The sequence below is a fragment of the Oryza sativa genome, chromosome 7 (assembly GCF_034140825.1).
Source record: "Oryza sativa Japonica Group chromosome 7, ASM3414082v1".
Classification (NCBI taxonomy): Eukaryota; Viridiplantae; Streptophyta; class Magnoliopsida; order Poales; family Poaceae; genus Oryza; species Oryza sativa.
Genome location: NC_089041.1, coordinates 8,876,354 through 8,947,795, shown reverse-complemented (window position 1 = coordinate 8,947,795; position 71,442 = coordinate 8,876,354). Strand labels below are relative to the sequence as shown.

The window sequence follows — 71,442 nt, the reverse complement described above, 5'->3', positions numbered from 1 at the left end:
TATGACTTCTTTTAAAAAAATAAATACGTATTTTTTTATTTCATTATCTAAAAATATTTTTTGGAATAAATAATACATCGCACAACAAACTCATAACTATAATAGTCTCATGCGAGAAGCTTTTATATTTTTAATAATGTAATTCATGAATTTCTTTGTTCATCCAAGGGTAAAATGGTCATTTTTATAGAAAATACACAGTCAACTAACAGTCAACTGACGGGAGGGGTATGCAAGGGATCAAAATCAAATTTTGGGGGTACACAAGGAAGTAAGCAAAATTCAAGGGTATAGAAGGGATTAGGTAAAATTTCAGGGGTATATAAGGGATTTTCTCTTTATCTATAGTCAATCTAATAGCTCATTCATACAATAGTTACATAGTACACTATTAATACCTGGTCCCACTTATCATACACACATTGTGTCTTGGAGTCCGTACTACAGCTGGCTACAAATCTGTAGCCCGCTGCTCTTCTCTCTCCTTATTTATCTCCTTAAAATATGTTTGCAGCTGGTTTATAGCCTGCTATTGTACCTGCTCTTATGCACACAAATATATATTGATAGGAGAGATGTTTATTTTCAAAAAAAAATAATTTAGTAATATATATATATATATATATATATATATATATATATATATATATATATATATATATATATATATATATATATATATATATATATATATATATATATATAATCTATAGTACTATATGGTACTTCAAGCAAATTCCCACATTAATAAGAAGCAATAAATAAATCAAGCCATCCATATAGGTGAGAGCTCAAATCAAAATAAGATCTTATATCATATACGACTTGCAATTATCAATTTTGAATTTCCAAAATCACTAAATTAATACTTTAAGTCAAATACAACTTGATATTTCCCCATCCCAAAATATAGCAAGTTTTAGCCTTGGGTATGGGTATATATTAAGTAGCAGGATAAAAAGAATTGGTTGCCTACTCGGGATGGGTGAGGAATAGGCTCAGAGTAGTTGAGGGTATAATAAAGCTAAATGATAGTGGGGGTAGTATACGTAGTTTAGTAGTAAAAGTAAACTTTTACAAGTATTTGATTGCTATATTTGGAATAAAATTTGAGTTTTAGAAGTTGGTTATATTTTTGAAAGGAGGGAGTCCTTATTATTCAAATTTCAGAGTTATTGAATAATAAAAACAACATAATTAAGACCCCAAATCAAGTTAAGACCAGGACTTGATTAATTATTTATCAACATACTATAAGGAATTAAATCAAACACGATTTTGTATTTGTTATTTTCAATGGAGCTATTTAATCTAGAAAAGACTAAAACTAAGACTACATACATGGCAACAATTACAACTTATTTATATTTATTAACTGTAAATTCTAGAATTATTAAGTTAAAATTGAAAAGTATTAAGGCAAATAATATATTCATAACTATAATTTAAAAATTTAAAATTATAATACAATTAAGTTAATTATATTGTCCTTGAGTAGAACTTCCAGTAAAAAGCACTTGCAAAGTATGCACCAACTTTTTGTCAAAATATAAGCATTTCTAAAATTTTTTTGTAGAAGTATCTTTATCTACTAACAATTGAGATGACAGTGTAAATAGATATGGTCTATTGAATTAGAAAAGATGAACGGTTTATATTGATTTCTACTACCGTTTTGAACTATTTCTTTTCATATTGATTAAGATAAAAAGGAGGGTGAGAAAATGGTTGTGATTGATTAAGGCGAGTGAGCATAGGAAGAAGTTGTTATATGGTGAGTGAGCAAAGTGAAGAAGTTGTTATATTCTTAAAAAAAATTAAATATTAAATATTAGAAGTTGCTATATTTTAGAATGTATGGAGTAATTTAAATAGCCGATTTAGAGTAATTAATAGAAAAAAATTGCCAGCACAGCCTTGCTAGCTGCCAGCTTCTACCTGCGGCTCCACATCTCCCTCCTGCCCCCAAACATGCATGGTTGGCAGCTTCGTTGTCATCGCTGCACCACATACCTAACTTGTTCATCACCATCAAGGTACACAAGAAGACAATGGCGATGTGACTCTGCATTGGCTTAAATTTTGTATGAATCTGGTGAAAAGCATGTAGGCCATGCAGCAAATGCATATGCAGAAACAAATCATTCATGGAGAGATGCAAGATTATTTTTTTTGCCCAGCTACTAGTCGCTGATGAGTTGCATCTGCCTGTCCTGGAGTGTCTCTCCCTCCTGCCAAAGTTTTTAATTAGGCACCCAATGCACTTATCAATGGCACTGACCACTGATAACAGGAAGCAACAAAAGTGTGTAGGGACAGGCCGGCAGATCCATGCTGAAGAATCTTTACTCAAAAGCGACCTGCAAAATGGCAAGGAAGGATTGGAATGGGGTGATGCAGGCAAATGCAATTGTGCAACTCTTTTTTTTGTCAGGATAGGATTAGAGAAAGGGCCAAATGAGATGATAGGTCAGGTAGATAGCCATGCAGGATATATGTACAGTACTAGAAGGATAGTACAGTGATGGGTCGTAGAGATACGTACATTGTCAGAGATCTGGGCTTGTGCTTGCATTTGGCACTGTGTGAGATGGCAAGGAGGCATTTTTGTGATTCCGACGTGTGGCCAGCTTTGCACTTTCATAGTTTCATGCATGTTCTTATCCAGCTTTGTTCTTTCCAATCCATCACATCCCTGCAAGTGTGCATCAACAAGAGAACGTCTGGTAATTAAAGAGTAAATTTGTTTATTTGGTGAATAAGTACTTTGTTATAAAGAGTGCTCTCACATGTGTCGAAGTGTGCAGTAAGGGCAACCAGTTCCCCATTTTTCTTGAGAAGTAATGCCAACCAGAGAATTTTGGCTACCTGCAGTGAAAAAAAAAATACCAGAAGTCATCAGAAGAGATCTGTATTTTATTTTAGAAAGAATTACAATGTTATTTTTAAAAAAATTACAAAGTAAGAAAGGACTTTCCCATCTTCCTGTTTATTTTCCATGTGCAGTAATTGAAGACCTGAAAATTATCACTCAATAACCAGGTACACTACCTATTGGAAATTTGGAAGCAAACTGAGAAGCCTGTAGTTTACTTGTTGGCATCTTTCATGAACCTGACTTGATACCTTGACTACAAAGCCTAGTAGTACTTTGTTTCTTGTATTCATGTGAAGATTGGACTGCACAGTCTGTAGATGCCTTTCAAAAAGTTCAGAACATACGAGGTGGATCACCAAGAATCAGATGCAATTTTAGTGCAATGCTACAACCATCAAAACAACCTACGGATAATTAAAGGATGAAGTAAATCCTACCTCTGGCACCCATCCATCTTGATGATAATTTAGATTATTACAAATTAAGATAATAGTTTTGGAAAATATTTCAATATGATCTTCAACTCAGATAATCTCATAAATATGAAGAAATGAACTGAGCTGATATACAGTTGAAGTCAGTATCTATGAATGTTTGGAGGATATGAGCTGCTTTTACAACGACGATACTAACACAGTAGGAGAGGCTCCTACTGTTTTCTTGTAAATAAAGGACGATACTAACTGCGGAATATTAGACTGCCTAGTGCCTCCAGCTATTTGGTGCTAAACAGTAAGTGATTTCAGCCTAAATTCAGATAAGCGACCCCTGTCAGGAAGGAACGACAGGCCCCCTGGGCAAGGAAGCAAGATTTGCTGATTGTTGGATTTCCTGTCATTGATGTTTCCATTTCATGAAGCTTCCTTCATTCTCTTGACAAACTCAAAAAATTCAGCAACTTGTAGAGCATAGGTTACATAAAAAGGAATGCATAGATATTATCATATCTTAATATCTTAAAACTTTTACATAGGTTACATAAGCAGATACTATCATATCTTAATATCTTAAAACTTTTAAGATATTAAGATATGATAGTATCTGCTTAAAGTGCATAGGTTACATAAAAAGGAATGCATAGAACAAAAACAAAAGTGAACAGATTCTGTCAGGGAAAAGGCATTAAGGGGGAGTTTGGTTCAGAGCCACACCTTTGCCATAAGTTTAGCAAGTAGATTTGACCCTAGCATTTGGTTCGTTGCAACACTGAGTCACTGATCATTAAATTGTTCTTCGTGTTGAGTTGTGATCCAAATTCATTTGCACTTAATAAAGGCCAGCTTCTGCCGTAGTGGAGCGGAGGCCCGTCGCCGGGAGGCTTGGGCCGGAGCGAAATGGATCGTCATCCTTTTTAGGGTTCTACCATATATATACCTCTTGTAAGCCACCGTGCGGCGATGTAACCTTACCCCAGATATAGTGAAGATATTTTGCTGGCTGGCGCCCGTGGTTTTTTCTCTCCTGTTTTGGGAGGGTTTTCACGTTAAATCTCGTGTATTCTGTGATTGATCTATTGTTTTTTATCGTTTGTTCGCTTATCGTTTCCTAACACTTCGCAGTGGTTAATCTTCAAAATCCTTAAGTTCTACACCAACATTAACAATGTTGAATGACACAACTTGCAACCGGTGTTGTAATATAGGTTCTTCATTCCATTTTAGAGTGAAATTAGAGATGATGGGCAAGGATGTCCCCTCAATTTCAGAATGAACAGGCCACATTATCAGACCTTAAGTAAATACGTTTTGTTCTGCCAGACAATGTAATTTTGCTTTGGAATTATTCAGTTCACAAACATATGGCTATAAGTGGCTGCTTCAGAAATTATAAGAACAAGGCTACTGGCTGAAGAACACATGATTGGTACATTGTTCTTCAGTTACCAACCAGGAATTCAAATCAAATAGAGTCTGAGCTGAGGAATCTCGTGAACCATTTACGAAATAACAACACTCATCGTCTGTTTGTTAAAAATATATCGTGAGTTCATGACACTGGAGAAAATATTAATATTTTTTACCCACATACTTTCCTTGTAAATTTACTATCGTTAGACCACGCGACACTAGGACGGTTGTACATTGTGAACCAAACACAATGAGGAGATGGCTGGACACTGACAGGATTCTTTAGGGAAGAAATGGGAGGAAAGATGAGAATGAATTTGTTTACTCTTTATTTGCTTTAGCACCTAGCAACTTATCTCCAGCTAGCTAGCTACTTATAGCAATGAACAGTGAACAGTGAGGTTTGAGGGCACACAGCACAGGAAGCTAATGATCACTGTGAGAGAAGAAATCAAGACATTCGATGCAACTACTTGAGTTTAGACTTTAGGGTGACTGAATCACTTAACTTATGAATTTTCATTTCAGCCATAAGACAGAATTTACAATGCAAAAATGTAATGCAACAATTCATGCAAGGCAGACCATGGGATCAGACGAATACATCTATCTCCATTAGTTCATGTTTGACGGTATTTTGTACATAGTTATGAAATTTAACCACATTTATTGTATGTACTAGCAAAATGCCCGTACTTCGTTACGGGATCAAAATTAAAATTATTGTACAAGCGAAAACCAAAAAAATTGATACACAATATATAGGTTAAGAAGGTTGCAGTTGGTTATATAAGGAGTGTTTTAGATGATTAGCTCAAAACTTTCAAAGCAAAAATCGATTATATGTGGTAATTGTCAGATGCCACATGTACATGGTTCTCAATTCAAAACTTTTTTTTTTAGCATATTACAATGGCATAGTCCGCCACCGAGTCCAGGTAGTTTCCCGCCTCGATATAGCTCAGCTGGTAAGTTCATGGTGGTGAACCTTATCCACCTGGGTTCAAGTATTTAGTATGGATGTTTGTATTTATGGCTAATTATTATTTCAGTGTAGTGTATTTATACAATGTTTCAATTTATTATGGCATTTACAGGTTAATTAACCCAAACCATAATGGGCTCATACGGTTCCAACTTTCAAGGAATCAATCATACCTTGGCCCGGAATGATTAATTAATTTAGGACGGAATAAGTTCACCAATCGTCCCTAATTTTTGTGTCGAATTTGTTTCATAACCCTTATCTCCAATAACAAAAATCTTCACCCCTATACTATATAAAACCGTGCAATTTTAGTCCCATAGGTTTTACTGACGTGGCATTCTAGTCAGCGAAAAAACATGAGACCCACATGTAAGTGAGAAGAAAAAATGTGGGATCCGCATCTTCTTTATTATATTTTTCTTCTTCTCTTTTCTTTTCTTTCTTCTCTTCCTTTCTTCTCATTTCTTCAGCGAGCAAGGAGAGTGCTAGCGGCAGAGGGGGCAGAAGCGCCCGGTGAGCCTGGGTAGGAGGGGGAGGCGGCTGGTGAGTCCGTCCAAGCTCCACCGCCACCACCAACACCGCCTCGAGCGTCTTCTCTTCTTTTCTTCTCATTTCTTCAGCCAGCCTAGGAGGCCGACGACAACAGAGGGGGTAGAGGCGGCCGAAGAGCCTGGCCGAGCACCGCCGCCGCCACCGACGCTACCTCGAGTGTCCACCGAAGCTGCAGCTAACCCCACCCACGTATTCTCGGCGGAGGCGGCGGCGAACGTCCACACGGCGGCCGTCGCACCGCACCACACTCGACTACCTCATTCCGCTGCTAGCGAGCCCATTCTTCTGGGCCGGTTTGGGGAAGGCGGTTTCTCGGCGATGAAGTTGTTGAGGCCAATCGCGCCGCCGGAGAATCCGCCAGCGGAGGATCCGGAGGCGAGCTCCTTGTGGATGCCGACCTCGCCGTTGCAGAGTCCCCAATCACCAACAAGACGCGAGTGCGGGGCCAGGCGGAAGCGAGGGAGGAGCTCGTCAAGCCAGTACGCCACCGCAGCCGCTGGCGGTCCCGTCATCCACCCTGCCGACACTGGCATCCATGATGAGATCCCACTCTAGCTCGTGAAATACGGGCGGGAGGCCATGGTGCTCGAGGCGGCATGAGGCATCGATGGCAGGGCGAGGTTTGGTTGGGATGTGCAGGCCGGGTGGTGGTGGAGGGCGATGAGTTCGCAAGCGACCGAGGGAGCCAGAGCTGCCACTGTTACCGGTGCCGTCCTCCTCAGCGGTCACTGCCAGTTGCCCTTCCACACCGCCCGCCACTGGCCGCTGCCTAATGAGATGGGCACAAAGTGGAGGGGGAGAGAGAGAGGTGAAGGGGTGACTCGTGAAGAAAGGTAAGGGTCACTGCGAAGTGGATTCCGATGCCACATTAGCAAAAATCGAGAAAATATGGTCTATACTGCCAAGGGACTTATTTTGAACGGTTTGGAACACTTTAGGGGTCGATATTTTAAGTATTGGGAATTAGGGATGTTATATAGACTCGATGTGAAGTTGAGGGATTACAAGTGAACATACTCCATTTAGGACACCCTCAGCTCTGAAAAATTATAGCAGCCTGTTACAAAATATGCCAATCCAGCCCGTATGAGGAGGGACAGAAACAGCCCAATTACTCTGAAAAATTGTAGTAGCAGCCCATTTAAAAAAACAGGCCAATCCAGGCCGTATGAGGAAGGACAAACAGCCAAATTAATGGATGTTGATCATGAATTCATGATTCACACGCCCCTTTTTGGGAAAAAAAATTGTATGGCACCCCATGCCACAAAGCATGCGTGGCACCCCTATCAAGATCTTACCACCTGGCGTACACAAATCTTGGAGCACTGATCTACCTTCAAAACCATACTAGGGCAAAAACTAATTAACGGGCTATCGCTAATCTCGCGCGCGCGGAAGGATGGCGGCGGCGATGCGCGTGACGGCGACGCACGGGCAGGAAACGGACGGCGGCGGCGACGACACGACGACGTGTGTGCCAGAAAGGGCGGCCGCTGCCGGCAACGGCGACGCGGAAGCATGCAGCAACACGGCGGAAATCGACGGAGCTAGCGCTGCCCAGATTGATCGCGTGGCAGAGGTGCGCGGGTTGATCGATCATGACTCGAGGTCAAACTTCGCTGACGATGCCATGAAAGACCAAGCCACTGCACATCATCAGTTCAGTTCAGTTCAGATGATGAGAATCTTGAAGATTGCATGAATGAAGAAAATGATTAGTGTGTGAGATAATTTTGATTGATGTACTTTGAAGATTGCATGAATGAAGAAAATGATTCAGTTTGTGATTCAACAATTCCTTTTATCACAATATTTCATTAATACTCTGCTTTATGTACAAACTATATCAAAAATAATATTTATGTTAGTTCTGCTCTCATGTGTTAATTCCAAACTATTAAATTTATCGATCGATTGAGTCGATGTCGCTGCCGTGTTTCAATTTGTGTGCACTTTGCTGCTGCCGCCGCCGTCGGCCGTGCTGCTGTGCAATGCCGCTTTTTTGCCGTGTTGGTGCGTGCGTGCTAGTAATACGTTACGTCGATCTGCCGTCGTCGGCCGTCTGCGGCTGCCGCCGTCTCTATTTCCTGTGATGTGTTCGTCTCCACCTGCGTGTGTGAGTCGCGGCTCGCGACTGCCGGCATCCTTCCGCGTGCGAGATTAGCGATAGCCAGTTACTACCTCCGTTTCAGGTTATAAGATTTTCTAGCTAGCATTGCCCACATTCATATAGGTGTTAATGAATCTAGACACACATATATATTTAGATTCATTAACATATATATGAATATGGGCAATGCTAGAAAGTCTTATAATATGAAACGGAGGAAGTAATTAGTTTCATACGGTTTTGAAGGTAGATGTGCTCCAAGATTTGTGCACGCCAGGTGGCAAGATCTCGATAGAGGTGCCATGCAAGCTTTGTGGCATGGGGTGCCATACAATTTTTTCCCCTTTTTTCTTGCTAATAGATGGAAACATAATTGATCATGCAGACTGGCGCGAACGAAAAAAATTCCGGAAGTCTTGCGTATTTTTTAAGTAGGGTTAAAGATAGATATAGATTAGAAAAAATGTCCGTGTATTGCAACGGGAAAAAAATTATCGAGCAATAATTTGATCATATTAAAATCTACTTGTTTAGTGCTAACCCTTAATTTGTGGGCCTCAAACAGGAGAGGAATTACTTGAACTACATATATGAACCACCAATATTACTCCAATCCTATCATGATCTAGATGGAGGCTTTTGGAATAAGATTCTGAAATAGCTTTCAGTTAATGCCTTCTCAACACAGTTAGCAGCTAAAATCCAGCAAGCACTTGGAACACCTAGCCTGCAGCCAACTAATGAGAACAAATTTGTACTTTACAAAAGCTAAACACCTCAAATGGCTTCAGCCATTCATTCTCTCACCGTCTTGGAGCACACCCACCGCACCGTCGTTCAACCAACGCACGACGCGCCAAGAACAGCGGTGTCGCCACTCGCCACCGCCAACCGGCCGAGCAGCCCGCCGTGTCGGCCTCGCGTCCCTTGCAAGCAGTGGCGTAGCTAGGAAATTTTCATTGGGTAGTCCTACTTCACAAATTTACATCATATACTAAACTTTTTAAACACCGTAAATCTAATATACAAGTTCAAATTAGCGAAAAGGCAATCGAAAATTAAAAATATAGCAATAATCTATACTACTATTAAAAAGAAGACACTAATTTAAGATGAAAGGTCTTATTTCAACCGATTAAAATATTTTGAACAAAGACTTAATTCGTTGCAACAGACTGGAATTCGACTAGTGCTCTCGTAACATCAACAATCACCTAGATTCATGCACTGGTGGAGAAACCATCTTTCGTCGGTCGGCCGATTTCCACAATAGTCCCGGATGCAATAAAAACCGGGGCTAAAGATGATCTTTAGTCCCGGTTCAAAAGGGTAACGGGCATATTTGATCTTTAGTCCCGGTTTGTGTTACCAACCGGGACTAAAGATCATCTTTAGTCCCGGTTCGAATGCTGTCAGGACCTGTCAGACCCCCCCGGAATCTTTAGTCCCGGTTGGTAGCACCAACCGGGACTAAAGATCTTAACTTTAGTCCCGGTTGGTAATACCAACCGGGACTAATGATCCCGGTGATCTTTACCCCCGGTTGGTGCTACCAACCGGGACTAAAGTCCCACCCCTATATATATGTCTTCTTCCTCCTCCAGCTGCCCGAGCAAGCTTCAAAATTTCTTCAAAAAAGAGGGGAGGTCATGCCAAAATTTCTATTGAATTTATTTTTGTGATTACATACAAATCGGAGGTGCCTAAAAGGTTTGCAACTTCATCCTCCAATGTTTTTTTTTGTCATACTACATTTGCACCTATGTTTTGCACACTTTTTTTGTCTCCAAAATTTAGTTGTAAGTTGATGAGAGAGAAAATGTGTGTGGGGAAGAAAGAATATATAGAAATTTAGTTCATTTGCTAAACAAGGTTTTATAAAATAGTTGAGAAGGAAAACTCTAGTGAAAGTTAATATTAAATAATAGAAAACAAACTAAAATAAAAATTAAAAGAAGTAAAACACATTAAAATTAGTTTAAAACTTTACAAATAGTTTTTAAGAATTATTTGGTGTAATATTTTATGATTTTTGTATGAATAAAGATATCTTATAATTATTGTATGACTGTCATTATTGTAAGAATAATTATTTATGTGCGGTTTTTTTGACTCATGTAGATGGATCGGCAATGGATGTACGCTGACCGGCGGTCCAAAGAGTTTATTGACGGCGTGCACTATTTTTTGAGAGTGGCCGAAGCTAACAGGCAAAGGGGTTTTATTTGTTGTCCATGCAATAAGTGTAAGAATCAGAAGGAGTATTCTGCATCCAGGACTATTCATTTCCACTTGTTTGAGTCGGGGTTCATGCCAAGCTATAATTGTTGGACATCCCACGGAGAGCAAGGTGTTGAAATGGAAGAAGATGAAGTGGAAGACGACAATATTCCGGACTTTGCTCAGTATGTTGGATTTGAAGGAAATCAAACGAGCGAGGAGGAAATAGCTGCTGATGGTAACGACGTTGCGGATGATCTTGGTCAGATGTTGCAGGACGCCAGGGAAGACTGCGAAAGTGAAAAGGAGGCCCATAAATTGGACAAGATGTTGGAGGACCACAGAACTTCGTTGTACCCAGGTTGCGAGCAGGGGCACAAAAAGTTGGATACCACTCTAGAGTTGTTGCAATGGAAGGCAAAAAATGGGGTTAGTGACAAGGCATTTGGCGATTTATTGAAACTCGTCAAGAACATTCTTCCGGGGGGAAACAAATTGCCCGAGACAACGTACGAGGCTAAGAAGATAGTCTGCCCGTTAGGACTGGAAGTTCATAAGATTCACGCATGTCCGAACGATTGTATCCTATATCGCGGTGAGGAGTATGAGAACCTAGAAGCATGCCCTGTTTGCAAAGCACTACGATACAAGATTAGACGGGACGATCCAGGAGAAGTTGACGGGCAGCTAACAAAGAAGAGAATTCCTGCTAAGGTGATGTGGTATTTCCCTATAATACCACGGCTAAGGCGTTTGTTCAGGAACAAGGGGAATGCTAGAATGTTGCGATGGCACGCTGAAGAGCTTCAACAGGACGGGATGCTGAGACACCCCGCCGATGGTTCGCAGTGGCGAAACATCGACAGAAAATTTAAAGAATTTGGAAAGGACGCACGAAACATACGGTTTGGTTTGAGTACGGATGGCATGAATCCTTTTGGAGAGATGAGCAGCGGCCATAGCACTTGGCCCGTTACGATGTGTATCTACAACCTCCCCCCCTGGCTATGCATGAAGAGGAAGTACATAATGATGCCGATTATTATTCAAGGCCCCAAGCAACCTGGTAACGACATCGACGTGTACCTAAGACCACTGGTCGAAGATCTTAAACAGTTGTGGAAGAAGGAAGGTGTCCCCGTGTGGGACGAGGACAAACAGGAGGAGTTTAACCTACGAGCGCTGCTGTTCGTAACCATCAACGATTGGCCTGCACTTAGCAACCTATCCGGACAGTCCAACAAGGGGTACAAGGCTTGCACTCACTGTATGGATGAAACAGAAAGTACGTATCTTAAGCACTGTAGGAAGGTTGTATACATGGGTCATCGTCGATTCCTTGCAGCAAACCACCCGGTACGGAAGAAAGGCAAGCACTTCGAACATAAGGCCGACCACTGTACGAAGCCTAAACATCGCAGCGGGAAAACAGTGTTTGCTATGGTTAAAGATCTTAAAGTAGTGTTCGGAAAGGGGCCTGGAAGCCAGCATATAGAGAGCGAAGATGGTCATGCGGCGATGTGGAAAAAGAACTCTATATTTTGGGAGTTACCATATTGGGAATTCTTGGACGTACGCCACGCAATCGACGTGATGCACCTCACTAAGAACCTTTGCGTAAACCTTCTTGGCTTCCTAGGTGTATACGGAAAGTCGAAAGATACACTGGAAGCACGTAATGATCTGAAGCATATGGAACAACGCGGTGACCTTCACCCGGAACCAAAGGAGAAAGGAAGCCATTACTTGAGTCCAGCCAGCTACACTCTTAGCAAGGCAGAGAAGGAAAGTATGTTTGAATGCTTGGAGAGCATAAAGGTACCGTCTGGATACTCCACGAATATCAAGCGAATAATAAGCACGAAGGAGAAGAAGTTCACAAACCTAAAGTCTCATGACTGTCACGTGTTGATGACACAACTGCTACCAGTTGTAATAAGGGGTATCCTTCCAGACAATGTCCGGGCAACAATAACAAAGCTATGTGCATTCATGAACGCAATTTCGCAGAAGGTCATCGATCCGGATAGATTAGAAGCCCTTCAGAATGAAGTGGTGCAATGTCTCGTCAGTTTTGAGTTGATATTTCCACCTTCATTTTTCAATATAATGACGCATCTGCTTTGTCACCTTGTGAAAGAGATCCGTATTCTCGGGCCTATGTACCTACACAACATGTTTCCTTTCGAGAGGTACATGGGCGTTCTGAAGAAGTATGTTCGTAACCGTGCTCGTCCAGAGGCAAGCATCGCCAAGGGTTATGGAACAGAGGAGGTCATCGAATTTTGCGTAGAATTTATCGAAGACCTTCGCCCAATCGGGGTACCTGAATCACGCCATGAAGGGAGACTACGGGGAAAGGGAACTCTCGGAAGGAAAGCAATAATGACGGTAGACAACAATTTATTCCGTAAAGCCCATTTCACTGTTCTGCAACACTCTTCATTGGTAGCTCCTTACATCGAGGAGCACTTGGCTCTAGTTCGCGCCAGGAACATCGGTAAGTCCGATGCATGGATTACACGGCATCACATTGATACTTTCCCCGCGTGGCTACGACAACATCTCATGGGTAACGAGTCGATCAACCAACAACTTGCCTTCCTGGCGAGGGGACCGTCTGGGTCGATCGCGACATTCCAGGGATATGAGATCAATGGGTACACATTCTACACGAGAGCCCAAGACATGAAGAGCACGAACCAAAACAGCGCTGTTCGTGTCGATGCCATGGGACACGATGGAACAACTGCCACGTATTACGGTGCCATCGAGGACATATGGGAACTTGACTATGGTCCTCTCAAGGTTCCTCTGTTCCGGTGCCAATGGGTTAGGTTGACTGGTGGAGGCGTAATGATTGATGACAGTGGGATGACAACTGTTGACCTTAACAAGGTTGGATACTCGGACGAACCTTTTGTCCTTGCCAATGATGTAACGCAAGTCTTTTTCGTGAAGGACATGTCTAGCAAAGGAAAGAAGGGCAGAGGGCCTGATCAGCCTAAGCGTCAAGTGGTTCTCCCAGGCAAAAGAAAAATCGTCGGAGTTGAGGACAAGACTGACGAGGATTACGATCAGTTGGATGGGCAACCCCCTTTCACGGTGACGATTGACCCTAGCATCCTCCTATCAAATGAAGACACCCCTTACTCACGCAGCGATCACAAGGAGGGAACAATAGTGAGGAGAAAGTACGTGCGGTCAACCGTCACCGCCGATGTAATGCCGTAATTATTGTGTACACGATGTAAACTATTTTGGATGTATTGATTATCCATATAAATCAATTGATGTATGGCATATGTTAATTACGCACGATTATTAGAGGTTTCAACAAGTTTAAATCATGTATATGTTAGTTATATGTGATACTTACAATTTTTAAAAGTTTTAAATCACACAGGTGGCAATTTCATATGTATGTTAATTAGAGTTTTTAACATTTAATTTACTAGCATTCATATGCTAATTATAATTGACTAGAGGATTTTTAAAAGTTTTAAATCACGCAAGTGGTAATTTCATATGTTAATTAGAGTTTTTAACATTTAATTTACTATCATTCATATGCTAATTATAATTGACTGGAGAATTTTTAAAAGTATTAAATTTAATATATTTTTAAAACTATCATTCATATATTAGAGTTTTTCACAATTTAATTTACTATCTTTCATATGCTACTTATATATGACTATTCGAATTTTTAAAAGGTTTAAATCATACATGTGGCATTTACATATGTTAATTAGAGTTTTTAGCATTTAATTTAATATAATTCCTACGCTAAGTACATATGATGATTACAATTTTTATTAATTTTAAATCATGCAGTATGTACATTAATATCTTAATTAGAGTTTTTACCAATATAATAATATCATTCATATATATGCTAAGAATATATATATATTGGAATTTTTATTAATTATAAGTCATATATTTGCTTATTACGATTTATCCACTTAATTTATTACAGACAAAAATAATTTTTCGAAGTAATTGTCATCAATCTTTGTACTTTAAATAATGTTAATGCATTAACTTCTATTTTATAAACACATATGTAAGCGAAAATCATATGCAGTGCTATAATCTTTAGTCCCGGTTCTTAACCCTAACCGGGTTTAAAAAGAATTTCGAAATAGCGGGAAAAGATATTTACTCCCGGTTGTTGAGAACAACCGGGACTAAAGATCTTTTCTTTACTCCCGGTTGTTCTCAACAACCGGGACTAAAGATATCAAGATATCTTTAGTCCCGGTTGTTCTCAACAACCGGGAGTAAAGATTTTTTCTTTACTCCCGGTTGTTCTCAACAACCGGGACTAAAGATATCTTTTGTCCCGGTTGTTGAGAACAACCGGGAGTAAAGATCCAGGGGTATATATATTCCCTGTGCGCCCTCGTCTTCTTCACCAACACTTAAACGTTTTCGGCCGATCGATCTCTCTCGGCCTCTCTCCTTCGCCGCCACTGCCTAGGGCAAATCCCCGCGCCGACGCCGCCGTATCTCGCCGTCGTCTCGAGCTCGTCGTCCTCGCCGCCGCCTCCGCTTCCTCCGTTGCCGCCGCATCTCTGGGGTGAGAGCCACCGCATCTCCCTTCATGCATCTCGATCTCTCCGATCTCGATCTCTCCCCGTCGCCTTCGACGCCGCCGCCTTCGACGCCGCGCAACGCCGCCGCCGCATGCCAACGCCACGCCGCCGCCGCCGTCGCCACGCCGCCGCCGCCTTCGCCGCCGCGCGCGCAATGCCGCCGCCGCCACGCCACGCCGCCGCCGCCATGCCACGCCACCGCCGCCACGCCACGCCGCCGCCGCCACGGCCCCACAACGCCACGCCGCCGCCGCCGTCGCCACGCCGCCGCGCCAACCGCCGCCCCGATGCCGCCACACCGCCGTTAACGAACGAGAACGAGAACGATCGAACGAACGAGAGCGAGAACGAACACGTCAACGTACGTTGCCGCGACAACGTGAACGAGAACGAGAACGATCGAACGAACGTGAACGAGCTAGGGAACGTGAACGAGCGAACGAACGAGGACGAACGTTAACGTGAAATGCAATATATATATATACATGTATATATATACATGTATATATATATACATGTATATATATGTATATATATATATACATATATATATATATATATATATGTTACTTCGCATTTATCCTAATACATTTTTTTATCTTGCAGAAAAGACGTGTTGTCGGAGTCGTCCGTCAAGCCTGAGTGGAAGAGCTAGCCCTAGAAGGAATTGGAGCAGGCAAGTGACGTAATAATATAAATGATTGTTATATTTGTAATGCAATTAATTAAGATTATTAGACCTGTAATTAGACTTATCATATAAGATTGTGTAGTGTTCTAATATTATTTGAGTTTTAATATAAGATTATTTTATTGCAAATTAGACTTAGTATGACATTATTGACTACGGAATTGGTGCGACTCCTAGGAATTGACTATTGTAGTCTTAATTAGACTTAGCATATACGCACGAAACACTTAGCATACATTACTATTTTAGTCTTAGCATGTAATATTATTTGAGTTTTAATATAATATTACTTTATTTGTAATTAGACTTGGTATGTAATTATTGACTACGGAATTGGTGCGACAAGTAGCAATTGACTATTGTAGTCTTAATTAGACTTAGCATATACGCACGAAACACTTAGCATATACATGACTATTTTAGTATTAGCATGTAATATTATTTGAGTTTTAATATAAGATTATTTTATTTGTAATTAGACTTAGTATATAATTATTTACTAGCTAGGGTTGTATAATATACGTCACCTAGACTTAGCTTATATCACGATTTGTAATTAGACTTAGCACGTAAGGTTGTGTAGGGTTCTAATGTACGACATTTACACTTAGCATACATGACTTAGATTGTTAAAACATAAATGTCTCGTGACTTAGCAGATGTTTCTTGTATCAACAGATGGCTGACCGCGATGAGGAACAGATATTGTACGATACAATCGCGGAGGGAAGCAGCCAATACTGGAATGAAGAAGAGGGGAACGAGGATCCAAACCAGTACTTGAACGAGGAAGGGAACGTGGAGAGGGATGCGGAGGGGAACCAGCAGGGGCACGTGGAAAGGGATGTGGAGGGGAACCAGGAGGAGGAGGCTAGTGGTAGTCAACCCTCCGTTGGACAGAAGAGGGCACGCGGGCAACGAGGTGCAGCGAAGAAGCTTGAGGGTCGGCACATCATAACGGAAGTGGAAGAAGATGGACGTCCTAGTGCCCCGGCCGAAGCCGCCAAGAACTATGTACGTCACAGCGGTTGGGTTGTGCGGGATAACGTGCCTGTCAGTACGGTGTACTGGCGAAGAACAAGGGCACGCGGAGATCATGAGAGCTTTGTCCCAGATTCGGAGAAAGAGATGCTGTGGACCACAATGCTCGAGACATTCACCCTTCCTGCGGGTACAGAGGACAAAGTGAAAAGGTGGACTCTAAAGAAAATGGCAGAACAGTTTCAGAGCTTCAAGGGAGATCTGTACCAGAAGTATATACTGAAGGGGCAGACACCGAACTTCGACACATTCCCAAAGCTAAGGGATCACTGGGACGAGTTCGTTGCATATAAGACAGGTGAACAAGGGAAGGCGATGATGGAAAGAAACAAAGAAAATGCCGCCAAGAAGAAGTACCATCACCACTTGGGGTCAGGAGGCTATAGTGTCGCGATGCCGAAGTGGGAGCAGATGGAGGCTAGCTTGATTGAGAGGGGTATCGAACCGGCAACAGCCAATTGGCCGGAACGATCGAAGTTCTGGTACTATGCTCACGGTGGAACGCTCAACCCAGCTGATGGCTCACTGGTCTTCGGCTATCAGATACAAGAGGCTGCGCGACGACTAACAGATGCAGTGGAAGCCTCCTCTCAGGGCACGTTCCGACCAGACAGAGATAGGGACGAGCTGACACTCGCCCTGCAGACTCCAGAGCATCCAGGACGATCTCGAGGGAAAGGGGTGATTCCTTGGAAGATTGGTTTCAAGGAGGACATCCACACGTACAGGAGTCGGATGAGGAGCAAGAGAGATACCGAGGCGAAGATTGCAGACCTAGAGTTCCGGGTATCGAGCTACGAACTCAACATGCAAGAGGAGGTGGCAAGGAAGGTTGATGAACGCATGGCCGCACATCGGTCCCATGATCCCCAGCCGACCATTCCTCCTGCAATGGTGAGCCCGTCAGGAAACCGTAGCAGCTGCGCCTCAACGGGGCAGGTAGGATCACAGAGCATGGACGCCATGCAAACACAGGACGAATCGACCTGTCCCGTTGATGACATCACTCAGCGGACACCATGTGAGCTGCATATTCCTTTGAAGAACTTATCAATAAAGGTAAGATTTAGCCATTCCGCTAGTTGCTGCTTATATATGTTGATTACTAATAAATAATCTCTCACAACATGAAGGTGGCGTCGGGCATGGCCATCCCAACGGACCCTTCAGGTACTTACCACTGCAGGCCGATTCCAGCAGGATACTCCAAGGTCGAAGTTGAGTTGGTCAAAGGCGCGTACGAGGACCTCGAGCTGGATTACCCTGGAGGAGACGGTGAGACGCATCTACGAGACACATGCCATGCCATTATTCTATGGCGCAGGCGGTACATCATCCTCCCTGGGCGACAAGCGGCGTCTCGTGCACCATCTCCTCCGGCTCCGCCATCTCCTCCTCAGGATCCTGCACCGTCTCCTCCTCATGCTCCGCCAGCACCGTCTCCACCTCAGGCTCCAGCATCGACTCCTCAGGATCCTGCACCGACTCCTCCTCGTGCTCCTACACCTACTCCCCCGCAAGCTCCTCTTCCGGCACCTTCAAAGTCAAGGGCCCCCCCAGCTCCACCGCTTGCCCACATAAGGGCAACAAAGAAGGCGAAAGTTGACGCCGCCAAGAACAAGGACCCGGGGTACGATTGCACGCAAGAGGAGCTTGACGCTTACGTTGCATCAGAAGTCAAGAGACAATTCAAGCCTCGAAGTCCAGAAAAGAAGATTCCTATAGACCCCAGTGTCAGGAACTTCTTCAGGGGTATGTCTGCATCTGTCAAGGAGGCCATCAAGCTATCGGACTATGAGCGAACGCCGAAGAAAGCATCTTCTGGAAAGTCCAAACCAGTCCCTCAGCTTGGAGAGCAACCAAACCAGGAGATCGAGCCGTTGGTGACCGGTAAAGAAATGACGATAGAACAATTTATTACTGACACCGGTCTAACTATGGATCAATTGCTAGGAGTCGCACCAATCGAAAAGGCAGAAGTGAAATACATGTACGAACTCGGTAAACCGCTTGTCAAGCCTGAGCTGCTGCAGTCCCTACCCACACAAATGTACAAGTTCCATCAGCTGTACATGGAGATGAGCGCCACCGGTAGAGAGATGATCGGAGCGAGGATCAGGGACACGGACTTCTTGCAAGGAGATGACATTCTCTGGATCAATTTCAGGGGAATCTACGAACTATACCAGCTGGACGCCCTCGACGTCTCTATTATGAGTTGCTGGATTTTGTAAGTATATCGTTCAGTTAGATTTCTTACTATACGTCTCCTTTAATTAATTAGGTCCTTGTATATAAGTAGACCATAGAAAATAATATACTCCCTTTTATCGTTGTAGAATGGAGATTCAAAGGGCCCGACGGCGGAGGGTTTTCGATACTGGATTCATCGACCCTCGGAAAGTAAACGTCGCAATGCTCGACCAATATCCACAAGAAACAGAGGACAATCTCGTCCATCTCCTGAAGGCGCAGCATTACAAGACGTTCATACTGTTGCCATACAACACAGAGTTAGTTTAATTTTACTGTCTTCCTACATACCAAATTTCATTCCCGTACGAACTTGCTAAGTGTTTCATATGTAATGCATCCCACGCACATTGCAGATTCCACTGGGTGCTTTTACTCATCGACCTGGAGGCCTGCACCGTCAACGTATATGACTCAATGGATAAAAAAGAGTCTACGTTTGACAAGGTTTTCAAACTTATAGACAGGTACCGTCATAAGTTCCTTTGTTAATTAAGAAAATCTTGTTATGTTAATTGCTACTACGAATCATAGCTTTAAACTCCATGTAGGGCTTGGTATCGGTTCCGTCATTTGGTCCGCGGCAAATGGAGAGAAAGACTTAGGCGGAAGTTCAAATTTCCTGTGAGTACACATGCTCTACATTTATATTTCTCCGATTCAAATACATACAAGTGTATATTAATTAGATCTCTCGTTGTTTGTCATTTATTTGTAGTGCGTAAAGCAAAAGCAGGGAACTAACTTGTGCGGCTATTACGTGTGCGAGTATTGCCACTGCCTTGCAGACCAAATCATCACCACAAGAGAGCTCGATGTACGTACAAATAAATTCAAAATTTCATTACGTAGCGATTTCTTGTTTAATTACTAATCAATTTCATACATTCATATAGTTTATTCGCATGAGGGATAACCTGACCACACACAAGGAATTTATCGCGGCGGTTCAAGAACAACTCATGGGATTCATCAACGAAGAAATCCTTGATCCCAAGGGTGAATTCTACTACGACGGAAACACAATTCACCGGTCCTTAGCTTCTGAGCTAGCAGCGAGTACTACTACGTCGAAATCGTAGCTAGCTAGGACATATAATGGATTGTAATTAATACATGACTACATATGTTTCTATATGCATGTGTACACATTTTCTATAATGTAAATATATTTTGTTCATATATATATCTATATACATATGCATTTGCATAACATATATATGTATAAATACATATATATATGTATGCATATATATGTATTGAAACATATATATGCATGGTTTATATATATATATATATATATAAACCATGCAGCAACAGGGGCATGCAAAAAAAAAAATGTCAGCTCTATCTTTAGTCCCGGTTGGTGTTACCAACCGGGACTAAAGATCTATCTTTACTCCCGGTTATTTCACCCGGGACTAAAGATAGCGATCTTTAGTCCCGGATTGGTACTCCCGGTTTGGAAACCGGGACTAAAGGGGGGTTACGAACCGGGACTACAAAGGGTTTCTCCACCAGTGATGGTTAAGGAAGAGCAAGACAATATCACCCCCCTCTTCATGTTTTATCAATCATTCAAACTACAATGGCATATTCACTAATCATTAAGCACAAATTGCATATTCACAGATTTAGTACTCACAAATTGACAATGATATTATGATAGTAGTCTAGTAGACAATGAGAAAACTGAGAATAATTAATGAAGCTATGAGCTAGAGGAGTAGAGTTGTAGAGATGTAGAGGTACCTACAGCTACAGGAAAGGAAATAAGATTACAGTCGGTGACCAACGGCGACGGGCAACCATCACAGCGACCTCCTGAGCGACGCAGCGACCTCCTGAGGAAGCTGGCACTGCGGCACGACATGGAACCAGAGCTAGCAAGCCGGGGGCGTCTTGGCTTCTCATGTCTCGCCATCTTGGCTGGCCTCCCGAGCTCCCGGCGCCAGCGGCTCCGCGGCTAGTGGTGCCGCTGCGACGGGGAGCGGGAGCGGAGATCTGCGCGGGTCTCGAGCTGGGACTGCGGACAACGACAGTGGTGACCAGCGAGGAGCCGAGGAGAGGCGGATAGCTAGAGCCGGTGACCCACCATCGCTGGCTCGCTGCGAGTCGCCGAGGAGAGGTGAGGAACGACACCCGCCTTGCGCCTTCGCAGACTTGATACGAGCGTCAGCGGCGCACGAGGCGAAGGGAGTTGCGGCTGAGCGGCTCCACTCCTCAACCCTAGCGCCTGCTCTACTTGGGCCTGTCTCTGTTGGGCCTAGGCCTGAATTTTGGGTGGAGGGATGGGGTTCTGGGCCAAAACCGGGGTAGTCCCGAGCCCATAGGGACTATCCCCTAGCTACGCCACTGCTTGCAAGTACGTGTCCTGCTTTACTACGAAGGCATCGTGCATCAGCAACCAACCGGCTACTGCTTGAAGGACGGCAGGGCACGCAAGCAGGACTGTAGGAGGCAGTAGGCTTGGGTTGGCCGCCGAAGAAGCCCCAACAACCCAGCCTTTAATCTCATCGCTCTACTTTGTCCCAATGCAGAGCACCCCTTTGCCCAGCCACTGTCGATGCCCAACCGCCACCACTCGTGTCTCAACGTTACCCATGTGTGTCACGCGTTTGCTCCCCATCTTCCAGCAAACCTAGCACCAAACTAAGCTCGAACCCATCCGCTCAGAAGTCCAGGGGCGGAGCTACAGTGATGCCTATGTATTCCCAGGAATACCCAACTTTTTTTATCAAAAAACAACTATACTTCAATATATACACATAACACATATACACATATTAGTTGTCCCCACTCCTCCAGAGTCCCTCGCTCGGCTCACGCCTCACCCTCACGCGCAAATGCGCTGCTCGCCCGCTCCCCAATTCCCCATTTGATTCCAAACCCTAGGTGGCGGCGTTCGGCGGCGGCGCGGTGGCGCGGCGACCGGCGGAAGCGGCAAGGCGTCCGGCGACCGGCGACGGGAGCAGGGAGCTAGACCAGCGGTGGCGCGGCGAGGCATTCGGCAGCGGCGCGACGCCGTGGCGAGGCATTCGGCGGCGGCGCGGCGAGGCCGCGAGACGGCAACCGACGGGCGACCGGTGACGGCGGGAGCGAGGCCACGAGGCCGAGGGGCAGGGGCGCGGCGGCGGCCGGCCAACAGCTGCAGCTCAGCGGGACAGCGCCCAGCGGCACTGCGGCAGGCACAATTTCAGGTGACAAATCAAGAGTTCAAGATTCAATCAGTCCTAAATCCACTCACTATGTGTCCATGTCTGATGTTTTTTTACCTTAGTCTCTGAGTAGTTTCTTTTTCCTGTACTTTTGTAGTTCTGTAGATTGAAGAACTCTCAAAATGAAGAAGAAATCGATTGATTTGAAGACTTTGTGGGATAGACATTCAAAGTCTAGGAAGGTAGGGTTAGGTTCTGGTTCTGGATCAACAACACAGCCAGTTAGAATTGACAGTGAAGTTGCTGTTCCTTCTGTTCAGCCGATTACAGATGCAAATGAGAGTCCAGTTCAGATTCAGATTACTGCAGTTGAGGTTGTGCCTGAGGTAGCAGCCAGTGATGCAGCAAGAGATGTGACAGAACCTGAAACAGAGGTAGCTAGCAATGATCCAGACATAGCAACAGCAGTGACACAGCAGGAGCAACCTTCCACTTGGTCTCCTATCAGAGATTGGTCTCCCATCAGAGATGGTGATGATGAAGAGACAGAGTATGACTCAAGTGATGAAGCTATTTATGACATTGATTTACTTTGTCATGATCCTGGAAGGCGAATTGCAATCAAAAATTATGATGTCAATAAACGGAATTCTGTGATAAGGGGATATATTGCATTAGGGCCATGCCAACCACGCAGCCACAGTTTTCCTATAAGGAAAATTGGAGGTAAGCCTCGGCGCTTCCTTCCTAGTTGGTATGACGAATTTAAATGGCTTGAATATAGTGTGGAACAAGATGCTGCATTCTGTTTTATTTGTTACTTATTCAAGCATAAAATTAATAATTCTGGTGGAGATGCATTTGTAAATAGGGGATTTAGGAATTGGCACATGAGAAAAAGGATTGCAAAACATGTTGGTGGTATGACTAGCTTTCACAATGTGGCACAAGATAAATACAATCACTTCCTTGCACCTAAAACAAATATTGTTGAGAGCTTTGCTGCCACCAATGAACAAGACAAGGCTAGATATATGGCTCGTTTAACCTATTCAATGAAGTGCTTGAAGTTTCTTTTAAGGCAAGGTTTGGCTGCCCGTGGACATTATGAAAGTGAAAAGTCACTTAATAAAGGAAATTTCCTTGAGATGTTGAGTATGCTAGCAGAAAACTTTGAAGAAGTTGGTAAGGTGGTTTTGAATAATGCTCCAAAGAATTGTAAGTTGACTGCTCCCGAAATACAAAAACAGATAGCTAATTGTTGTGCCAAAGAAACTACTAAGCTTATCATGGAAGACCTTGGTGATGAATATTTTGCAATACTTGCCGATGAATCTAGTGATGTGTACCAAAAAGAACAGTTGGCTCTTTGTTTGAGATATGTTGATAAAAAAGGAAGGGTAGTTGAGAGGTTCCTTGGTGTTGTTCATGTTGAAAATACTACTTCCTTGACACTTAAAGCTGCAATTGAATCATTGCTTATGGAGCATTCCTTGAGCTTGTCTAAGGTCCGTGGGCAAGGCTATGACGGTGCTAGTAACATGAAGGGTCATGCTAATGGACTAAAGAAATTGATTATGGATGAGTGCCCTTCTGCCTATTATGTCCATTGCTTTGCACATCAACTCCAATTAACACTTGTGGCTGTTGCTAAGGAAAACCCAGATTGTGTGTGGTTCTTTGAGCAACTTAGATTTTTGTTAAATCTTCTTGGGAATTCTTGTAAGAAGACAGAAATGCTTAGAGTTGCACAAGCTCAAAGAATTGTAGAAGAACTAGATTTGGGTGACATTGAAACTGGAAAGGGTTTGAATCAAGAAATGGGTTTGGGCAGGCCAACAGATACTCGTTGGGGATCTCACTATAAAACTGTTATGCATGTCCTATCTTTGTATCCTTCAATTCAAAAAGTTCTTATAATGGTTGGCAAGGATCGCTCTTTTGGTGCAGAATGTGCAAATGCACAAACAGTGTTGACAATATTCCAATCATTTGAGTTTGTTTTTATGGCACACTTGATGCAAACAGTACTTGGGTTCACATCTGACTTGAATCATGCTTTGCAGAAGAGGGATCAAGACATTGTTAATGCAGTAGGACTGATTTTATTGACAAAGTTTCAATTGCAGCAATTACGCGAGGATCCTGGATGGGATGATTTTCTTCAAGAAGTGCAATCTTTTTGTGTGAAGCATAAGATCAAGATCCCTGATATGGACTCTTTCTATCGGCCGGTTGGAAGAGATAGGAGGTTCTTTATTAAAATCAAGAATATGCATCGCTTCCATGTTGACATGTTTCTAAGTGTCATTGATAGACAACTACAAGAGCTTAATGAACGGTTTGATGAGGTAAACACAGATTTGCTCCTTTGTATGGCTGCATTTAGTCCTATAGATAACTTTGCTAGTTGGGACAAAGATAAGTTGATTAAGCTTGCACGGTTTTATCCTAATGATTTCTCAAGCACAGAGATGAACCATCTTCCATCAGCATTGAAACTCTTCCTCACTGAGATGCGTATAGATGAAAGGTTTAGAAAAGTAAAAAATCTTGCTAATCTTTCCATTATGATTGTTGAAACAAAATTGCACAATAGACATGAGATTGTTTACAAGCTTCTCAAATTGGTTCTGGTACTTCCAGTAGCAACAGCTAGTGTTGAAAGAATATTTTCTGCCATGAATTATGTGAAGAATAAATTGAGAAACAGGATGGGGGATCAATACTTGAATGATTGCTTGGTCACATTTATTGAGCGTGAGATGTTTTTGAAAGTCAAGGAGTGTGATATTATAAACCGCTTTCAAGCCATGAAGGAACGCAGAATTAAAGCTACTCTTCCAAGCCACGAAGGAACCGAAATAGAAAATTAGAGGTACCATGTAATAATTTGTAATTTTATTTCTTAGATTATCGGTATTGACATACTGTGAACCATTGATTTTTTTTACTATGAATTTTTTTGTTAGACGGGAATACCCAACTTTCAAATCCTGGCTCCGCCACTGCAGAAGTCAGAACTCTACCGCCACCCTCTGCATCTGTGCTCGAGCTCAGCCACAAGAAACCACCCGACCCTATCAACTCCACCACGTCCCTAGCTATCCCGGCCTCCTCGGTGACCAAAGCAAAAAGGAAAGAGAAGCATCACTTGCCTCATTTGCCTCCTAGAAGAAGCCGCACCGACCTGCGTCGCTGGAATCAGTGTCCCCAGACACCAACTCGAAGAACCCTAGCTACTTGCCACCGGCATCAATTGTGAAATTCGCCATCAACACGACCGCTCGTTCTCAATTCAAGGTACCAGCCACCTCTATGTGTTCTTCCCTCCAAAAGTCCTCTGTTTTCTCGATGAGATTGGTGCCGGAACTCGCCGGCTCGTCGTCCTACTCTGTTCGGTCGCCATTGGCCTGCACGGTATCCCGCCACTCCTGGTTGCCCTGCGCCCAACTACCGCCACTACCGCACTCATCTTGTCCCCTTGAAGCTCACCGACCTTGTCACTCTCGCCTACTCTATGATGCCATCTCGACATCCCGGGTCACACAGGCTCGTTTCAAAATCACTCAGGTCATCCATCAGTCACACAGATCGACTCCGGCAACCTATGTTATCCATATATATATATATATATATATATATATATATATATATATATATATATATATATATATATATATATAGGGAAAGTCACTTTGGAACTTTAGAGCATCTGCACCAGCAATTGGCACCGTCCGTGGGTGCCAAGATGCGTGCACTGGATGAAGTGAGTTTTACACATTGAGTATGCCCTTAGGCACAATAACATTGACAAGACAATATTGACGGTGGTCATGTCTTCTCTCTCACCTGGTTTGGAGCAGTCCAGGACGTGGGCTGATCCTTTAAAGTACCAAAAATACCCTTGCTTGTTGCTTGTTGTGGAGTACCTTTTTTGGTTGCTGGAAAGATGGAGTTGAGAAACATAGCCATCGTTTTTTTTATAAAGGGTCTGTTCACATTACAGTTAAAATAAACGTTATCAAATTGGGCTCAAAAGATTCATCTCGTGATTTTCATCGTAATTGTGTAATTATTCATCTCGCGAGAGATATAATCGAATCATCTTTGGCTGTGTTTAGTTCTTTTGGCCAAATTTTTTTTATATATATGGACACACATTTGAAATGTTAAACGTAGACTAATTAAGCCTAATTAATCCGTCATTAGCAAACGTTTACTGTAGCATCATATTATTAAATCATAACGTAATTAGGCTCAAAAGGTTCGTCTCGCAATTTACATGCAAACTGTGCAATTAGCTTTTTCCGTCCACATTTAATGCTCTATGCATATGTACAAACAATTAATGTGATGGAATTTTTGGAAATTTTAAAGGGAACTAAACACGGCCTTTGTGCCATTATATTTCATGCGGACGCTTATCGTGCGGAAAGAAGATTGTACAGGACCGTACCGATATATCACTTCAATCTATGTTTGACATCCCGTTTCGGCATGGTTTGGGCCTTATTTAGTTCGTGAAAAGAAACTTTTTCGGGTGTCAATCAGATGTTTTACTGGATATCGGATGTGGGTTTTGGACATGAATAAAAAAACTAATTGCATAACACGCCTGAAAATCATGTGACGAAATTTTTTGACCCTAATTTTATTTATATATAATGCTCTATATATATGGACAAATATTTGATGTGGTGTTTTTGAGACAAAATTTTTTGAAACTAAACAAGGCCTTGCGTGAGTTTTGACGTTTTTATTGCTCCACTGACCGGGTGGCAGGTGTTGCATCAGATGCACATGTGACATGACACGCAGCAGCCTTTTTCTCTTTTTTTTGACCGCTCAACCATGGCCTGTGTAGGAGTAGCAAACTTACACCCGGGCCTTGTTTTATTCCCACCCTAAAATTTTTTAACCTGTCACATCGAACGTTTGAACACCTATATAAAGTATTAAATATAGGTTTAAAAAATAACTAATTGTACAGATTGCGACTAATTTGCTAGATAAATCTTTTAAGCCTAATTGCCCCATGATTTGATAATACGGTGCTATAGTAAACAAATGCTAATGATGGATTAATTAGGCTTAATAAATTCATCTTGCGGTTTACATGTGGATTTTGTAATTTGTTTTATTATTAAGACTATGTTAAATACTTTAAATGTGTGTCCGTCCAATGTGACACGGCAAAAATTTTCACCCATGAATCTAAACACGGCGCTATATTCCTTCATGCGTGCAAGCATGTGTTTATGGTGTTACTATATATAGATGCAATACTGCTATAAAACAGATGATTAAGAGTTCGAGTTAGAATATGATGAAAATTAAATTTAATAATAACAAAATCAAGCTTAGAACTATAGAGTAAATTCAATTTTAAACTAGAAAATACTAGGTTGAAAACTACAATCCAGAAAGAGAGATAAAATCGAATCATGTTTGTGCCATTCCATTTCACACGGACGCGTATCGTGGGGAAAGAAGATTGTATAAGGCCGTGTTTAGTTGGTTGGTGTAAAAATTTTGAAGTATACTGACACATATTTGAAATATTAAATATAGACTAACAACAAAAACAAATTACAGATTTTGCCCGTAAACTGTGAGATGAATTTATTAAGCCTAATTAATTCATCATTAGCAAATGTTTACTGTAGCATCACATTGTTAAAACATGGCGTAATTAGGCTCAAAAGATTCGTCTCGTAATTTTACATACAAACTGTGCAATAGGTTATTTTCGTCTATATTTAATGCTTCATGTATATGTCCAAACATTTGATGTGATGTTTTTGCCAAATTTTTTTGCAATCTAAACACACCATAAGACGGTACCGATATATCACTTCAATCTAATTTTCTCCTACCTCCGTCCCAAAATAAGTGCAGCCATAGATATACGTACTGAGCGTTTTGACCATCCGTCTTATTTGAAAAAATTATGAAAAATATTAAAAAAATTAGTCACACATAAAATACTATTTATGTTTTATCATTTTTTTTTAATAAGACAAACGATCAAACGTTGGATATGAACAGTGCTAAAATCACACTTATTTTGGGACTGAGGGAGTAACTGCTTTTTCGAACACACTAAAAAAAACATATCGATGTTTGACGTAACAACACAGCCAGCCCGACGTTTTTTTTCCCATTCATTGCTCATTCATCGTGCCTGACGTGGGGCTAGGGGCAAAATAGAGAATGGAAGTATGGAACATGTACCAAGCAAACACCACCCCCTCTGCTCTATATAGGTACTACAGCAGGTAGGTACATGTTTATGGCTATTAGCAACTCGTCAATGAACATGCTTGTGCTGAACAACGTGCACACGTGTCAGGCCGAGGGTTGGGGTGCATATGAACCTCGGTTCATATTATCCTACTCCTATATATATATATATATATATATATTTTAAAAAAAAATACAGAAAAGTAGTAAATTGAACAGGGTAAAAATAGATTGTGAATAAGTGCTAGACCACAAATAGTGCATAGACCACAAATTAATAGTTCAACGGTACATCCAAACATCGCAATGACCATAGAAGTTCACAAATAACAAGTTCACATCCAGCCCACAGGGCACAGGCACACAGCTAGTTTATAAATAACAACTTCACAGCCACAAATAGAATAATTAGGATAGACCGATAGACTTGTTCAGGACTCTAAGTTCAATTCAATAAACGAACGGGAAAACTGATCGGCGGTGACAGTGTTGTGCCGACGCCAGAGTAGGAGGCGGCGAGGCGCAGCTCGGCGGCGGCAACGGTTGACAAGGCAGCCCGGCAGCAGCGATGGCACACTGGAGCGCGTGAGGTGCGTTGGTGGTGACAGTGTTGGGTCAGCGTCGGAGGTGGAGAGCAGCGTGGCGGCGCCGGCGCAGCCCATCGGCGGAAATGGTTGATGGGGCGGCGGCGGCGCTGGAACGTTGGGGAAGAGAGGCGAGAGTGAGAGTTGAGAGGCGGCGCAGGCTGGGTGGATATGCTGCCCCCCACACGCACGCGGGTTTTGATACCGACGAAATATTAGGGTTAAACGTATCAGGACCGTATCGGAACGTATCAGAAACGTATCAGGAATTATTTTATTTATTTTAAAATCAGGATAAATACCGATACGTCCCGGACACGTATCCGGCCGTGTCCGATATGTGTCCGTATCCGATCCCGTGTCGGACACAGACATGCGCCTGCTTTGCCGTATCGGTGCTTCATAGCCGGCAACGATTGCCATCCCACACAACAATATTCCACAAAGCATAGGCAAACAAATCCACGCTAAGAGAATCAACTCACATTTGCCCTTGACCGTGGGCATGGCTGTTCGAACAGTTTAGTTAAACTCTGTATAGGTTATACGCTTTACCCACACGACACGAAACTTACACCGAGTACTGGCCGGTACTGGAAGTTCGGGACAAGGACTTTTCAAAGCTAATACATAAATATCCCATGGCACATAGTTGGTCGAGTCGCAATGCAAGCATTAGGTAGAAGTAGGGATGCTCCTACACAGGGTATGCTCTAGCCATCGTCTACTTAGGATACACTAGGGATGCTCCTACACCTATTGGTACCACATCGCCACTATAGAGGCGGGGCCACATATATACAAGATAATCATGTACTAACTAAGTACTTCTCCAGAGGTATCCCACAATACCCATATGGTCACACTGTAAGATGCTCGGATGGAATTCCCAAAGGAATCGGTCCTTACATGCAAATATGACACCAAGCCACTCATGCGAGATTCTGCATCGCGAGCTTTCATAGACTATATTTTCCTTTTAAAACACACCGACTTCACGGGTCGGGTTTTCTCAACGTTTTCACAACCCAATTTTCCCATATCGACAATATAATAGCGGATATAGTGTTGGTAGGTACCTACGCTCTAGGAGCGTAGTTTCCCCTGGTAACACTTTGGAGGAGCGACAAGGGTCAGGTTTAACGGCAACCTACAGGGAATAATGCGACTACTAGGTTGGTCCGTCAGTCGTGCTCATATACCAAGGCCGATTATAAAAACGTGTACACTAATCATGCAGTTTGCAATCAACACATTTTATAAACTACGAGCAATATGATCTAAGAGTGGCTTGACTTGGTTGACGGTCTTCAAATCATCAAGAAAATCCGCATCCGTTGATCCTTCGGAAAGTCCGCTACACGTTCGGAAAGAGAAAACCATCCGAAACCGTATAAAGTAGATAATAACTATTAAAACTAAAAGTGCCATTGTATAGATCTCAATTTTAGAAAAATTGTGAAAGTTGAACGGAGTCATGGTTACGGTTTGTAAGACATGAATTTTGGGAGATTAATTGGCTTTCCTGATATGTGAAAAATGATTTATTAAATTGGAAAGGAATGTTCCCAAGAATATTCCTTGGACCAAGAGGCTAAGAGGGAGGCATGATGGACTTTGTTTGGTGGAGGATTTGGGCTTTAGCCCAGAGTTGAAGGAGGCCGTGTAGGGAGATGTTTTATACTTCTCGAGAGAAGCTTGGCTGCTTGGGATGTAGAGGGACGTAATGTGGACTTTAGGGGATAAGGAGGCTGCTGGTGGGCTTCATCCCGAAGGTTATAAGGACCTTAAATAGACTTCTATAGAAAGTTTTCAGGTCAATGGGGTCCACGGAGAGGAGTGAAGGGGATGGACCCCACTGGCGGGCCCCACAATCTCTTTCTTTTCTTTTCTGTCCCTTATCATCTTCCTTCTCTTCTCTCTTCTCTGTTTCCCCGATCCCCTTCTCTTTCTCATGCGCGTGCCTGGGCGGAGTATAGCGAGGCGCGGCGAGGGGCGCGGGACGGCGGTCGGCGCAACGACGGCGGCTGGTGCGGCGATGGAGGAAGGTGGCGGGGCAGAGGAGGTGTGGGGAGGAGTCGAGGCCAAATCGGCGGTCGGCGTGGCGACGGAGAAGAGCAGCGGGGCAGAGGAAGCGGCGCCCCGGAGGGAGACAAAGGCCTTGTTTGGGGGAGCTTAAGATTCTGAGAATCTGTTGGTTGGTATCCAGCTTCTAAGAATCTGGAGAAGCTAGGATTTCCAGCTTCTGGGTTCTAATTCATTTTCTGGATTCTACAACTACAGATTCTCAGAATCTAGGTGACAATCTGGACTGTTTGGGGGAGCTAGAGATTCTGGGAGAAGCTGCAGCAGCTAGAAGCTCCCCCAAACAGGCCCAAAGGCGGCAATGGCCATTTCGGTGGGCGTCTGGCCAGGTGGAGATGGAGGCGGCAGGGGAGCTCCGCGGGGCGGCGCTCGCGCCGAGTTGGGTTGGCCGAGCGTGGTAGCGGCGCTCCTGCGAGGCCGGTCTGGCTGTGCGCGGTGGCGGCCAAGGTGGGGCGAGGAGGTGATGGCGACGAGCGGCACTGGGAGGATGGTGCGACGACGGCGATGGCGTCTGACCGAGTGACGTACGGGTCTGGCGCGCGACTCCTAGGGCACAGCTAAGTTTGTCATTTTGAGTTAAAAGTTTTGGATTTGAACCAAAAAGTTTTTATTTTGAGTGAAAGTTATAAATCTCTTAGCCAATAGTTTTTGATTTGAGATGAAACTTTTAGCTTAAATTGAAAGTTTGTGATTTTGAGATGAAAGTTTTTTTTTCATAAGTAAAAAGTATTGAAGACCCACAGCAATTTCTAGATCGGAGTCTGACAACTCAGCCCCGTATCTCATGAAACCAACTCGTCATGGGCAAATGGGGCTTGGCCTATGTCAGGGTTAAGAATAAGGCATACTCTCTTCCCTAGGAATTATGAGATATACGAATACGATATATCCTCAATTATGTGGAAATGAGTTGTTTAAGTTAAGGAAATCGATGAGTTCTTATGGAAATATTCTTTAAGCGTGGGAAATATCAGAAGTAGTACTCGGAGGGGATAAGGAATGTGTCATATATATCGTACGGGGTCTGTTGTCTCCGAGTTCTACTTGGAGACCAAGCTGATCTGCGATATAAATACATATCCCCGGGGAGGTACAAAGCATCGAATCTTAGTGCAAGACACCCACCACCACAGAATCAACCTGGTGGACTTGAAGCATGCTCGCTGATAGATCTCGTCGAGCCCCTCTCGACAAAAAAAAAAGTGTAAAATTTAGGTACCTCAAGGTAATTTCTCAATGACTGTAAAATTCCTTTTTCAAAGAAAAGAATCTAAATGGAACCGAAAGCATGCGGAATATTGTTTATTTTGTGTAGTGGAATCCAATACCATTTACACAGTTGCATTGGGGATGGCTTTCTATGTGAGGCTAGTGCTGACGGCGAGCCTGTGGATCCTCTTCGCTTTGGCTGTTGGTGGGGCGACGTTGCATGCCGACGAGAGCGGCGGAGCGGGGAAGTTGTGGTCAGTGGTCACCGTTGTGTTCGGTTGGTCGGGGCAGCCCGACTACATTGATGCGCAGCCGGCAGCACCAGAGGAGGAGTGGTCAATGGTGGTGGCGGCGGGGTGGCCCGTGAATGCAATTTTAATTTGGTTCAAAATTTTGGACCCCCAGTAAGGCATTATCTCGGTTGAAATTTTCGGTTTTTCTCTATTTTTTGTGAAGTTGGTCAAAATTTATTCAGAATAAGTTAAGTTGGGTTAAAATTTAAATAATACTGGTCAAAAATGTGACGAAAATCCCAAAATTTCAGTAATTGTGGTGCTACCGAAATGGCCAAAATTTTGCGAAATCTAAAGTGAAAACCTTGGTTGTGGCTCCAAGGACCACACAGCAAGGCTGCAGGAGGTGAAATCATTCCTACGGAGGTGAAGGCACGTTGCTACGTGTGGGAATGAGACTGATATCCTCTATCTTAGCTCAGATGACTTTAGAGTCATTGTCATGTGAATCCATTAGAAAAAACCAACATATCTGTGATTCAAAATTATTTGACTTAAGTTTGAGGATCTTAATCCGTGGGGATGATGCTGCTGCTACCTGCTTGATGCACTTGGCCCGCTGCCTGCATTTGGTTTGTTGGCTCATGAGCGTCTCGCTAGCCAGCTAGATAAATTCAAGTTGAACTTAGCGAGTTATTAAAACCTTAACTCAGAACATTAATAAATTCAATCGAGCCGAGCCAGCCATAAATTGAGCCAGTCCTAACTGTGGGTTCGTTAAAATTGTGGCTTAAAAAGTCATGGTCAGTTTCAGATCCAATTGAAGTACTAGGCCCTGTTTAATTCTATGGGCTAATGTTTAGCCCTCACCTTTTAGTCTCAAATTAGCTCTCAAGGATTCAAACAAGTAGGCTAATTTTGAGCTAATGTGAATTAATGTGAATTAGCCCCCCTCAAAACATTAGCCCCTCTAAGGGGTGTTAATGGGGCTAATTTTGTGTGGAGACCATCAAAAAGCAGCTCTCTCTCTCCTTCTCTCTCCTCTCTTTCTACTCTCTCTTCACCTTTTAGCCTTAAATTAGCCCATAGATTCAAACATACCACCCTAGAGTAATGTTTAGTCTACCAATTCATGACTAAACATTAGCTCTTAAAATTAGCCATGGGCTAATCTTCCAAATAAGGCCCTACTCCGGTACTCCCTGGTCAAAATGGTCCACCTTAACGCATGATCAATCTCGAACGTCCTTATTTCACTCAAATCTAAGAGCAGATTAAATGCGAGTTGAACGATTAATTTGATGCATGGAGATCTGCGCGAGAAAAGAATAGTACTCCACTACTACTCAGAAAACAGAACTGAGGTCAATGTTTCATCGAACGGCCCGTGCAGCTAATTAAGACTCCAAGAATCTCAACTCTTGGAAGTCGACCTCCAGTTAACAATCGACCCTTGTGATAATTCGGAATCTCGATCCAGTTACTGTGATATATACTAATAATGTGCGCATAGAAGATTGTGTCATAAAATCATCTCGTAATGGCAAATTGTAGCTTTGATTGGTTTATACGAACTTTTTCCCTTGTCAAAAAGATCCAAGTCAAATGCATATTAACAGTTACTATACTTCCTCCGTTTTATAGTGATTATCACATAAAAAAAATAAAAATCCAAATTAATCATCATATAACCCTACTACCCAGCTACAACGCAATTACATATATGCATGTATGTAGACAATGGGTGGTAAAGCCACAAATTTTTGACAATTTGACTCTTTACAAAAACTAATTATACAAATGAACCGTGGTTAAAACTTATTTAAAAAATGACCATTTTGTTCAGCTCCAAAACCCATGGCGCTGAACTTAGACACCTCAACGCCACGTCAACTGGCGCTGAATGTCATGCCACCGTAGATGGGAGTCTGAGTCGGTATGCCAACGTGCATTCAGCGCCGTGCTATTTGGTGCTGAGGTGTCTAAGTTCAGCGCCATGGGATTTTGCACTGAACAAAAGGGTCATTTTTAAAATAAGTTTTAGCCGCGGTTTATTTGTATAATTAGTTTTTACAAAGGGTTAAATTGTCAAAATTTGTGTAGTAAAGCGCTCGTTTGTTACGTATGCGGAAGACTTATCTTGATTTTTCCCAACCTACACGGACACAAAATAAAAAATAGGTAAGTTAACTCTTCTCTTTGATCTAACAAAAAGAACTTATATAAGATAAATATGGGAGTATTTCGTAGTAGTGGTAATAAGTAACAACTTGCAGCCACACAAGCCACAACACTATAACGGTACCACTCCACTAGCCTAAAACTGTGCCACACCATTGTACTTCAGACTACAGCAATCGACTTTATGTAAAATAGCTCACGTCTCAGCGTATCATAGTCAAAATGTTAAGGCTTCTGATGCGTACATATAGCGAAACTTTCAACATGGCAGGTACTATAAACCACACTAGCTGAGGACTGAGCTTAGCTCGGTTGGCTCGTTAGCTGTGGTGCGAACGGCCGGTCACGAATTCGACTCGCGGGACCTCACATCGACGGGTTTTTCTCATCTTTTTTCAGGACTATCCTTCGGGACAGTCTCGACTAGAAATAGGGTACACACGTGGGCGTACGTTTTTTTCACTGAGACCTAATGCCTCAAATCTTAATCTTAGCGTGTCGTAGGACGCGCACACACAAGTGTGTTAGAGACGCGCATGTGTGTACGTGTGTTGTTGTGGTGTGAGTGTGGTTTGCATGAATGTGTGTCCTAATTGTACCCTTCTAAAAAAACCACACTAACTAAAAACACTTCTGGACCCTATTCTTTTAAATATTAACTATTCACCAGTTTATTAAAATATATGTTTTTTTTTCAAAAAATGTTCTACTTTGGTCTCAACTACTACATCATGCTATACACCGCCACACATCATGCTATAACGGGCTGATGGCGTTGCACCATACACACAGGACCTAACATTTGTAGGAAGCCTTTCCTACGGTAATTAATTTTCCACAAACAAAAACACGATCTAACATGGTGAGATCGATCGAGCTGCCACATGTTCTCACCGCCGTTTCTTGAGGAGTTGCACGAGTATCTCGTTGAAGGTATCTACCGGGCCAGGCAGGCAAAAATGGAGGCAATCGGAGAACATGTTCTCATCCACGCCGTTCGCGAACGGGTCACGGTTCATGTACACGCCGGGGTGCCCGTCCGGCCTCATCGACGCTAGCTTCGTCACGTCCAGCACCTCGATCCTCACCGTCGTTTCGCCGCCACCACCGCCGCGCCTCGCCTCTGCCGCCACGTCGTAGACGACGTCCCTGATCTCCCTGAACACCCACTCCAGCTCCTTCTCCCCCTCCCTGTACGGCTCCATCCTCGTGCACGCCGTGGGGCTCTGCACGGGCCTCCCCTCGAAGTGCGACGGCGAGAACGTGACGAGTACCATGTCGCGCGGCGTCCCCCGCGACGCGCCCACCAGCCGCTCCATCGCCGTCCGGTACGCCAGCCGGAGCGGCCACGCGTAGCCGACCTTGGTGCGGTTGGCGAACTCCTCGGGCGCGTTGTGCACGCCGAACACCTCGCTGCCGTTGTAGTAGATCGCGCCGTTCATCAGCCAGTGGCCCGCGGCGAGCACCGCCACGTCGATGGTGGCGGCGTCGGCGGACCACCGCTCGCCGGGCTCGTCGAGGTGGACGTAGTTGTGGGGGACGCTGTCGTCCACCGACTTGCCCTCCGCCCTGACGAGGAACGGCGCCCAGTAGTAGGACACCGTCACGGCGTGCGACGGGAACGCGTAGCGCCACAGGTTGTACTTGCCGGGGTCGCCGGTGGCGCGGTACTGGAGGCGGTAGGGGAAGGCGGCGGCGAGGAGGCAGATGAGGGACTGGGCCTGGTTGCGAGCCATGGAGTCGCCGATGAAGGCGACGTGCTTGCCGCGCACCGCCGCGAGGAACGACCCGGCGTCGAACGCCGGAAGCGTGCAGCCCGCCGCCGCCGGCTGCCACCGCCAGTCGAGGTAGCCGGTGTCGGGGCGGCCGTTGCGGATGCAGTCGTGGGTCGCCTTCACGTTGCACCTTGTGGCGTTGTACCGCAGCACGTGCCCCGGCGCCCACACCCATTTCCCATCCGAGTAGTTGCAGCTCTTCCCTACTCCCGGCCTGCAAAAGAACCAATAACTTCGTGACTGCATGACTCCACTCATCAGCAATGGCAGATCTAGCTAGTGGCACCATCGAGCCCGAACGACTAATAGCGTTTTCTAATAACAGACTAATTTTTATCGACCTCGGACGACTAATAACGTTTTTCGATAATATACTAGATAGCTATCGATAGTGAAGACGGCAAAGACAGAGTTTGGCGGTAGCCTGACCTGCCCGAGAGCTAGCTCCACTTACCAATAGTGGCGGATCTAGAAAGATATAACAGGAGGATGTGAAGAAACTAGACAAAGTTACAACCCCTTTCCATCTACTTATAGAACAAAAATAAAAATTTAGTGGGGGTTTCGAGGGGTGGCTCCCATGGTTCTCACGCCAGTAGTACTGGAGGCTTGAGACCTTGCCGCCCTGTTAGATCCACCCCTGCTCACTAGAATTCAAATTCTCAATGTGTATATATGCATTCTTAGTTGGTGTAGAAGCGGAAGTTATATTTTGTTTGTCAAAAAAAAATGGAGTTTTCTTGGATGTAAATGAACTTAAACTTACACTGTTGAGACGAAGGAGTAAGTGTTGTTGATGTACTGGAGCAGAGGAGAGAAGGCCGCCGCTGGTCGAGTGCCGGCCGGGGCGCAGCAGAGGAGGTGGAGGAGAGCCAACAAGACGAAGCCGCTGGCGAGCCAAGCGCAGGTGTGTTTGGACAGGAAGTAGCCTGGATTTTTGCTGGATGGCTTCTGGTTGTCTGGATCCAGTACTGCCTGGTACCCTCCCATCTCAAGCTAAGTTAGTCACTGCACTAAGCTAACTATACTAGAAGGGGTTATGGTTGCTTAAGGGTGAAATCATGTAGCTCTGTGTAGGCGTGTACTACATATAGTAGACGAGTTAAACATTGGAAACATTAGTTTATCTTACGTTCAGTTAAGTATTGCCTCTGGTTGACCTATGCTAGCTGTTTCAAATTAATTGTGCCGCTCAGGCCGAATTAAATAGTATAAGAACAAGCGATGGCTCATCGAGGGAATGCGGGTTTAGAGCAAGTTCTTAGTGGTGATTGTCATCCTAATATGATCCACATCATATACTACATATTGCCAATAATGTAATTGCCCCAATACAAGAAAACTATTTCACTATAACAGATACCCTCATCTCAATCGGGCGGTAAGCCCCATCTCAATCGGACACGGCGTCCGTCACAGGTTAGAAGTCACTGATGTGAAAAGTAATCTCAATCGGGCAAATGGCTGTCACTGATGAACCTATCTCAATCGGGCCCTAATTGAAGCACGTCACCGATAGCTTTGACCCAGTCTACCAGTCAAACTATAGCCCGTCACAGATGACATATCTCAATCGGGCCAAAAATAGAGCCCGTCATAGATGACTACTAACCTCAATCGGGCCTAAACTAGAGCACGTCACAGATGACACTCATCTCAATCGGGCCTAAACTACAACCCGTCACAGATGACTACTGACCTCAATCGGGCCTAAACTAGAGCCCATCACAGATGACTACTGACCTCAATCGGTTCTAAACTAGAGCCCGTCACAGATGACCATCATCTCAATCGGGCATTTAGTTATGGCCCGTCACAGATGAGTATAATCCAAAAAAAAATTGTTTTTTGGCTAGCCTCAGGCCTTTGCTAGCCATGTCCGCTGCAAAAATGACAAAAACAAACAGATATCCAATATCCCCATCTCCCCAGCATCACCCATTCATACATATGCATTCACATACACAGACATCAATATATTTCACACAATCACACATTCACAGCCATCTCATATTTCATATCCATTCACATATTTCACATCCATTCAAATATTTATCATATTTCACCTGCAAAACCGAGTTAATTGGATCAAATATTTATTTAGCAAGTCTTAACATAAACATATGAAATATATACATAAATATAAGCATCATAGTTACATCATCACAATTACATAATCAGTGTTTATCATTGCCTAAACATAAAACTTCAACATTGTTCATCATTTTAGTTTAAGCCTAAACATTCCTTTTGGGTTAATTATTTCGTGGAGGACGAAGCTGGCTATCTCCTCGCGAACCTCCTCAAAGCTGGTAGGTAGAGATTTGGTAATTGTGTCCTACATTGTCATAATTCGAGATTAGTTGATAGATCATATATAAGTACTAAAATGTAGTTAGTCTATCACAATTGGGACCACCGACCTCAAACTCAGCCAAAGTCTTCACCTTTTCTCTGTACAGAAGGCGCATGTTGTGGCACACATGGAATCCGCATTGGTCACCTATTTGTTACTTCACCGGGAAGTCTTTTTTGTGGATGAGGGTGTCATGTCCTGTCTTCCTGAGGCCTCCTCTTTGAACGTATTGTGCCCACGCTTCATCTATCGCTAGTTGAATTGGGGTCCAATCATATGCTTCTTATCAATTCTGGAGTTCAGGTAGTGACATGTACTCCACTTAGGTGTTATGACCAGAAGGATCCAATGGGCACTGCGTCATTAATATAGTGAAAGTTAATTAAGTACTGAAGGAATGTGTCATGCTGTTGTGTATATTTAGATAACACACTTACTATTGATTATAGGCGCACATAATGTACTCCTTGTCTCGGCAGGACCACAAGGTGTCGTAGATGTAGTTGACCATTCCTTGACGGTCATTCTGGAGATTTGTGACAGTGACCACTTGTGGATCAAGGAAGGCAACTTCTGATGCATTCTTCTGACACCATTGCCAACTTAACATACACACAAGGTAAACGATCTTGGAAGCGAGTTAAACCGATTGTTATTACCAGATTGAGTTGGGCGACAATACTTACAAGGAGTAGCACTTAAGGAGGCTTGTGTCCACCGCTCGGAGCCTGTAGAGGTCGAATAGATCCTTGAAGTCGACCATGATATAATTTGTTGGACCAAGGAATGGCTTTCCATCGTGCTCTCCAAGGATATTGGTAGCTTTATTTGGCCTCCTGGCGTTAGATTTCTCTATGTAGTATACGTGAAGGTCCTTGCAAGCGGTGCCCATTGCGGCAAGCATGTCATCTCCAACCAATGGCATGCCTAGTTGGAACTCTTGTGGAGCGACGCATTTCTTTTTGACTTATTTGCCCTTAGTCTCTTCCTGGCCCTTGCCCAAATCTAGCTTCCATGGAGCTAGCCTGCACCTTTCCTCCCCTTCCTCTCCCCTTTGCTTCGGGTTTATTGAGAGTAATTCTTTGAGGGGAAGAGTGTGCCTTCCTGCTCTTCTTCATCGGTGGGGGTTCATGAATTGCCTTGCTGTCGGCCTCCGTTCGGTCCTCCCTAAAAATCCATGTCGTACTGCAACTGCACATCGTAAGATTGTGCATGACGATCTTGAGCAGGAGGAGCTGAAGGAGCAGAGGCGGGTCTGTTTGGCGGACGACCGCCTGGTGCAGTGGTTGGCCTCGCTGTAACCCTTATCTCAATGAGGTCCTTGGGCCATTGGATGAAGGTACCACATGCATTTCCTAGTGAGAGGACCTCGTCGTTCGGTGGATACTTCAGTGGGAACAGCTCGTATTCGGGCTTCACCGAGTCGACTTGAACTTTTGCACAGTCGCCCCTAAGTTGCGCTCCATGCACTCTTGTCTCTGGGGTCGGCTTGTACGCAAGTCCCTCGGCTGCTGGAACCGTGAAGGTCGGCATCACCCTAACTGTGAGGGTGTAGCTCGTTGGTTCCTGTGATAGATTCATCATTTTTTTAGAATATTATATATCATGTGGATTCGTTAAGCCTTTCATGCATTGTGGACGAAACTTTTACCGTTATGCGGTCGACGGCGCTGTCGACCGATGTTGAATTTTCCGCCAACTTAGTTGATACGCAACTGCTGCATTTTTGGGTGGGACTTCCTAACTCTTCGTGCGCATCAGCAGCGGCGGCCTGGGGGTTCTGTTGCTCTTCTCGGATCTCTTGCCTAATCTTGGCCCTCATCGACTCGAGCTTTTTGTCGAATTCAGATGTCAGCTCCGCTCTAATCGATGCCCGGATCTTGGCTTCAAGGCGTGCGTCTTTCTTCGTCTTGTTGGAAGTCTGCTTCTTGTACTGCCACACGTAGTCTGGAAATCCATACTTCTAGGGAACGGAGGACCCAACGCTCCGTGTCCGTCCACGGTGTTCCTTGTTGCCCAATGCTTTCGCGAGGAGGTCGTCCTCGCGTCTTTGAGAGCAGGCCTCTTGCGAGGCTTGTTGCTCGGCAACCAACTCCTTCAGCATGATGGGAAACAATACGAACATCTATTTTGACTAGACACTTACTATAGCTTCGTACACTCGTTGATCTTCTTGATTTGGCATGAAGATGAGTCATCCGTGACGGGCCTGATTGTCATCTTAATCAGGCATTAGTATGGAGCCCGTCACGGATGACTCATCTGTGACGGGCCCTACGGTAATGCCCGATTGAGATAGATTAATCTCTATCGGGCTTAAACTAAGGCCCGTCACCGATGACTATTTTTCCATTTTTCCCATGAAGTATTTATATTTGTGAGTGCAAAATACATAGCTATTGTATAATAATTCATTTTATTAGTCATAATACATTTTCAGATAGTAAATGATTTCAAATGGAAAAATGGTCAACAACAAAGTTGTAGAGCCTTTCGAGATCTACAACTTTTATTTTGGTCATTTATCTATATAACTTTTTCCCAATAGTATAAAATTGAATTTGAATGTACGACAAATTTAAACAACATTTATAAATACTAAATGATTTCAAATGGAAAAGCCATAAACAGAAAAGTTGTAGAGCCTTTAGATCTACAACTTTGATTTTGGTCACTTTTATGTATAACTATATTCCTAATAGTTTGAAATTCAATTTGAATATACGACAAATATAAACATCATCTGTAATAAAACAAAATTAGCCATATAAATGACTACACATATCAAGTCTCTGTAATAAAACAAAATACTTCATTCATTATAATAGATGAGTACAAATGCATCGGTCGCAAGGTTATGCCTTCCGTATGATCTGAACGAGCATATGCCACAGGCTCTTGGGGATCATCGTCAAGGTCAATGTGAGGTCTTACATGAAGATTCTGGTTGTATTCTTCTTCATCGATGACGTTGTCAACTCCTACAATTCGGCGCTTGCCATCCCTCATGATGTGCATCTTCTTGTTTGAAGGGTCTTTTATGTAGAACTAGGAAGGTAGCCCGCGCACATGCGCGGGCATGTTATTTAATGTGTTTGAAATTTTATTACGAATTTTTACGATTACACTATTATAAACATGTTTTTTGAATAATTTGCTTGGGGTTTCTTTGAGTGCTAGTATTTCTTTTTCTAATTACCACTGTAGTGTATGAATTCTAAACTAAAATTACTTAAAACCATTGTAGTTTTAAATTTATAAGAAACTATTATGTCGCAGTGGAATTGTTTCCTATGAAACTATAATATCATTTGTATACAATGCATTTCTTTTTTAATATTTAGTATATTTTATTTTTGCAGAGTAACATTTTTCTTGTATACTATATATGTTAATATCCTTAAAAAATATTCATAAATGACATATATGACTTTGCTATTTAGAATGGGTTTCAAATTCGAAAAAAAAATGTTAGATTTAGAAAAAAAATAAATGTTCAGTTTTCTATTTTATTTCATGTTATTTTAATTTTTTTTTCTAGATTTCCATTCCGTCAAGCATCTCTTAAATGTTTTGATCTCTGCAATTTGGAATGAAAATATAAATGGGTTAAGGTGGTACAACTTGGCATGGGGTAATGGCATCCTTTCTAAATTTCTCTCTCCAATTAAGAATTAAGTAATGGTACCACTAAACTGGAGTGTTTCTGGATTTGCCAAATAAATAAATATATAAATATACATGGTCTTTAATTTCCATATAGAATTGATTTGATATATATGGTTGTTTCACTGCTATAATTCCTTGGCACAAACCATGTGCTTGCTACGATCTTATATGATGCTCAACACACCATGTTGGTTATTTTCAATCTGTTATCTATATATGACAAATAGACCCTACACGGGGTACACGTTAGGACTAAAAAAATGATATAATCAAAAGCTTTTTCTCTAATCTATTAGTGACACTATATATCATATGTATAATTTATATGCTATGATCATCCTAGGAACATTTATTTATCTCGTATAAGATAATTTGTTCACAAAAGCGCATCTAAAATCAAGTACAAGTAAATAGCTCCTATTTGCCTATTAAGAGAAATTAATTACTTCCTCTTTTTTGGAAAAATATATCAATAATTACAACACCAAATTACTTTTAGTAAATTCAAAATTGAATATGTTTTTTTATAATATATTCAAAACGGAAGTAGTCGGTAGAAAGACATTAGATGTCTAGCAGGGTATAATAAATAATAGGTTTACTGGTTTATTAAAAAAAATAAGGTGGGATATTTGAATTTCTAAGGAGAAATTTTTATTTTATTTTATTTAGTGGAGGCCTCAAGGTGGATATGTTCCACAATGTAAGTCAATACGCATATTAAATTATTGATTTAATTAAAAATTACAGTAGTTTATACATATTGTAAATTATATATAATTTAAGAAATTATGATTATTTTAAAGTCCAATTTATGCTGCTTCTATAAGTGATAGATAGAGGAGAAAGAGAAGAAAATCATGTGATATAGGGAGAGCCAGCTACATGTGTTAGGTAGAGGTCTATTTTTGAGTTTTTTTTGGGTAAAGATAATTTTTATTTTAGTTGTTGCGTGGAGTGAAAAAAACAAAGAAGGAATGTCAAGGAGAGAGAAATAGGAGGATGGGTGAGGGAAGAAGGTTGGTTTGCGATTTTTTTAAAAGATAGATCTAACCATATAAGATAGTGGGTCCATCAATTTAAGTGGAAATCGATAGTTAGATGTTTTATTGCACATATTTATTGAATTTTTAATTTATTAGAGTTCCTTATAATGACTTAAGAGCATTTATAGGCGTACCACAAAGTTAGAACGGTCACATGATCTAAATTTTAAATAATAAAATATGAGCAATATGAATTTTGAATTATGTATTTAATTATAAATAACTCAAAAATTGAAAATAAAAAAGAAAAATGTGTAACTTGAGAGTTATGATCATTTAGATGTCCGAATTATTTTTTAATATATGGAGTGTTAGTTAGAAAATAGGATAAATTAGCTAAAAGATAGGAGAGAAGGGGAGAGTAGGAGGGTGGGAGGGAGCACGTACGTACGTACGCAATGGAGGTGGGGATACCACTTTTTTCCTTTTTCCTTTTAGATGGAGATCTAATGGTTAAAATTAATGGGTCCACCGATTTAAAGGAAAATCAATGGTTAGATATTTATTTGATTTTTTTATTAAATTAAAAAGCCATATGGTGGTTTAGGAGCGTTTGTAGGAGACGACGTGGCGGCTTGAGAGCGTTTATAGGAAGTTTAATGGACTTTTAGTATATAATAGATATATGCTCGACCTGTTTCGCAAGTACAAATGGTTCATCGGCGTATCCCACTCTTGATAGATCTACTAAAGTGAAACCTTCCTTGTCGGCTTTGACACCAGTGCGTAGATTCACCCAACGGCAGCGAAACAAAGGAACCTTGAACTTGACGTAGTTTAGCTCCCAGATCTCCTCAATGCGGCCGTAGTTTGTGTTTGACCCAACTTGATCCTGGAATGCATCTATACAGACGCCGTTGTTTTGCACTGTGCTTTTGTCATCTTGTTTGACGGTGTAAAATGTGTATCCATTTATATCGTATCCTTGCCATGTGTCTACGGTCCAAGACGGTCCCATCCCCAACAACTGTACTGTCTCATTTGGGACATCCGTGGACATTGTCACACGATTCTTGAACCATTCGTTGAACCGAGAATTATGTTCTCTGTTAATCCATGTATCAAATCGCCCCAAGTTCTCATCTCGGATTTTCGCTAAGTGCTCCTCAAAGTATGGGCCAACTTCTGCCATATGTTGGAGCACAACGTAATGAGCCTGCGCGTAGGACGCTTGATCGGGCCTAATTCTTTTCCTTCCGATTGTTCCAACACCTGACAACCTTCCTTCGTGACGAGCCATTGGAACTCCGATAGGATCGGCATCGGACATGTAATTGATGCAGAACTCAATAGCCTCCTCGGTTGTATAACCTTCAATGATGCTCCCCTCGGGTTTAGCTCTGTTACGAATGTAGGACTTCAGAACTCCCATGTACCTTTCAAACGGCCACATTTCCCTTAGAAAAGCCGGGCCACATAGTTTTGTTTGCTTCACCCGATGAACAGGGAGATGAACCATGATATCAAAGAAAGACAGTGGGAAAAACATCTACAGGTGACAGAGGGTATTCACAATATCGGTCTGCAACCCATATAGATCTTCTGGATCTATAACCTTCTGTCCGATTGCATTGAAGAAGGCGCACAAACGTTGGATCGTGTGACACACTTTCGGTGGTAGAATGGCTCTGATAGCAACTGGCAAGATTTGTGTGATTAGCACGTGGCAATCGTGACACTTCATTCCAACCAGTTTTAGATCATCCAATTTAACATACTTACTTATCCTCGCTGAATAGCCCGATGGAACTTTAATATCTTTCAAGCATGATAACATTGCGATTTTCTCATCCTTCGACAATGTGTGGCAAGCTGGAGGAAGGTACAATCTACCTGTCTCTGCATCTTGTATGGGCTGGAGTTCACTGCGAATATTCATGTCCTGTAGATCAAGGCGCGCGTTCAACCCGTCCTTTGTCTTCCTGGGAATATTCAACATCAGGCCAACCAAACTCTCACACACATTCTTTTCTACATGCATGAGATTAATGCAATGACGGACATCAAGATCTTTCCAGTAAGGTAGCCGCCAAAATATGGATTTTTTCTTTCACATACCCTTCTCCTTTGTCTTGCTACGTTTTCTTTTCTTCCCAAACTCATTACTTATGTCCTTGACCATATTGTGGACCTCATCCCGGACAAATCCTTGGGAGCAGGCTGAAGTTCTCTCTTACCGTTAAAAATTTTCTTCTTTCTTCTAAATGCGTGACGTAGCGGGAGCCACCTCCGATGACCCATGTATACCATCTTTCGTGATTTCTTCAGCCACCGGCTTCGTGTATGTTCCTTGCAATCGGAGCATATGCCTTTTTTCCTTTAATAGTTTGTCCGGAAAGATTACCGAGTGCAGGGTAGTCATTAATGGTGCAGAACAATAGAACTCTTAGCTTGAAGTTCTCCTGACCATATGCATCCCAAGTTTCCACACCTTCTTTCCAAAGAATCTCAAGATTATCGATAACAGGCTCCAAGAATACATCGATATCATTGCCGGGTTGCCTCGGACCTTGGATTAACAAGAACAACATAATATATTTCCATTTAAAGCATAACTATGGCGGGAGGTTATAGTTCGCAATAAGAACTGGCCAAGTGCTGTGAGTACTACTCATGTCACCGAAAGGATTCATGCCATCCGTACATAGACATATCCTCATGTTTCTAGGGTCGACAGCAAAGTCTTTGTGTTTTTGATCGATATTCCTCCATTCAATCGAATCCGCTAGTTGTCTAAGCATACCATCATTCCTTCTCTTCGTGGCGTGCCAATGTACTAACTTCGCTTCGTTTGGGTTGGCAAAGATTCAAGACGATCAATGATAGGTAAATACCACACAACCTTTGCCGGACAACCCCTCTTTGACTTCTTTCCTTCGTCAGCACTTTTCTTTCGCTTGTATCGAGAAGCCTTGCAGACAGGACAAGCATCCAAGTCCGCATATTGCTTGTGGTACAATATGCAGTCGTTTGGACAAGCGTGAATTCTACAGACCTCTAACCCCAGTGGACATGGAACCTGCTTTGCTTTGTATGTCGTCTCGGGCAATGTGTTCTCAGCAGGAAGCATAGCCTTCAAAATTCCTAAAAGATATGTGATACTCTTGTCTGTCCATCCACTACTTGCCTTCAGCTTCATTAGGTCCAAGGTAACTGACAACTTAGTGTGTTTTGCGTTGCATCCAGCGTACAGAGGCGTCTCGGAATCACTAACCAACCTGCTGAACTTCATAGAATCTCTCTCATTCTGGGCTAGGTCCTCAACGTCACGTAACATGTCTTGCAGCAAATCGTGATCCACATCAACCATTTCACCGTCCAATGGAGAAGGTATAAATATGTCATGCTCATCTTCATCTTTCTGATTATGCGCACCACTTCTGTTTGCTGCTGCTCCACTTCCTGATTCTTGCTCTCCATGCTTCACCCAACATGTATAGCCCTTCATGAATCCTTGTTGTATCAGATGACCGTGTATAACCCCCTTCGCTATCAAACATATTCTCATTCTTGCAATCTGCACATGGACAACACATGTAATCGCTGTTTCTTCTTTTCCTATCCTCCTCCACGGCGTTCATAAAATTTATTACGCTATTTCTGTACTCCGGAAAATGATGTTTCATATTTGTCGCATACATCCAACTTCGATCAATTGCTACAAAATAAAAAAAACAAATTAGAGGCACATCTTATAAGATCTGTATTGCTAAAGTAAGACGAGATGAAATTGCTCAATTAATGATTAATATTACTCACTTGATTGCTCCATTTTTATCACTTTTGGGAATTTTCTGTTTTCCTTGGAAAAAACACAAAAAATCGCCCCCTACAGCCTCCCACCAAAACAGTGAACAGTGGGATACAGTTACACTAGGTGGTGTGGGGTATTTATACTGTGCAACAAATATCTGTAACGGCCCTAAAACAATCAACCGTGACAGGCATACAAGTAATCTCTATCGGGCCTTAATAAAAGCCCGTCAAAGAAGAGTGTCATCTGTGACGGGCATTAAACTTATCTCAATCGGTCATCTAGTTTTACTTCCTTGTGACGGCCCGCAAATTCCAGTCTTGTTAAGGGGCCGTCACAGATGGAAGGATCTGTACTAGTGTTTGTTTTATACACTTTCATCCAATCAACATTACCTTTTTCTCTTTTTTTTTTTAAGTTTGTAAAGAGATTGCTCCTTGCATAAGTAGTGGCTTATCATCTCTTTCCTTTCTTTTCCCATCCACCTTACCATTATGCATACGTGGCATATAGGGATTTATGTTTAGATGCTTATAGTATTTGCTCTTAGTACGTAGTAGCTAGTACCAAAAGCTGGCCAGTACAGCAAGAGGAAGAACTATAAAATTATAGGAGTAACCTAAAGTTTACTGTTGGATTAAAAAATAGACATATGAGTTTTAACCATGTCCTCAAGAGTAAAACTTTTCCTCCTAGTAAAATTTTTATCGTGGTTGAATCTAGGAGTAAACTATATTTTACTTTTGGTGATGTAGACAAATCTCATGCATCCATTTTAGATCTAACGGTAGTTTCTAGGTTTTCATTATTTATATGGTTTCCACTACATATTTTCCCCTTTAAAAGCGCCGCATAGGATTAGTTGATGAGGTGGATAAAAGAAGTAAGGAAAGAGAGAGGGGCAATTGTAGCATCCCAAAAATTCGCTAACTAAAATCCGTCAATTAAAATTCGCCTTCCAAAAAAAAACCTTATGCATTATTTTGCATCATGCCGGGTCTTGGATTGTTATCTTTTTGCTCCTCTAAATATTTGAATCTCATTTCTCCCTTTTTCTGGTTGTTAGGTTGCTTGTGTATGAACTCTGCAAAAGTCTATTTTCCTTCCCCCTCCCTACCGAACCCTGTCTCGGATTGTGAGGCTTCACAAAAAAGTCTACTTTGCGTCCCCCAGCCCAAGGCAGCCCTAAAAGGAATGTCTTGCCCTCCCTCCTCCCCTCCTTAATCCCTCCCCAAACCTCGGACGCGTGGACCACCGCACCATTGCCGCACCAACTCGGCAACCGCCGTTGCCCTCTCACTCGCATCGACGTCCGCCATATCCTAATTGGCGCCGTCGCCACTCCGCCCGCTCTCACCGCACCGTGCACCACACCGGACACTACCGCCCTAACCGCCGAAGTGTTAGCCGCCGACCACCATCGTCGCCCAAATCGCCAAGGACCCTAGCCAGGTTAAGCGCCGCACTCACGGCGCCGTTAACCGACAGCTGCTAGGTGCCCCAACCGCCAATGCCCGTGCACCCGATAGCGTTTATAGGGTGCTACTTGGCGGTTTGGGAGTGTTTATAGGAAGTTTAATGGAATTTTAGTATATAGATAGATTGCCATGCCCAATGCAGCAGTTTGTCTTGCAAGCATTAGCTGTAGCAAGAGAGTGTGTTGTTTGGTGTATGGCTGGTTGCCCAGGCTCTCATGAGTTCCTGCTCCTAGGAGGGTTTTGTATCGCGCGTTGCTTTTTGAGATCATTTCTGTAGAGGGTTCCTTCTTGGTAGACCGCTCAGTTATACATAATTATACTTCGTTTTGATGAGATGAAGTGCAAGCCACTTGTCATGTCGGTTAAAAAAAGAGGATGCCAGTGTTGGTGGAGGTTGAGTACGGTTGTCGTTTGTAGATCAACCCGCAAACGACAAATCTGGCTCCACCACCCGCTGCCCGAGGAAGTGGTCGCTGGTCGCACCTGCCCGCCGTCGGAGGAACTAGGCACCCGCCACTCCCGTCCATCGCCGAATCCTTCCAGCGTCGACCACTTCCACCAGTCGCCAAAGGAGAGGAGAGGATAGAGGAGGAGGAGGAGGAGGAGGAGAAGGAGAGGAAGTTGAGAGCCGAGAGGTTGAGGATGAGAAGAGAGAGAGAGAGGGGGGGCTTGATATTTTAAGGGTGAGCTCGATTTGGTGGGCTGGTGGCAGGTGAGCTTATTGAGAGGCCCATTTGTGAAAATTGATTTTCACATACGGTTCTTGAATCGTGTTCGAGGGAGCAATTTTTGCAAGTAGGAGCCGTTTATGGCTTGCCTATAACTTAAAGGGGTTTTGTCCGGAAAAATCGATTCCGTAGTAATATAATACTTTCCTACATTTTGTTAAATGAGACCTTAGAATTTGTAAGCTTGATTTGCTATTGTAGAGTTCCAAAATATGGCCAGTGTTTTGTCTCGTAAGATCAAATGATCTTCAATTATGTTCATGTTCATGTAGGAAGTACACATGTTACCATTTTCTTGTGTACAAACAAACAACAAAAACTCAAATTATAAGGTACCATCGTATTCAACTCATGGCATCCATAATGTGCATTCAAAATGGGTAGTAAGAAATAAATACTACTACCAGGTTATATACATTATGGAACTAGTAAGTACTAACTAATACCAGGCAATACGCTTAGGGCATCCTCAAGTTTGTTGCAAAAGTAGGTAGTTAGGTGGACCAGTGTAATAGTAGATCGAAGATACAACACAATGTATATGTGTAAAGTGAGTAACAAGATAGAACTCATCTAGAAAAAACCTCAAACATGAGCCATGCCACAAGTAAAAAATAGATATGACCTACCACAGAGTGTTTATAATCTGGTAGTAAACCTATGGCTTAACAGTAGTTATTTACTACTACTACTTCCACAATCTATCTTACCGGATAACAAGAATATTTTAATCCCTAATAACCATATTTCACTATATTGTGAATACCCTTACTACCTAATCATAAGAATTAAATAAATAGTTTTCTTTCATCCCTCTCGCATGGCTAGTGGTTATGGGACCAACTTACTATCCAATTTTGTTGTTTCACCATTGTAAGCGACTACTCTCTTAGGGTTGATAATACTTGTCGTCTTGGATAAGAGTACAGTATCCGAAAAACAACTTTGACCATTATTTTCCATAATAATACTTCCTCCGTTTTATATTATAAGACTTTCTAGCATTGGCCACATTCATATATATACTAATGAATCTAGATATATATGTAACTAGATTCATTAACATCTATGTGAATATGGATAATGGTAGAAAGTCTTATAACCTGAAACGGAGGTAGTAGTATAAAAGTGTTAACAAATATATGATTTTATTAAAGTACTTTTTAAAACTAATCTATACATGAAGTCACCATATTTGAAAGACAAATATTTTAAAAATGATTCACAATCAAAGATTCTAAAGTTTGACCTCACTCTTATCTAAAACAATAAGTATTATTAGCCCAGAGGGAGTACAACAATTAATATTGACGCAGGATCTACCTTATTTACAAAGTAGGTAGTAAATATCGGTGAAGCCCTTCTACGGAGTATTACATTCAAAAACATTTTGGATGTAGTAGATGCCAAACTGATTTCAGTTATCTTAAAGAAATATTTCATTCGAGAAAAAAACTTGAAATCAAAAAAAATGGAAGACAACAAGCCCCGGGCCGGAAAAAGGCCGAAACTTCACCAGGCTGGAACCCGATAGGCCCATTAAAAATGACTCCTCGTCTGCAGTCACAGCGAATCTCAGCCGTCCGTTTCTCCATCCAACGGCCACCGTAGCTCTTAGAGAGCGCAGCAAACTTCCGCGCTATGTGGGCCCCACCTTTTCCCTCCTCTCGAAATTTCGAATTTCATACCCCTCGACTCAAGCCGGCGATGCCGCCGGCGGCGGCGAGCCCCGGCGGCGGGCTGAGGAGGGGGACGGCGGGAGAGGCGCCGCGGTCGGAGAAGAGGCCGCGCGAATCCCAAGGCCTCGAGAGCGAGTCCGGCTCCGACGGCGGCTCCGGGTCGGACTCCGACGGCGACTTCGTCAGGTTAATGGCTGCCCCCCCCCCCTTCAAATTCAATCTCCTTCAGGAATACTTTCTTGGGTTACGAATTATTGGGAGAATTTTGCTTTCTTATCGAGGTTTTACCTGGTGGATTGGATTGCAGCGATTTGAGGGAGATCGTGTGCCTGCTGCGGCTGATCAAGGGCGGGGCGGACAGGGAGGGCCAGAAGATGTGCGAGCAGATCATCGCCAGGTGACGACGAATCCGGAGGGTTCTCTGGCCATCACGTTTCTGAATTTACTTTACTTTAGGATCAATTTAGTTTGAAGATGCTCTGCTATTTACGTGCTGGATGATGGATTGCTACGCGTATGCCGAACTTGCTTCTTTTAACTCTGTTCAGGGGATTAATGATGGAATTGTGGGCTTTCTACAGTTTGTGCTAGTGAAGAACTTGCTAGGTTCTCGGTGCGCTAGCGTTTCTATGCATTTTGTGCTAGCTCGTGGTTATGTGACTGATGCTATCATAGTTCAAGGTGAATGGTCAATTCGCCATGAATTGGTTAGTATCTGGGACCGTCGCAAGTTGCTTCTAGAGTAGCGCGATGTATGAATTTGTTGGTTCTGAGATTTGTCTATCATCTTAGATTTGTATCTTGATATTGCTGCTTCTTGTTGTTTGTGTGTTATGCATGTGTGGTGGTAGCGACTTACTTAAGTCGATCTGGTGAAAATGTGCATGGCAATGTTGAGCTACTGGAACCTATTTTTATTCTCATACAGGCTGCTTTCCCATCAGACCAATTTACTATCTCTTATACTTCCAAATAAAGCACAACTTCTTTAAAAAAAACTATGCGAAGAAAATCCATACATGTAGATCGTATTATCATTTCTTCAAGCTAGAATTTGAGAAAATTAATTGGTTATGTTCACACAATTCAAAAAGTAAAGTAAGTTCTTTCACTGACGGTACTGCAAATTGTTTATGTCTTTCATTGCCCAAGGTATGACACTTCTGCACAATTTTTTGTGAGTAAATACTTTAGCATGTTCTAAATGTCTTCTTTCATCAGTATGATTACACTCTCTTGTGAAGTTATATGCACTACATACGGCTAATATTCTTTGCTAAACCTTTAGTGTTGCAGCAGATATTCAGACTATGTTAGAAGATACCAAGTTAAAGTTTGAGAAACAAAGGTATTGCATTTGCTTGTGAATATCTTCTCCATAGAACTACACCTAACCCGTTATGGACTGTAAAATAGCATTCAGACCTGGCATTTGCACTTAGCATGAACAAGTACGCTTTAATCCACTTAATGAAAATAAAAAGGTTCATCTTTACTGAATATGTACTGACAATTATCTCCATTGCATATGCAGGCAGAATTTGCTGAAAGTATTGTCAAACACTTCCAAAGAGGTATTCAAATTGCATTTAATTCACAACTGTTATCAGTTTATTTATTTACCTATAAATTGATTTTTTTTCCCAGCAGTGTGACAGTTCATTGAGCAAAGAGTTCATCAAATTTCAAGAATCATATGAAATATTCTGTAAAGAAAAAGATGTGCACGTACAGGCATTCAGAGGTATGTCAAATGAGAGCTAGCATTTACCCAAATACTAGTACCATATGTGCTGCATGTTGAAATGGATCCCACATACTGCAACGAAATGCAATAATAGATATAATTCTCAAATTTTAAAACTTATAATCATGATAACATGAGACCAATCGACACCTACTTATACACTTGTGCAAGGATGAATTTATTTCATAGAAAAATCTTACAACACATACATCCCGACATATTTGCAGCCGATAAAGATCTAAAATGGGTGTAACCTGTAGGTATAGAACAATTCATCACCCCCCAACTCCCATCCTTTTTAAAGAGTAAAGATATAGAATCACACTTCATGTGTATCAAGGCATATTCAATGGTTATTTTTTTATTGTTTTGTTCCCATAATATATGAAAAGTGCTTCTTGTTTCTATCTGTAGGATTGATTTTTGGCTGTGTACACCCTTTTGTATGTAGAGGCTGGGTGTTTGTTAAAACCCATTATCTAAAAAAAATAGGATTGATTTTGCGACTTTGTTTTATTTTCATGTCATACTATCTACAGGACAAATTTAGTTGAAATTCATGCTTTGTTTGCTAAAATGCACGTTGTAGACTTGTAGGCTGGCTGCTTTCTTCTCCAAAGATTTGCATGCTGTGGCTGTAAAGGTGTTCTGTTAAAATTACTTTAACCTAACAATATTCTTGTGAAATGTTATGCTCCACAGACCTGTTCTCAAAAGTTGAAGTTGAGAAGAAGGCCTTGCTTGAACAGTTTGAAAATCATAGTAAGTAACTAGATGATTTGCCTATTTCATACAAGGAAAGATGGTTAGCTATGATAGTAAATCTTTCTACCAGGGAAGGAGGAGACAGCCACGTTGTCAGAGCTTGACAATACCTTCTCAGAGAAGATAACACGCGCAGAACAATCTCTTCGGAAGACTGAAGTTGACAACACGTTCTCAGCGAAGATAACACATGCGGAACAATATCTTCGGAGGACACAATTTAACAACATGTTCTCTGGGAAGAAAACACATGAAGAACAATCTCTGCGGAGGAAAGAATTTGACAAGACGTTCTCAGAGAAGGTAACACATGCAGAACAACCTCTGAGGAGGATGAAGCAGGTATTTTTCGAATACATTTCAGATTTTGCAGCTGATTACCCTGTTTCCTGTGAGTAACAGCGTACTTCGTCTCTTATTCAAATTTCTTTTTCTTAGGATGATAAGTCCTTCATCATCCTTCGCAAGTCAGTTGGCTCGTTCCTTGAGTTTGGCTCCGATGATGATTTTGACCTTGACGATGACTAACGCTGCTGCTTGTATAGTATACTTGTTACATCAGGCATTGGCAATGCATACAGAGGATGTAAATAAAGTGAAGCTTTCGGATAAATTTATGTATATTATAGGATAATAGTGTTCGTTTTCAGTTTATAGTTTGTGTTTTTGTATCAAGCTCACTGTCTCTGCTTGAATGGTTGGTGAATTACGGCAGCATACTGCAACTGTTACCGAGAGCAGTAAGTTAAGCAAACCCAACATTCGCAGCTGTGTTTATCTACATGCTCTCATGGTGATACATGAGAGATTCCACAACGGATGTTTCTCTGTCCTATGTAAATTCTTCACCTTTACTACACATATTACGAACATCCCAAGGGTAGATACAAATTATGATCCATTTCATATTTGCATTGACTAAAAGAAATTATCACCTGAATGTAACTATGGCCGTGTTTAGTTTCAAAGTTTTTCTTCAAACTTCTAACTTTCCCATCACATCAAAATTTTCCTATACACAAACTTTCAACTTTTCCGTCACATCGTTCCAATTTCAACCAAACTTCCAATTTTTCCAAACACAGCCTATGTAAGTATGAAAACTGGGATGCATGCCATTCAGTCACCTTCCAATAAAATGAAATAAATTTTCCATGAATTGTGGTAAGATGGCATGGTTACAAAGCTCCATGCAATTTTAAAATATTCCAGCATTCACACCTTGATGGCGAGAATTTGACAAGAGGCAATGAAGTTCATAGCGAATAAAAATGTACAGATTTCAAGTTCATTTCAAGTTAAGAATAGTCACCAAATCTCAAAGTTCAGCTACTTTCGTTACTTTCTGCATCAACTTTCTAAGGACAAATAAATTTCCATCCATAGAGAGTTCTTTAATTGTCCAATGTCAAATACAAGCAATTGAAGACAGATTTGCTCTCCTACTTTGAAGTCCAAATTTCAGAAGCGTTTCAAATTCTGCGAAACCCTTGACGTCAGTTCACAAACATTGAACCAATCCAATAAGGTACCCGTGCTGTGTGGAGAACGGGGCTAATTACACGAGCCATTTGTTACAAAACACTTCATCCACCTTGACGCTATAAATGTGTTGCAAGTGGGTAAACTTGCCGGTCAACATGATGGAGTCCATAACTTCAAGCTTCCTCTGATTGCAATTCAAAATCTCCTCCTGATGTTTTGCAAGGAAATGCTCTTCTTCCAGCTCATGCTACAAGGATTCAAAGCAATAAAAAAAATCACATCAATCCTCAAAATTCCATTGATTACTAACTGAACAATGAGTGAAATACACAACTGGAAGACAAATCACTAAATTCATAAAAAAGGAGGACATGGTAAAGATGATTGCTATTTAACAGAAAATGGTAGAAATGTGAAAAGAAAATTCTAATGAGGATGAGATTTTACCTTGACTAATGCCAAGTTATCCAGCTCATGTCTCCTCGACATTAACTTCAACTTTTTGACAATATGATAATCAGCATCTGAAGGGCCCACCCAGCGAAACTCTAACTTGTTCCCAGGTCTCCGGGGGCGATCATTAAACATCTCAGCTGTAGCACGAGTTGCCCTCACAGGCCTTGGCATTCCAGACATCATAAAAGGGAACTCATTGAGCATATTGACCACAGCCACAGCATCCTTCTCAGTCTCCATTATGACCAATGCAGACTGTGGGATGCTAAAGGGAATGGTGTAGTTCACCACAAAATTGATCTCTCTCACAGTCCCAAATTGATTCAGAGCAGTTCTGATGACTGACTCTGTAGCTTGGTGCGAGAAGTAATCAAGATATACAGTTCTTTTGACCTTTTCCTCAAATTCTTGGTACTGTTTTATGGCCTTCAAGTTTGCCAGATTGATGCCTTGTTCTGCAGCCTGGCCAAAAGAGGTAGAAGGCTTCATTTCAGAGTTAGCCATCTTGATTTCAGAGGTGTTCTTTCTGGCAGGAGCAGCATGTACTGCAGTGGTAGAAAGCTTCTTCTGTGGGTTGTTCTTCCTATCTGGATTAGTAGGTCTATTGCTTTGGGCATTGTTCTTAGTCTTATCAGACAGGTTTCTGGTAGGAATGTTACGATTAGCATCTTCAGAAAACCTCCGGCTCAGGGGGTCGTTGTTTGCCTCCTCACACTTGACGGCAGTGGTTACCAGGTTCCTTCTTTGGTTGTTCTTAGATTTTTTAGGTAATACTACCTTACTGGGGATGTTGATGTCAGTCTCATGAAACAACCTAAGGGGGTTGTTATTTTCCTCTTCACCCAGCATTGCAATAGTTGTCAGGTTCTTGCTTGGCGTGCTCTCTAAAGGCTTTGCAGGTAATTCCTTAATTGTTGCAGGATGTGCGTTGCTTGGGATATTGCCATTGGCCTCCTCACACAGACCTTCTTTCGCAGAGTAATTGCTAACATCGTTTCCCCACACTCCAGCAGTGATCGTCAGGTTCTTTCTTGGGATGATGTCATTGGTCTCCTCACACAAACCCTCTTTTGCAGAGTAATTGCTAACATTGTCCCCCCACACTCCAGCAGTGATGATCAGGTTCTTGCTTGGGATGGTGTCATTGGCCTCCTCACACAGGCCTTCTTTTGTAGAATAATTACTAACATCGTCCTCCCACACTCCATCAACGATTGTCAGGTTCTTTCTTGGGATGATGTCATTGGCCTCCTCACACAGACCCTCTTTTGCAGAGTAATTGCTAACATCGTGCCCCCACACTCCAGCAGTGATCATCAGGTTCGTGCTTGGGATAGTGTCATTGGCATCCTCACATAGACCCTCTTTTGCAGAGTAATTGCTAACATCGTCCATACACACACCAGCAGTGATCATCAGGTTCTTGCTTGGGATGGTATCATTGGCTTCTTCAGGTTGCTTGTCACTAGAAATGTCACAATTAGGTTCATTGGGAAGTATCTTGCTTGAGGTATTGTTATTAGCCTCATTGCACAGTTCTCCTGTGGAGATGCTGTCGATTTGATGTTGAGCTGCAGTGATTGTCAGAATCTTCCTTGAGGTATTGTTATTAGCCTCATTGCACAGTTCTCCTGTGGAGATGCTGTCGATTTGATGTTGAGCTGCAGTGATTGTCAGAACCTTGCTTGAGATGTTGTCAATGGTTTCTTCAGGTAGCTTGTCGCTAGAAGTGTCACAATTAGATTCATTGGTCAGTGTCTTGCTCGAGGTATTGTTATTAGCCTCATTGCACAGTCCTCCTGTGGAGATGCTGCTTGTGTAATGCTGAGCTGCTTTGATTATCAGCTTCTTGCTTGGGATGCTGTCACTGGCTTCTTCAGGTAGCTTGTCGCTAGAAGTGTCACAGTTAGGTTCATTGGGAAGTGTCTGGCTCGAGGCATTGTTATTACCCTCATTCCACAGTATACTGGTGGAGATGCTGCTTGCGTAACACTGAGCTGCAGGGATTGTCAACTGCTTGCTTGGTATTGTGCTCTTAGTTTGCACAGGCACTCCACTACTTTGGGCGTTGTTTCTATCATCAGGTCCGTCCATGTCTGCCTTGAGCAGGCCATTAGACAATCTCTTTCTGGGTGGTAGACGTATACGTATTTTCATCTTTGGAGGGTCCATCTTCTCATCATCACCCTTGCTAGCTTCAGCGGCCTGGTTTTCGGAGGCAGACATTTCTTTGGAACAGAATATACTCCTGCAGCTTGCAAATTAACATGGCATGAGAAGAATTCAACAAAAAGGTACTTGTCACATCTGAAATCAAGAAGTTTTCTGTTGATTTATAAATTTTAGCAGAATTTTAGACTGGTAACACAGTATAACTTAACTTTCTTAAAAGAGAAGTAGAATGAGTGGTTTTGGTGTAATGCCTCTAATAGCCTGCAATAGAGCATCTCATGCAACTAGCCATCGCTAAGCATCAATAAAAAACAAAGAGGCACTAATGGATGTCCAATAGTGACGAATGCTGTTGACGAGTACCCAAAACAGCCACATGACCTTACCCAGCATGATAGCATTATTGGCTATAGTACTACTTGTCTGGTTCCTCACAGTAACTAGTCCTCTACTATCCAAGTAAATGTTAAACGATGTAGGTCTATATATGGCCAGAAATCAGCAATTCAATTGAGGAACACTACACAGGTGTTTTCTCTAAAAAAAAAACACTAAACAGGTGGAAACCAGTTGATATTTCTCTATTTCCAGTATCGAATTGGCTTGCTATTGTCCTAAGAAAACAGTATCCTCATGTACAAGATGCATGAAGAGAATCAGCACAACTATTCAATTGAAATCAGCCATGATTATCAGAAGAATATTTAGCAGTACAGCAAAGCAAGATCACATTTATATTTTACCATCAACTTCTCATGCACCTACAAACAATCAAGCTGTCAACCAAAAGCAGTAACATAGTAAAGATGACCTCACCATCAAAAGATAATAATAATAAAATGATGATCCAGGAATGGGGGTTCAGAAACTCCAAATGAACCCCCAATTTATTTTTCATCTTTTGTTAGGAAACAAATTGGTGTCAGAAGCATACTAGCAGAATTAGTGCAGTTAATAGACAATAAACCACCAATCACCAACGGAATTGGGGTCCTTTTTCATCGCTCGAGGCGGAACGAAACGGGAGAAACGAGCCGCAAATCCGAGCAAGGCTAGGGCAAAGGGTCGGGTCCTTACCACCGAGAGGAGGAATCAACGCAGGTCCCGATCCACGCCGATCCACCGGAGTCCAACGGAGGAGGAGGAGGAGGACGAGGAGGACGAGGGCGGCGCTGCCCTCGCCGTGCCCGTGTGCGCGGCCGCTGTGATGGTTGCATCATCATCGGCGGCGTCGGCGGCGGCGCTCCGCGGCCTCTTCGCCGGAGGAGGGAGGAAGGCGCGGCGGCGTGGAACGAAGCGGCGTCCCGTTCATGCGGCGGCGCTGCGCGGCGCTCGCTCAGCCGCCGGAGTGGAGGACGACGCGGCTCGGGCCTCACAGCGGAGGGGTAATATGGGCCCGGCCCAGTTTTGCAGCGGTCGCCCACAAGGGCACCGATCCATTAGGCCCAATTAATTGTGGGCCGGGCTAAAGTGGGTTTTGGCCCTATAGTTCGTGGGTCGGGTCAGTGGGTCCGTGGGTGAGCCCAGCCCAGCATACGTGCGCCCTTTATCATGGTTTTCGATAAATTCGACTGAATTTTGACCAAATGTACTGTTTCACATTTGAATTTGTCCAAAAGCATTCGAAATTCCAACTGAAAATTAATTCCAAGCTGCGTCGAAACGTTGAAAAGGGCCTTCGTCGGCTTTGTGAATCCTGCTACCTCGTGCCGTTCCTAAGGTTTCATCAGCATGCATTAACATTTTTAGCTCGGAAGGGATTAATGGAAATACCATTGGATTTCTTATGTCTCCCATTTTATCGAGAATAGTTTGGACACTCTTATAGGCATTGGTACTAACTTTGAGAAACTCGCTCTATTCTCTCAATTGTTGCACGGACAAGCTTGCTCTATGGAAAGAAATAACTAAATGGGAGTGTATATATGGATACATAGGCTACTATTTCCTGCAGGTTCCTGCCTTTAATTTCCTAATTGACATATTGCGATAATACAGTATTAACATCTTAATAAAGAATTTTCAGTAAATAATTTGCAATTTCCTAAACATATTTCTAAATTTTATGATCTAAATGTGTCAAATAATCCCATCTTTATTGAAATATCACATAATTTTAGTACATTGTTAGGAAAGTTAATATCTCGGCTAAGGAAATCGGGAGAAAATCACGCGTTACCGTTTTCCACCCGTTAATCAGCATGATTAGCTAAATCAAATCACGATTAAATTTCCTTAATTGCATGCGCAATAATCGGTAGCGCTTCCAACGTTTCCTTTTGGAGCAGCCCCCGATTCCCTCAGCGCAAAATAAAAGGGGAGGCCGGCCTGTGAGAAAGATGACGATCTCACTCACGGTTCCAATCCACATCAGGTTATGTATTCACTCTCGCAAATGGAGCTATTTCATGAAAAAGCTCTAAACAAACTTTGACTGCATCGTCGACAATGCAGGCTGAATTTGTGGCATGTTATGAAGCAACGGGGCAGGCCGTATGGCTTAAGAATTTTATCCCGGGTTTAAGAGTGGTCGACAGCATTTCTAGACCAATCACATTATACTGCGATAATAAAGTTGCAGTATTCTATTCAAGTAACAACAAGTCGAGTGGTGCTGCCAAACAAATTAACATTAAGTATCATGTTGTGAAAGATAGAATCCAAGATCAAACCATTAAGATTGAGCATATTAGTACTAAGTCAATGCTCGCGGATCCGCTCACCAAAGGCTTACCTCCCAATTTATTTAAAGATCATGTAGCCGGCATGGAATAACTGATTGCCTTTGATTAAGACTAAGATCCTAGAAATAGGGGCATTAGTCCTAACTAACTCCCATTAAGATTAGATAGAGTTCTTTTGAAGTTTTCTAGTGAACTATAGGTACCGGAGTCTTGGTAGGACATGATAACTACCCTGACGCGTTGCCTTAGTAAATCTATTTTTCTAAGAATAAACTCATTAGCCTCAAGATCAGGGGGAGAATGTTAGGAAAGTTAATCTTTCGACTAAGGAAATCGGGAGAAAATCATGCGTTACCGTTTTCCACCCGTTAACCAGCGTGATTAGCTAAATCAAATCACGATTAAATTTCCTTAATTGCACGCGCAATAATCGGTAGCGCTTCCAACGTTTCCTTTTGGAGCAACCCCCGATCCCCTCAGCGCAAAATAAAAGGGGAGGCCGGCCCGTGAGAAAGATGACGATCTCACTCACGGTTCCAATCTCCCCGACATCCCAAAACCCAAATTTCCCGATTCTCAGTTGCGCTGGAAGGGATTCGGAGTGCTGTTCCGAGACAGTGTAGGTGGCGACCGGAAGGCCGCCGCCACCTCGCAGGTGATCGCCGGCGACCTCTTCGGGATCAAGCCGGTGTACTCACTGCTACGACCACTTCTCCTACACCGACAATTCACGAGGTGGTTCGAGGTTCTGCATCCTCTACATCCACCCCGGACCAAGCGAGAACAATATCAATGGCTTCAAACAACGGTCAGTAATCCTAAATTCCACATTAGGGTGATCATGTTAGGCTTAGCACTTATGTCTTAGTAGATTGCAACATCTACATACATAGGAAACAATATTATTTGAACCAATGAAGAATTAAACTAGACATATTCTTAATCAGAACATTAACAATCTAAAACTGCATTGATATTTCATGACAGAAACTTAAAGTATGTATTGGACATTATATATTTCTCAGTAGTTTAAATAGTGGTGAGAGTTTTACGAAATCTTAGTATCACAACATGTGTGGTTATTTGCCATAAGTCATAATGCTGGTGTTATATCTCATTTTGACTATGAAAGGGATTGAGCTGGGCACTACCATTTGACCATTCCATGTAGTTTTTTCTCATCTAAGTAACAGATAACTTCCAATCATTCAATCAAGATTTCTCCCCTATTCATATGTTACCTCAGATGGAAAACATTGTCATAGATATCGTGAAAAACGACTCATATACCATCCGTCAAAATGATTATATATACGCTCCACATTTGAGGGAGGGCAGCTAAGAAACATAGCACACCGAGTTCTCTTTGCTCTTCTTGTAATTCTTAAAGCGGTAGTAGCTGAATTTAACCATCCCACTGCTCTTGCACACAATGGCATCATAATGGACCTGGGAGATAGCATTATCATCTACCTCGTGCTCTTCCTAATGTTTCATTAGGATGTATTAACACTTTCAGCTCACAAGGGATTAATGGAGATGCCATTTGGTTTACTGATGTCTCCTGTTCTTATCGAGATGATAGTTTGGACACTCCCATAGGCATTGGTATTATCTTTGAGAAACTCGATCGCTCTGTTCTCTCAATTGTTGCACGAGCAAGCTTATCCTATGGATAGAAATACTTGGGACTGAATGGGAGTGTATGTGTGGATATATATACAAGCTAGTAATTGAGTTGGTTTTAGATTGCATTTATGGTTTTTCAACAACATAACTTTTCTACTCCCTCCATCCCAAAATATAAGGCACAGTCACTTTTCTCTCATATCTCATAATATAAGACGTGCATGCATGCATACATTAACTAGCACATCTTGATCCAATAGAATTGATTTGTTTTAAATCCTATACCATCAAACCCCCTATCACATTGCTTGCATGCATCAAGGTGATCCAACCAAGAAGGTGATTAAATGTTTTCTTGGTCTTTGTATTATGAGTGGTTGAGCCTTATATTTTGGGATGGAGGGAGTATCTAGGAAATATTATATATCACCATCACAATTTCTCGTCCCAGATAGGCATAGGCGTTGTACTACTGTGAAAACTATGTGAATATTGAATGTGCTAAGTAAGTATAGCAAAGGAAACATAACTTTAGTCGTGTATTTTACAAAGTACCATGTAACCCTTATGCAAATTTGAATTTTGAAACAAGCTGAACGTGTACTACAGAAGTGCTAAACAAAAGCTATAGTTTTGTGGGGAATGAACATTGCAGCTCTGCACCTTTTTGTTGAAGCATACGCATAAAAAACTGCTTAGGTTAGAGGTGCTTAGAGAGCTCCATGACAAGAGGTGTGTGACAAGATGATGGAAGAAACTTCAATGGAAGGAGGTGCAGTTCTTCTAATAAATTCCTATTCCTACATTTATCTCCGACATATCTTCGGTTGCAAAACTACATAGATATGAAAAAAAAAGCTATCTCGAAAAGTTTATTATGATCTTTCTGGAAGTTGCCACGAGTGTGGGCTAATGAGGGACGACGGTAGGAATGTGCGATGTAGCTAGACGTGGTTTGATTTGGCACCAGGATGAACGTCGTCACCAGGAGGCGCTAGAATAGGGAGAGGCACTGGAAGAAGGAGATGGGGAAATGGAACTATAAGTGATGCTTAGATTTAATTGACAGTGCAGTGTTATCTCAAATAGAGCCAAATCCTAGAAACTTACGGCAACAACCCAGTCAAGAGACAATGTAAACAAACTAAAATAACAAGAATTGCTGAACTTGCAATGCCAAGCCACGTATACCGATCCTGCAGGGTCTGTGCTCCTACGTAATGCTGATCTTAAATAATACACTGCTACTTCTATTGGACAGAACATTGCAGTGTAAAGTCCATGGTCAGGTATTATGTCATCAATTTTGAGGTTCTTCTTGTGTTTTCTGCTATAATGCATTGGCATCTTTAACTACTTCAGATGCTACAGGAGCTTGAACTCTGACTCCTGGTGTCTCCTCTTCCCTACTGGACCTCAACATGAGAAACGACATGGCAATTTATTCTTATAGCCCTCTACTCTATTATTTATGTTAGAATTTTTCCACTACAGAGTACTCCCTCAATCTACTTTTGATAGTCATATTTATCTTGGCACACAGACCAAGGATAAGTAATTCTACTTATCATTCATTTAAACATGCTACTAGTCATTCCTCGTAAACAAGCGATTCATTAATATTTACATTTCTCTTGAATGTATGGGGAAACTTGAATGCAATATTTGTTGAGATTATAGGCATATAATGATTTAATCTATTCCATAAATAAATCATGACGTTACAGATGTAAACTAGCATGAACGCATCATTAGATCTACACAGTATAACATGAACATATCAAATATGCGCAACGTATTGAACACGTACCGAGGTGGCGGAAAGATCGGCTGCTCGGCAGGAACTTCTCGCGATTGCAGGCGTCTACGAAGGCGCGCAGCACGCGAGCGTAGAGGAAGACGAGCCGTCGCGGATGAACAGGGAGCAGTCGCGCAAAGCGCTTCCCAAAAACCTTATTGCCGCCTTCTTCCGGTGCAGGACGTCGAAGGCAGAGGTTCCGGAGACCTGCTCTCTCGATCGCCGGTGCAAGCTGGCGAGCGGGATGGAGTAGTCTACGAGCGACGGCGCAACACAGAGGAGGAGGCAAACCCTAGATTGATTTCGCGTGTGTTGCGTGAAGGCGGCGGCTCGGTTTATATAGAGATAGGTCGCTTGATCAGAGCGCCCGCACGATCTCCACTCTACGTAACCGAACCGGATAAGTCGTGCGTAACTTATCCGGACTCCACGCCGTTTTCACGCACCGGATTTTCGGAACGTTTCCAAAACAAAAACGAACCCGAATTTGCAGCAAAAAAAAACTGCAAAAGGAGGCTGCAACTGCGCAAGGTGAGGAACCAATTTTGGCAGACCATTCGATGCGTACGTCGTGCATGCGCGCCGCCTGCCCTGCCAGGCCAGGCCAGGCCAGCGAGCGTGTGCGTGTGTTCCCCCTCTTCTCTCCACCACACATGCTTCAAGTGGCTAGGAGGGCATACTGTCTTTTAAGGAGGTCCCCCTCTCCTAGAATAAGCAAGGTGGTACTAAACTCCACATGCATGCCATCCCATGAGGTGGGATTTTGTGATTTTCCAAAGAATTAATCTTCGAATGGGCCTTAGCCCATCTATTAATTCCAACAATCCCCCACCAAATCTCAAAATCCCACTAAGATTTGCCTTTTCCAATGTACTGTTTATATACCAGCGGTTCGATGGAGACCGATTAAGGTTGAACATCTACCTAGAACTCCAAGCTACACTTACTCACAACTTGAACAATGGACTACGCCTTGAATTGCAAGTCTTGTGCAAGCAAGTTTCATTCAGAGTCTTATCTGGTACTAGACCGTCTGTAGACTACCCCTCGGGTGGAGCGTATAAGTCATACTCCTAGGTCATTAGTAAGCTTTCTAGAAGATTCACCCAAAATCTTCATAAACTGCGACCAACAGTCAAGCTCACAAAGGTGAGTTCTTTCAAGAATGCTCTGCAGAACAGCATCTTTGCTAATTAAAACCAACAGACTCATTAAGGCATAGCCAACCTGCCTTGCAGCTCACGAGAGTACATGCATCTTCACTTAGAGAGGGTATAGATTGGTACTCTCCTCTAGTTTACTAATGGTTTGTTCTTCCCAGATTCTAATTCACGGGATCTCCGATCACATAGACTGGGTTACCACTATAGTATAACTCACACGAGTCTCAAACCCATCTCCTTCGATGCATTGTCTATCACATTTCGTGATAGTCCCTTCATGAAGGGATCTGCCAGGTTTCTAGCTGTTTGGATGTAATCCAATGTTATAACTCCAGAGTTTCTTAATTTCCTGACAGACTTCAATCGTCTTTTCACATGTCTAGACGATTTCATATTATCCTTAGAACTATTCACTTTGACAATTACCGTTTGATTGTCACAGTTCATAAGGATAGCTGGCACTGGTTTTTCAACAATAGGTAGATCCATTAATAGATCATGCAGCCATTCTGCCTCAACAGTAGCAGTATCCAGTGCCGTCAGCTCTGCTTCCATGGTTGACCTCGTCAAAATAGTCTGTTTGCAAGACCTCCACGAAACAGCACCACCACCCAGTGTGAAGACATATCCACTAGTGGCTTTGATCTCATCCACATCAGAGATCCAGTTAGAATCACTATATCCCTCCAGTACCGCAGGATACCCAGAATAGTGAAGCCCCAGTTCCATAGTACCTTTCAGATAGCGCATTACTCGCTCAAGCGCACGCCAGTGATCATCTCCCGGATTAGAGGTAAACCGGCTCAACTTGCTCACAGCAAAGGAGATATCAGGCCTAGTTGCACTAGCAGGTACATCAGTGAGCCAATGATTTGGGAGTATTCCAGTTGATTCCTAGCAATTCTCTTGTTCTTGCGAAGCAACAAGCTAGGATCATAAGGTGTTGGAGAAGGCTTACTATCAATGTAGCCAAAGTGATTCAAGATCTTCTCCACATAATGGGACTGCAAGAGTGTAATCCCGTTCTCACCACTAATTAGCTTAATGTTTAAGATAACATCAGCTACTCCCAAATCCTTCATATCAAAATTTTGAGACAAGAATGATTTAACCTCATTTATCACCTCAAGGTTTGTCCCAAATATCAGTATGTCATCAACATACAAGCACATAATAACTCCCTCACCCCCACCATGGCGATAGTACACACATTTATCTGCCTCATTGACTGCAAAGCCTGCAGATGTTAATGTTTTGTCAAATTTCTCATGCCATTGCTTAGGAGCTTGTTTCAGACCATACAAAGACTTCAACAATTTGCACACTTTGCCTTCTTGATCTTCAACTACAAACCCATCAGGTTGATCCATATAGATCTCCTCATCTAGCTCTCCATTAAGAAAAGCTGTCTTAACGTCCATTTGATGAACGAGAAGACCATGTGAGGCTACTAGGGAAAGTAGCACACGAATTGTGGTCAATCTAGCAACAGGTGAGTAAGTGTCAAAGAAATCTTCGCCTTCTTTCTGAGTATAGCCCTTAGCAACAAGCCGAGCCTTGTACTTTTCAATAGTACCGTCAGGCCTGAGCTTCTTCTTGAACACCCACTTGCACCCCACAGGTTTACACCTATAGAGTCGCTCTATCACCTCACAAGTCCCGTTAGCGATAATGGAATCCATTTCACTACGGACAGCCTCCTTCCAGTAGTCTGCATCAGGAGATGCGTATGCTTCTGAAATTGACTTAGGAGTGTCATCCACGAGGAACACAGTGAAATCATCACCAAAAGACTTAGCCGTCCTTTGTCTTTTGCTCCTTCAAGGAGCTTCACTGTCATCCTCCTTAGTGACATGTTCATGTGTATGTTCAGTTTGTTCTGGTGGTGTGATTGAACTGGGAATTATTTCAGAGGGTTGGCTAGAACTACTATGTGTATTCTTCATTCGGAAAAAGCTCTCAAAGAAGGTAGCATCACGAGACTCCATAATTGTACTAACATGCATGTCATATACCTCAGATTTAACTATTAAAAATCTATAGGCAATACTGTGGTGAGCATATCCCAGAAAGACACAGTCCACAGTCTTAGGTCCAAGTTTGCGCTTCTTCGTTATTGGTACATTGACTTTCACCAAGCACCCCCATGTGCGCAAGTAAGAAAGTGATGGTTTTCTCCCAATCCATATCTCATATGGTGTTTTGTCCTTATTTCTGTTAGGAACTCTGTTTAACACATGATTTGAGGTCAACAATGCCTCCCCCCACCATGCCTTAGGCAGTCCCGCGGTGTCCAACATGGCATTCACCAAGTCAGTCAGTGTGCGGTTCTTCCTTTCAGCAATCCCATTAGACTCGGGAGAATAGGGAGGCGTCCTCTCATGTATGATGCCATGTTCCTCACAGAATAAGTCAAACTCGTTCAAGAAAAACTCTCCACCACGATCAGACCTAAGCCTTTTTATCTTTCTGTCAAGTTGATTTTCAACTTCTGCCTTATAAATTTTAAAATAGTCTAGAGCCTCGTCTTTCGTTTTCAACAAGTACACATAGCAAAATCTAGTAGCATCATCAATCAACATCATGAAATATCGTTTTCCACCCTTCGTCAACACCCTATTCATTTCACAGAGATCTGAGTGTAGGAGTTCTAGAGGTGCCAAGTTTCTCTCCTCAGCAGCCTACAATGGAAAACTTAGGAATTAAACACATGCTAGAAAGCCAAGACATCAAGCCAAAATTAATATTACATAAACGTGAGTGCCATACATTAGCCTCATCACCCACACTGCCACAAATATGGTTCATAGACTTATTGTAGAAATCAGAAAGGGAAAAGCGGAACAGGCCTCTGCACTCATAATCTTTACCAATAAAATATCCATGTTTAGACACGACTACTTTATTAGACTCAAAAACCAACTTAAATCCGTCTCTGGTCAGACGGGAGCCACTAACAAGATTCCTGTCGATAGAAGGGACATGCTGCACGTTCTTCAGCTGCACGATCTTTCCCGAAGTAAACTTCAGATCTACCGTGCCAACACCATGAACAGAAGCATGTAACCCATTCCCCAATAGGACGGTGGAACCCCGCGCGACCTGATAAGAAGAAAACAATGATATGTCAGCACAAACATGTACATTGGCCCCTATATCAACCCAGCAATTAGTAGAATGATTAACTGAAAAAACAGTAGGTAAATTACCATACCCGCTTCCATCTCCAGTGTTGCCAATGGTCACATTAGCAGACTTAGAGGTCTGCCCTGCAGGTGCCTTCATCCCCTTGCGTTGTGGACACTTCCTGACCAGATGGCCAGGTTGACCACACACAAAGCAAGTCATCTCATCCTGATTAGGATTGTTGCTGTTGTTCTTCTTCTTGAAGTTGGTGGCCTGCTGAGCTTTGTATTTCCCCTTGCTCTTGTTCTGGGCTTTGTGCACAACATTGGCAGTGGACTGCCCACCATCTCCCTTAGACGCGGCATCTTTTTCCCGAGATTTCTCCTTAACATCAAGAGACGCTATCAACCCCTCAACGGAGTATTCCTGTGTCTTGTGTTTGAGTGCAGTACCGAAACCTCTCCAAGATGGAGGTAGTTTCGCAATAATGCACCCGGCCACAAATTTGTCGGGTAAGACACACTTAAGGAGTTCGAGTTCCTTAGCCATGGTCTGTATCTCATGAGCCTGTTCGACTACAGAACGGTTGTCAGCCATCTTGTAGTCATGAAACTGCTCCATGATATACAGATCATTGCTAGCATCAGTAGCACCGAATTTAGTATTCAGTGCATTCCACAACTCCTTAGCGTCGGTCATATGCATATACACCTCGACCAGACGATCGCCAAGCATGCTAAGAATGCATCCCACAAAGAGAGTAGTGGCCTCATCGAATTCTTTCTGCTGATCAACATTAAGAACGCCCATAGGCTTGCCAGTACTCACCCAGAAGCATTTCATAGCTGTCAGCCACAGAGTGACCCTGATCTGCCATCTCTTAAAGTACACACCGGTAAATTTATCCGGCCTCAGTGCATCGGCAAAACCAGCCATAGTTAAATCACAACGCCTATAATAAGGTTTTTGGATTGTTGAGATTATAGGCATATAATGATTTAATCTATTCCATAAATAAATCATGACATTACAAATGTAAACTAGCATGAACGCATCATTAGATCTACACATGTAAACTACACAGTATAACATGAACAGATCAAATATGCGCAACGTATTGAACACGTACCGTGGTGGCAGGAAGACCGGCTGCTCGGCAGGAACTTCTCGCGAATGCAGGCATCTACGAAGGCTCGCAGCACACGAGCGAAGAGGAAGACAAGCCGTCGCGGATGAACAGGGAGCAGTCGCGCAAAGCGCTTCCCAAAAATCTTATTGCCACCTTCTCCCGGTGTAGGACGTCGAAGGCAGAGGTTCCGGAGACCTGCTCTCCCGATCGCCGGTGCACGCTGGCGAGCGGGATGGAGTAGTCTACGAGTGACGGCGCAACACAGAGGAGGAGGCAAACCCTAGATTGATTTTGCGTGTGTTGCGTGAAGGCGGCGGCTCGGTTTATATAGAGATAGGTCGCTTGATCAGGGCGCCCGCACGATCTCCACTCTGCATAACCGAACCGGATAAGTCGCGCGTAACTTATCCGGACTCCTCGCCATTTTCACGCACCGGATTTTTCGGAACGTTTCCAAAACAAAAACGAACCCGAATTTGCAGCAAAAAAAAAACTGCAAAAGGAGGCTGCATCTGCGCAAGGTGAGGAACCAATTTTGGCGGACCATTCGACGCGTACGTCGTGCACGCGTGCCACCTTCCTTGGCAGGCAAGGCGAGCGAGCGAGCGCGTGTGTTCCCCCTCTTCTCTCCACCACACATGCTTCAAGTGGCTAGGAGGGCATCATCCCTTTTAAGGAGGTCCCCCTCTCCTAAAATAAGCAAGGTGGTACTAAACTCCACATGCATGCCATCCCAAGAGGTGGGCTTTTGTAATTTTCCAAAGAATTAATCTTCGAATGGGCCTTAGCCTATCTATTAATTCCAACAATATTGTGGATACGTGCTAAACAAACAGTCAATGCGTAAGTAGCTAGCCTACTAATTCTATGAATGGAAAGAACTCAATTTGGTATCAGAGTTAAAAAGAGCTTTAGAGTTCGAATCCCACAGGTGCAATAATTTAAATAAAAGATTTACCTACTTCTATTTCATGCCAAGGGCTTTAGCTCTGTTATATCCGACTATTCCGAATGGCTACTTCTTCGTTCTCTGTTAGTACGTTTCCTGGAATGTTAAACAATGCATTTATTTTTGCGAAAGATATTTATATAGAAGTTTCTTTAAAAATTAAATAATTTTATTTTTAAATTTGTAATAATTAATACTCGATAAACCGTACACTGATAATGACTTGTCACGTTTCTTGGTGCACCGAAGAAATCTCAGCCCAAACGTATAGTTCCGAATGAAACCTTATGGAGTTCAGATATAGGGGAGAGTATGAGTTAAAAGTTTAAGCGAATCACTTTCATTTCCTTAATTATATGCGTAGGTCTCTTTTATAAATTGGCTTGTACATAGTACTTAACAATATTTTGTTAGTAAGAAGAAATAAAGAAATAATCTATTTCCTATCATTTTGCAGTATAATCTTTCTAATTTGAAAATCATACTATTGGTTGAAATGTGCCATCTGGCCACCTATTCATACAGTAGCTATCTTTCCAAGCATGTAAACATGGAGAGGTTTGGAAAATCACACACAGAGATTCAGCGAAACTGCTAATAATACATACGTGTGCAGCTCTTGTGCTTTCCTTTCCTGTTTCTGGATAATGTGTGTCAGGCATATTTCTAGTTAAACTTATATGGAGAAAACTACGGATCGGTCGCCTCATCCCTCTAAAAATTTGAGCGGTCAAATATTGCAGTTGACCAATAAATAAACATTAAGTTATATAAAGTGAAACAAAAAAATAAGCAACTGAAACATTTAAAAATTTTGTGAACCACGGTGAAGATACATGTTGATGTAGGATCGAATCACAAGAACTACGCCAACCAGAGGGGGGTGAATGGTTGGTATACCCAAAAACCAAAAACTTTTAGCGGAAATAAAAGTTACCCTCGAAATCGATGGATCGCGGTCTGACTGAAGTAGT

General features: G+C 42.6%; 4 protein-coding genes across 6 annotated transcripts; 2 read left to right on the top strand and 2 right to left on the bottom strand.

Moving 5' to 3' along the window:
* Positions 1–21,972: 21,972 nt before the first annotated feature.
* LOC107281487 (uncharacterized) lies at positions 21,973–25,355 on the top strand. Of its 2 annotated transcripts, XM_015789434.3 has the most exons (3): positions 21,973–22,384; positions 22,500–25,220; positions 25,315–25,355. In XM_015789434.3, the coding sequence occupies exon 2, from the start codon at positions 22,525–22,527 to the stop codon at positions 25,216–25,218; it is 2,694 nt and encodes an 897-aa protein (XP_015644920.1). In that variant the 5' UTR covers positions 21,973–22,384; positions 22,500–22,524; the 3' UTR covers positions 25,219–25,220; positions 25,315–25,355. The 2 variants fall into 2 exon arrangements, with proteins under 2 accessions (XP_015644920.1, XP_015644921.1); XM_015789435.3 differs by lacking the exon at positions 25,315–25,355 and having other exon boundaries at positions 22,500–25,313.
* A 10,232-nt stretch (positions 25,356–35,587) lies between these two features.
* LOC4342858 (xyloglucan O-acetyltransferase 1) lies at positions 35,588–37,716 on the bottom strand. The gene is made up of 2 exons (XM_015790700.3): positions 37,422–37,716; positions 35,588–36,869 (listed from the first exon to the last, which is right to left on the bottom strand). Exons 1-2 carry the CDS (start codon positions 37,643–37,645, stop codon positions 35,771–35,773), a joined length of 1,323 nt encoding a protein of 440 aa, XP_015646186.1. The 5' UTR covers positions 37,646–37,716; the 3' UTR covers positions 35,588–35,770.
* Positions 37,717–51,331: 13,615 nt separating this feature from the next.
* On the top strand, positions 51,332–54,658 carry LOC107275867 (uncharacterized). 2 transcript variants are annotated; one of them, XM_026027168.2, is made up of 8 exons: positions 51,332–51,551; positions 51,673–51,762; positions 52,654–52,713; positions 52,900–52,939; positions 53,016–53,109; positions 53,815–53,874; positions 53,948–54,219; positions 54,316–54,658. In XM_026027168.2, exons 1-8 carry the CDS (start codon positions 51,394–51,396, stop codon positions 54,403–54,405), a joined length of 864 nt encoding a protein of 287 aa, XP_025882953.2. In that variant the 5' UTR covers positions 51,332–51,393; the 3' UTR covers positions 54,406–54,658. The 2 variants fall into 2 exon arrangements, with proteins under 2 accessions (XP_025882953.2, XP_015645929.3); XM_015790443.3 differs by having other exon boundaries at positions 53,013–53,109.
* Positions 54,659–55,136: 478 nt separating this feature from the next.
* Positions 55,137–59,369, bottom strand: LOC4342857 (uncharacterized). The gene is made up of 3 exons (XM_015789483.3): positions 59,068–59,369; positions 55,810–58,066; positions 55,137–55,609 (listed from the first exon to the last, which is right to left on the bottom strand). The coding sequence occupies exons 1-3, from the start codon at positions 59,211–59,213 to the stop codon at positions 55,436–55,438; spliced, it is 2,577 nt and encodes an 858-aa protein (XP_015644969.1). The 5' UTR covers positions 59,214–59,369; the 3' UTR covers positions 55,137–55,435.
* Positions 59,370–71,442: the final 12,073 nt, after the last annotated feature.

Coding starts and splice junctions, on each gene's coding strand:
- LOC4342857 (XM_015789483.3), bottom strand. CDS start 59,213: ATGATGATGCAACCATCACAGCGGCCGCGCACACGGGCACGGCGAGGG. Junction 58,067..59,067: donor GTTGATTCCTCCTCTCGGTG/GTAAGGACCCGA, acceptor TGCAAGCTGCAG/GAGTATATTCTGTTCCAAAG. Junction 55,610..55,809: donor ATAACTTGGCATTAGTCAAG/GTAAAATCTCAT, acceptor GAATCCTTGTAG/CATGAGCTGGAAGAAGAGCA.
- LOC4342858 (XM_015790700.3), bottom strand. CDS start 37,645: ATGGGAGGGTACCAGGCAGTACTGGATCCAGACAACCAGAAGCCATCC. Junction 36,870..37,421: donor TACTCCTTCGTCTCAACAGT/GTAAGTTTAAGT, acceptor GTTCTTTTGCAG/GCCGGGAGTAGGGAAGAGCT.
- LOC107281487 (XM_015789434.3), top strand. CDS start 22,525: ATGAAGAAGAAATCGATTGATTTGAAGACTTTGTGGGATAGACATTCA.
- LOC107275867 (XM_015790443.3), top strand. CDS start 51,394: ATGCCGCCGGCGGCGGCGAGCCCCGGCGGCGGGCTGAGGAGGGGGACG. Junction 52,940..53,012: donor TGTCAAACACTTCCAAAGAG/GTATTCAAATTG, acceptor TTTTTTTCCCAG/CAGTGTGACAGTTCATTGAG. Junction 53,110..53,814: donor GCACGTACAGGCATTCAGAG/GTATGTCAAATG, acceptor TATGCTCCACAG/ACCTGTTCTCAAAAGTTGAA.